This window comes from Abramis brama, assembly GCF_963993115.1.
Source record: "Abramis brama genome assembly, chromosome: 5".
Classification (NCBI taxonomy): Eukaryota; Metazoa; Chordata; class Actinopteri; order Cypriniformes; family Leuciscidae; genus Abramis; species Abramis brama.
Window position 1 is genome coordinate 18,992,245 of NC_139967.1, and position 57,558 is coordinate 19,049,802.

At 41.5% G+C, this 57,558-nt stretch overlaps 1 protein-coding gene and 1 long non-coding RNA gene across 2 annotated transcripts; one reads left to right on the forward strand and one right to left on the reverse strand.

Moving 5' to 3' along the window:
• Positions 1 to 4,213: 4,213 nt before the first annotated feature.
• Positions 4,214 to 6,606, forward strand: LOC311083578. Its single transcript, XR_014606323.1, has 2 exons — positions 4,214 to 4,280; positions 6,434 to 6,606. It is a non-coding gene; the product is annotated as an uncharacterized lncRNA (long non-coding RNA).
• A 34,902-nt stretch (positions 6,607 to 41,508) lies between these two features.
• Positions 41,509 to 51,884, reverse strand: LOC311083451 (myosin heavy chain, fast skeletal muscle-like). Its single transcript, XM_084114982.1, has 39 exons — positions 51,670 to 51,884; positions 51,432 to 51,575; positions 51,192 to 51,348; positions 51,058 to 51,085; positions 50,783 to 50,885; positions 50,525 to 50,617; positions 50,339 to 50,402; positions 50,147 to 50,245; positions 49,965 to 50,068; positions 49,744 to 49,882; positions 49,401 to 49,519; positions 49,164 to 49,313; positions 48,902 to 49,072; positions 48,509 to 48,809; positions 48,335 to 48,399; positions 48,155 to 48,242; positions 47,943 to 48,060; positions 47,737 to 47,860; positions 47,495 to 47,631; positions 47,151 to 47,406; positions 46,818 to 47,060; positions 46,535 to 46,711; positions 46,301 to 46,446; positions 46,123 to 46,213; positions 45,649 to 46,038; positions 45,447 to 45,573; positions 45,128 to 45,246; positions 44,851 to 45,047; positions 44,584 to 44,767; positions 44,313 to 44,478; positions 43,730 to 43,854; positions 43,304 to 43,612; positions 42,973 to 43,176; positions 42,765 to 42,890; positions 42,500 to 42,670; positions 42,311 to 42,415; positions 42,091 to 42,186; positions 41,853 to 41,984; positions 41,509 to 41,621 (listed from the first exon to the last, which is right to left on the reverse strand). The coding sequence occupies exons 1-39, from the start codon at positions 51,874 to 51,876 to the stop codon at positions 41,607 to 41,609; spliced, it is 5,790 nt and encodes a 1,929-aa protein (XP_083971108.1). The 5' UTR covers positions 51,877 to 51,884; the 3' UTR covers positions 41,509 to 41,606.
• Between the last annotated feature and the right edge of the window lie 5,674 nt (positions 51,885 to 57,558).

A 57,558-nucleotide genomic window follows, 5' to 3' on the forward strand; every position in this document is an offset into this window, starting at 1 on the left:
TAGCGCATCTATTGAGCGAGATCAAAAAGCTGAAGTCTCCCCCAACAGAACAGGATCAAATTGAACTGATCTGTAAGCATGCACTGGAGCGATACAGAGTCACGATTTATGGTACAGAGATCGCGTCAGTTATTGACCTCCTGATGCGGGCATATGAGCTCCATTCTGTTCTTGGCCCAAACAGCCGTAATGAGCCCCCGCTACTAATGAAGGAACAAGCACGTGAACTTTACTGCTTTAAATGCTCTAAACCTGGTTTCACGTCCCTAAATTGTCCGAACGCTTTGTGCCACAAGCAGATGTTTTCCCGGGTGTTACAAAGCAGAACTTGCAAACAGGAAATGGAATGGCAGGTCGTAATCAGAGTAGTGAGAACCAGAGCAATAACAACAGGTGTGAGCAGGAAAATAAATTTGACCAGCAGAAGGGAAACTTCAGGGGAGGAGGACATTTCACAGGGGCAATCCTCTCTCCAGAAGGTAAATATGCCCCAACATTCCCCGGTGTCCACACTTGAGCCACTCTTCCTGGGTCATGTGGAAGACCCGGCTTCTTCTTCATTCTGGAACACCCCATTCATTGTCAAAGTAAACCTCAACAACAGAGCAGTTGACGCAGCTCTTGATACAGATGCTTCCCTTTCCGCAGTTGGGACTAATATTATTTCTGCCATTCCAGGAAGCTATGAGAAAGTTCACCCTTGGTTATCACCCCCCATTCAGTTAGCTAACAGAGCAACTTGCAGCCCAACCGGCATCATTTGGTTGAATATTGGATTCCATGGGAAACGGTTTTACCATATATTTGTTATTGTCCCTGATCTTGCTTCACCCCTTATCTTAGGGATGGATTTCATGTTAAGAGCTGCAGTCAACATTCATATTCCATCCAGGACGGTAACCTTATGTGACACCGTTGCGCCAGAACCATGCGAACTAGCGAGTGAATGGATGGAGACTACAGCGGTAGGGCGCATGATGTTCATGGGTGTTCAGAAATCTGACTTAAATGGGAAAGTCGAGGAAGCATGTTTAGGACAGGGACAAAAAGCTCAGTTCCTTTCCCTGGTGGAAGATTTTTGGTGCATGTTTGATGGTCACTTGGGCCATACGTCAATGGCAGAGCACATGATCGACAGCGGTAGTGCAAAGCCTGTAAATTTGCCACCTTACCGTACTTCTCCTGAGAAAAAGCGGATAATTGAAAGCCAGATAAAACAAATGCTGGAGGAAGTAATTATTGAGCCGTCATCAAGCCCGTGGGCTGCGCTGGTCTTGATCGTAAAGAAACCTTGTGGAGAACCCAGATTCTGTGTTGATTACAGGGGTCTAAATCAGCTCAGGATTCATACCCTCTACCCCGGGTGGATGAATCATTAGACTTTCTGTCCCGTGGGAAATTTATTACCACTCTGGATCTATCTCGAGGGTATTGGCAAGTGTCTGTTGAGGGAAAGTCTAGACCAAAAACTGCTTTTATATCTCACTGTGGCCTATTTCAGTTTAATCAATGAATGCTTTAAAAAACAGAAATATGTTTTACACAGAAATATGTTGAGGCAGATGTTTTTGTTTATCAAATTTAAACAGTCTAGATCGTATTTAGGATAGGTAGATAACTTTATATATATTGTTTTATATTATTAAAAAAAAAAAAAAAAAATATATATATATATATATATATATATATATATATATATATATATATATATATATATATATATTATATTATTTAAATTACAATATTCTTTAAATTACAATACTAGCTAATAGCTTTTTAATTATATGTCCATGACCCACCACACCTGAGAAACTTCTTTTCTGACATCTATTTCTATGCAATTTACTATTGTACACAGCTTTGGCCAATAAATAATTGGTTCAGTACATATAGTTTGTGAAGCATTCAACATCCAATTAGCTATGGTGATGTTTTAAAAGAATAATGAGTCTCATCCACAATTCATATAAATAAGCCTACCCATCTTTGTTGAATTTGTCATTTTGGCTGTCATAGATAAGGAAATGTTTAAAGGTCCCGTTCTTCGTGATCCCATGTTTCAAACTTTAGTTAGTGTGTAATGTTGTTGTTAGAGTATAAATAATATCTGTAAAATTATAAAGCTCAAAGTTCAATGCCAAGCGAGATATTTTATTTAACAGAAGTCGCCTACATCGAACGGCCCGTTTGGACTACATCCCTCTACTTCCTTCTTTAATGACGTCAGTAGAACAGTTTTTTGACTAACCTCCACCCACAGGAATGCTCCCTCAATTTGTTTATGTACTTGCGCACTTCTTATAACTTACTGTGTTTACTCAGCTCTTACGGTGATTTTCTGAAGTAAAACTGACGCTTCATCTTTTGTGTGATGTACAATAAACTTTATTAAACTCATCAGTATATGTTTGATCATCATTCGGACCTGATCAGAAACAGCAGACTTGTAGGCTATTAATAAATAATGGATACATACAAGCAGATGACAAATACGTTATAATAACCGTAATTAAACTACTAAACTATACCTGTTTCATCTCTATACAGCACTCTGACATAGGCATTATTGTCCGACTCAAAATGAACACCATTACTGAGAGTTTCTGATATTATCATCATTCCATGAGATGAAATTGTCCTGAGAGACTGAGCGCAAGCTCATGAAGCTCCGCCCCCTGGGTCGTCCAGCAGCAGCTTATTTGCATTTAAAGGGCACACACTAAAACAGCGCGTTTTTCTGAGCCCCAAAAAATGACAATTTAAACATGCTGTAAAAAATGATCTGTTGGGTATTTTGAGCTGAAACTTCACATACACACTCTGGGGACATCAGAGACTTATTTTACATCTTGTGAAAAGGGGCATAATACGGGACCTTTAAAACCTTGTATGAATTGAAAAAATCTGGAAAGGTTCCTCATGGTGTTTCTAAAAAAAATGAAAAATATGTCCTTAGAAGGGCACATTCACAATCAGAGGTAAGTTAAGTAACACAATGATTTCTCTGATAGTCTCTTCATGATCAAAACATACTACTTTTCGATGAGGTCTTGTACTATATTATACAGTGAGGTTTTTATTTGCCATAGGTGCCAAAGCACTTCATTTGGTGCATGATATCAATGAAAGAAATGTTGAAATTTGACAGTGCCAAATAAAAACAAAATTAAATGAATACATTTTCTTGTGGACTTCCACACTTTGGTGACGTCATGTAGTGCAGACCTATAGGGCCCTTGGCGCGAGTCCACGAGGGCGCATTGAGAGGTATTTTTGGGACAGACTCGATCGTCACGCCGGAAATAACGGCCTGGTTGTTGTTGGACAGGAGAAATCACATTTTTGCACTCCGACGTGTGTGTCCGACGAATTTTACAGTTCTGTATTTTGATATTATGCATGCCACCTGTGTCACGGTTAATGGACGAGATTTTCGTCTTGGAATTACCCGCGTGGGTGGATAAATTAATTGATCTGGCGGTTCAAGTGGATACCAGACTACGTCGACGAGGTCGTCGGTCACAGCGAGTCAGTACCAACGTTACATCTACAACTAATCCTACTTTTAATTCTCCCGACGACACTACAACATTTCTTCCTGATCCGGAGCCCATGCAACTGGGCAGGTCTCGTTTATCATCACAGGAGTAACAGAGGAGGAGAAAGTGGGGATTATGTTTGTATTGTGGAAAGGCCGGTCACATTGCACTGCAGTGGCCAGTAAAAGGTTACTAACGGGTGGGATTGCACGGACTGAATCCTCTTTTTCTGCTACTCATCTTCCAGTAAGTTTAAGACTCCAGACTCAGAAATTCGACTGTGAGGCCCTAGTAGATTCAGGTATTTTTTTGGATATTGATCTGGTACACAGACTCCAGATACCAGTGGTGGTGCTCTCCAAGCCCATTTCTGTGGTTGCACTTAATGGTCAACTTTTACCCTCCGTCACACACTCTACTGTCACCTTAAGACTGGTCACTTCTGGTAATCATTCAGAGAACATTGACTTTCTATTGATTGACACTCCTTCTACTCCTGTGGTGCTTGGTCATCCCTGGCTGGCACTCCATAACCCGCATATTAACTGGGGCGGGAATTCTGTTCTCTCCTGGAGTGAATTTTGTCATGCTTCTTGTTTAATGCCTGCGTGTTCTTCTGTGTCTTGTTCTGTGTTTCAGGATGAACTGAGTATCTTGACCTGAAGGAGGTGTTCAGTAAGTCTCGGGCTGCTTCTCTCCCTCCGCATCGTCCCTATGACTGTGCTATAGATTTACTGCCAGGTATGTCTCCGCCCAAAGGCAAGTTATACTCACTTTCTGCTCCAGAAAGGGAGGCCATGGAGAAATACATTTCTGATTCTCTGGCGTCCGGGTTCATTCGCCCTTCCTCTTCTCCAGCGGGGGCAGGGTTCTTTTTTGTGGGGAAGAAGGATGGTTCTCTGCGACCGTGTATTGACTACCGAGGGTTGAACAACATCACGGTAAAGAATACTTATCCTTTGCCGTTGATGTCTTCAGCCTTCGAGCGGTTGCAGGGAGCATCCGTCTTCACAAAATTGGACTTACGTAATGCTTATCATTTGGTTTGCATAAGGAAGGGTGATGAATGGAAAACTGCTTTTAACACCCCCAGGGGGCACTTTGAATATTTGGTCATGCCTTTTGGGCATTTACCAACCTCAAGAGCCGCTTCGTTTCAGCTCCCATTCTTGTAGCCCCTGATCCATCACGTCAGTTTGTGGTGGAGGTCGACGCATCAGAGGTGGGGGTAGGAGCGGTTCTTTCCCAGCGCTCACCCACGGATGATAAGATGCACCCTTGCGCGTTTTTTTTCTCATCGTTTATTGTCTGCTGAGTGTAATTATGACATTGGTAACAGAGAGTTACTGGCAGTCAAGCTAGCGTTGGAAGAGTGGCGCCATTGGCTAGAGGGTTCGGGGGTACCTTTTATCGTCTGGACCGATCATAAGAACCTTGAATATATCAGATCTGCTAAACGACTCAACTCCAGGCAGGCTCGGTGGGCACTTTTTTTCGGTCGTTTTGACTTTTTACTATCGTATCATCCGGGTTCTAAGAACATCAAACCCGATGCTTTATCTCAAATTTTTTTCTCAGAGAATACCCTGGTCCCACATCGCGCTAGATTTTGTTACTGCCCTCCCGCCCTCCCAGGGCAATACGGTCGTTTTGACCGTCGTGGCACAGTCTGCCAAGGAGACAGTGGTTGCTGTCGTGGATCACATCTTTCGTTTACATGGCCTCCCGATGGACATGGTCTCTGACAGGGGTCCCCAATTTATTTCCAAATTTTGGAGAGAGTTTTGTCGGTTGTTGGGGGCGAGTGTCAGTCTTTCTTCTGGTTTTCATCCTCAGAGCAACGGTCAGACCGAGCGTGCCAACCAAGACTTAGAGAGAGTGTTGCAATGTTTGGTTTCTCAGAATCCTTCCTCCTGGAGCCAGAAGCTCTCATGGGTTGAGTACGCACATAACTCCTTACCAGTGTCATCCACGGGCCTATCTCCATTTGAGTGTAGCGTAGGGTACCAGCCACCTATTTTTCCCAGTCTGGAATCCGAAGTCGTGGTCCCCTCCGCTCACGCGTTCGTCCAGAGGTGCCACCACACTTGGAGTAGAGCCCGCGAGACTCTCCTCCAAGTGGGAGCGCACACGAAGGCTCAGGCTGATCGCCACCGGTCGAAGCCTCCCGTCTACGTCGTGGGTCAAAAAGTGTGGCTTTCCTCCAAGAACATTCCTCTCCGCTCCGTATGTAACAAATTAGCTCCCAAATTCATTGGCCCATTCACTGTCGCCAAGATTCTTAGTCCGGTGGCAGTCCGCCTCAAACTCCCTCCCGCGTACAGGAGAATTCATCCCGTTTTTCATGTTTCCAAATTAAAGCCCGTGTTTCATTCACACATTAATCCGCCAGCCCCGGTTCCCCCTCCGCCGCGACTCGTAGATGGGGAACCCACCTATTCGGTCAATCGTATTCTGGACTCGAGAAGGAGGGGACATGGATTTCAGTACTTGGTGGACTGGGAGGGTTACGGTCCAGAGGAGAGAACTTGGGTTCCTGCTAGGGACATACTGGATCACTCCCTTACAATCGCCAGGTAGGCTCTCCTGGGAGTGCCAGGAGGCACTCTTAGGGGAGGGGGTACTGTCACGGTTCATCGATCCGTGTGTTCATTTTGTGTTTCTGTTGGTCGTTATGGGTGTGGGATCTGAGTATGTCTTGTTTGTTGCTTAGTAACTAGCTGATTAGTTAATCAGCCCGCAGATGCAGATAGTTATTCTGTTGTTAGCTGCCTATATCTAGCAGGAGTGATCATTGTCTGGTGTCGGTTCGTCACTCTTGTTTATGCTCTCTTACCCAGTCCCGATGCCTGAGTTCCTTACGGAGTTTTCCTCGATCTCGTCTGTGTTCCCAGACTTCGGGAGATCGTGTGGAGTTCTCTTCCGTCCAGTTCCCGGTTGGCATCCACCCAGATCATTCATATCACTCATCCTCTGCGCTGTAGTTATATCCTGGTCGCCCGCCTGCTATACGGTGTGTTTTGAGTTTCATCTGTTCAACCTGCCTTCAATAAACTGTTTGCTTGCATTTGGATCTACGACTCTCATTCTGACAACCTGGGCATTAGACAATAGATACATCATGCTTATTTAAATGATTTATACAGTTGTACATAATAATACATAATGTTTCATTTGAACTAATTACAATTTTAACACATAATGAAAATGTGCATGAGTTTCAGATTAATTTATAGGTTTCAATATTCATACTATGTTTACATATGATATGACTCAGTAAAGCCCTGACATTCGGTTCTATTTATTTAATGAATCATATGCGATCGTATTATTCAACGCGCTATTATTATGTTTGAGACATCAACCACTGGTTGATGACCATAATGTTTGTATAACATATAAAATGTACATCTAGGTCATAAAAACCGTAATATTTTCTTCTCAGCCATGTCAACAATTGTCCTTGAGCGAAATCTCCTCCCATCCGTTGTCTGATTGGCCTTTCGCAAGGATTCCTGGGTAGTTAAAGTGTGTGGAGCCTGCATCTATGTGGGCCTCGCGGAAGACCGCTTCAAGGGTACAAATGGGGCGCTGCTGAGTACACTTCAGAGCGTTAAAATGCTGATTGGGACAGCCTACGGACTCGTAGACTCAGCGAGCACACGCAATTTAAGTCCATAAGACCGAAAGTCCACATGAAGTGTGCCATTTGGGACAGGGCCCAAATAGTTGAACAAATGAGTCCTATTGAAGAGATGAGTCCGAGCTTAGGACCCCATTAGTATGCCAGTAGGATGCCTGATCTAAATCTGTTCTCGCGATAACTTGTAGCTAACGTGAGCTGTTTTAGTGTTATTATGTGGTAGCTTTATGTAGAATGCTAAATCCCGCTGCTATATGCAAGGTAAGATTAAATTAAATTGTATATTGTATGTAAATTGTATATATTCTATAGCTAATATTTAAAATCTCAAGTTGCGTCAATAGCAGAGGAGAAAGACGTGAAATTTAAAAATACTACTGTTATTGTGTCACGAAATGTAGTTTTAAGAGTTTTTCAGTCGATAATGTAGTTGTTTGAAACTCAAATATGTTGTTTATATATACAGATAGCGCCTATTTAAAATTTTGATGAGATCCAGGTGATCACCGGGCGCTCAGCGCTCATGTACTCCGCCTGGAACAGCCAGGGGGGTAATCGAGCTCTCGAATAGCGTACCACCCCCGGGGGCTGCCATTGGCTATCAAGCCATCACCTGCTGTTAGCATTCCATTGACTCCCATTCATTTTGGTGTCAATTTGACAGTGAATAACTTTACTCCATTTGTCCATTGTTTATTTCTAAAGAAACACGACAATGTATAAAAGGCTCCATTACCTTGTATCTTACGTTATGGCCCCGTAGAAGCAGTTTTTGTAAAAACAGGCTAACGATTGTGTCATAACCACGCGACTCTCAGGAAATTACCGTATAGACAGGAGGAGAAGCTCGCAGTCAATCGGGGGGACGTGGAGGCATAAAGTCCGATAAAGTCAAGGGAGAAGCCCATAGAGAATCATAAAGTTGCTCCTGCTCCTAGCTCATGGACACCTCCTACTCACGCTCTCCGTCTCTGCAAGATTCGGAAGGGAATGATTCAGATTTCTCTTGGCACAGGTACTAGAAGACAGACGGGTTGCTCACGTCACATCTACGTCGTCAAGCTCAGTTTGAGTCTGCACAGTACGCTCAGCCATCAGGAAGTGAGTGCTTCTAATTTGCTTCACTTTTCTCTGTTGAAACCTATGGGGTCGCTGTGTCCAGTTTATATACTGTCTATGGGAACAGCCTTACCTCGGCTATAGTCCTTCTGACGTTTGCCGCTGGCTGATGTCTCTAGTCTAGTGGTATATCTAACGGGCGATCTTTGATCTCATTCATCTATAATTTGTTCCCTGGCAAATCGTTTTGGCTGAGAGCAAAGTTTAGTTTCATAACTTTATATAAATTAGTTAGGCTATTTATCTTTAATGTTGTAGCCTGCTGACTTATGTTTGACTGAATCGTTTAACTTACTTTATTTCTTGACTTGTAGCTTCTTATACCTTTAGGCTACTTATACTTTTATAATGGCTATTATTGAACAATAAAACTGAAATTTAACAAAAAGAGACAGGGTTGTGTCATTTTATTTTATATAGCCTATGTAAGAATATTTTAATATATATAAAATATGATATCACCAACATGTCATGTATTTTTTTCATGTATGGGATGGGAAGTATTTCAGAGTATGTTGTCTTGAAAGAAATCAAGCATCACTGGCAAAGGCTCAAAAGAGACCATGCCTTTCTAAAAGATCTTTTAAAAACAGATTGTTTGTGTTTTTTGTTTTACTTTTAGGACTGGAGAACATCTGGCAATGGGATGTCACGACTTCTTTTCTGTTTGTTGAGAAAAAGCTACACTACATCAGTGATCACATCTTCTTTTCATCGGTTAGGGTACAACTGAACAAACTGTTCAGAAGAATAAGAACATGATAGAAAACGAATATGATAGAGACATGTACAGGAAAGAGCAAGTGGCGCTGTTATTTGTAGTTCATTGTACTGTGCACAAATGCTTAGTTAGGGTTGGGATCTCTGCAAAGGAGTACCTTCTCACAACATAGCGACACTTTATAGTTAACTTAATGAATTACTAACGTAATGATAGCAGTAGCACCAAAACGTACTTTGCAAAATTAAGCGCTGTTTTATATGGATTAAAAGATAGTACAACCACAGCTAGTTATATTTAGTTATATTAGGCTGTAAAATATGTATTTCTCCTAATTAAATAATAAAATAGGTTATACTGATTCATAAATATATTTGACAGAGTAATTTGTTTTCTAAACAATTTCTTACAGTAGGGATAACGTGCTTCTACCATTTACAGTGTATGATTAGGTATAATTTTAATCACATCTTCATTCCATACTCCACCATTTGAATTATTGGCATTGTGTGAGTGAGTGAGTGAGTGTGTGTGTGTGTGTGTGTGTGTGAGTTATGTCTGTCTGTTTATCTACTGCTTTAAACTTCCACAGCAAAAACTCCAGTGTTAAATGAACTCTCATGGGAGTTTATATGGTCCAGACTCAAGAGTGTTAAAGTGTTAAAATATGAGTGTTAAATTAACACTCAAGAGATAATTAACCCTTTCGCACGTACGATCACACCGGTGTGATCAGTCTAGGCTGGTCCCTGGAGCGTACGATCACACCAGTGTGATTAGAACGGTCAGTGCATCACGTGATCAACTGCTAAATTCAAATGTGCTTTCACGCATCGGCTGGCGCTGAGACAGAGACAGGCGCGCTCAGAGCTGTCATATATCACAACTTTTCAGTGTTTTCAACCACATAATGTTTATTTTAGGTTTCAGACATATAAGTGCTAAAAAAACAATACATTTAGAGTTTGTAAAATACACACTGATGTCAAAGGAAGAGGCAATAATAATCCATTCCATTATAATTAGACACGTTTTATTCATATCAAATACACATTGTGTAAGTAACTTTAAAGTTTACTCTATTCGTCTCCCAGTTCACCAGCCACTTACTTTTATGTATTTCGGGAGAAGTGGATGAATTCACTTGTTGTAAATCCAACAGATCCGATTCTCTGAACTGCATCTGCGGCACAAACTAACATGGCGGCGCCCATCGCGCATACAGCTCAACTAACGCGATCGTTATAAAGGTGTTTAAACAACAAAACACTTCCACTTGCATATATTTGACAATCGGAATATCAGATATTTCATGCCATATCTAACAAATGTGTGAATATTTTGAATAAAAAAGGGAAAATGACATAAAAGCAGAGCATCATTCATTCAGCTCCGTTGTTGCTGCAGTGTTTCACATGACAAGCAATGACGCGTCACCATGGAAACCATAAAGGGACACATTCTAAATAACGGTCGCCTTGAAAAACTCACGCTGGGGGGTCAGCCAGAATATTTTAAACTTACGTGTGAAAGGGTTAAGTGATTCATTGAGTGATGATTTACCATTATTGAAGACACCTGATGTTAACAAGCAGAATCACTGAAGAAGAACAAGCACAATTTTAAGTCACCATTGTGGTGATTGGTGTTTGTTTTAGTTGGGCTCGTGACCCTTACATATTTAACTTTAGTTTTTGTTTGGTTGTTGTATCTGAGTTATAACTGCCAGATATGCAAAGAGAAAGTTGATCAGGTGGTGTTGGTTATGTTTTGACATCATCATCATTTAACCTGAATCGCTAAACTCATTTAGAGTCTAATCTTTGGCTTAAATGTATATTGTTGATTACAGCATCACTGTGATTCTACAGCATAAAATCCAGAATTTTCTAAATAATCCAAAGGATGTTTTAAAAGTTGTTCTGATAAAGATAAAAATCTTTCTTTTAGGCACACACAGACATCAAGAATCAGTGTATGAATCTCAACAATGGTGACAAAAAGAATATTCAATTAGGGAAAGGAAATTACTAAGACAATTCAGATCATAATTTATTCATACCACAATGCATGATGGGAGCAATAAATTAGTTTTGATTGGTGGCACCCAGAATGCACTGCAACATGCTTTATTATTGTCACCATTGTTGAGATTCACAGGCTGATTATTGATGTCAGTGTGTCTAAATAAAATAAATTTCAAAGTCTTCTGATCAGAACAACTTTTGAGGAATATTTTGGATAATATTGAAAATGCTGAAATTGTTTGTTATAGAATCACAGGCTGCTGTAATCAACAAGGTAGACATAACTCTCGAAATGAGATTTGTGATTCAGGTCAAATTATGATAATGTCAAAACTAATCAATCAAAACTAACTTTAGCTGGAAAATAACTTTATTAAAGAACCGCTATAAAGCCAAAACAATCTCTGTTACCTTAAATTATACGTTTATCACTGTAAAGCTGCTTTGAAACCATCTAAATTGTTAAAAGCGCTATATAAATGAAGATGACTTGACTTGACTAGTTTAAGGGTCACGAGCCCAACTAAAGCAAACACTGATCACCATAACGGTGCCTTAAAAAATTAGATTTTCTCCTTCAGTGATTCTGCTTGTTAACATCAGGTGTCTTCAATAATGGTCAATCATCACTCAATTAATCACTTAATGAGCTCATTAACTTTAATTTAACACTCATATTTTAACACTTTAACACTCTTGAGTCTGGAGCCATATAAACTCCCAGCAGAGTTCATTTAACACTGGAGTTTTTGCTGTGTCAAACTAATTTAAACTTTAAACTTCAAACTAATTTAAACTTCTTCAAACTCTGGTCCAAACTTTCTCAAGCAAACTTCAATTTTGTCTCAACGAACTTTTTAATTTAGTAATATATTTTAAGGGGTTTTAATTTTTAAAAAATAGGACAGTTGAGGAGGTGAAAAAAAAAGGAATTTGTTCTCAGTGACACTGAAATTCAGGTACATATAAGATTTTACAAAATTAAAAATGTCTAGATATTGTTTGCTATACTAAATATTTTTTTCAGGAGTTGTTCCAAGGAAATTGTGAAAGGCTCACTGAAACCCACATGAACAAATGGTGGCAAATGAAGACTGGGAGAATGGCAAAACCAAAGAGCTTTCATCCAGCCTTGTCAGCACATGTTAAGGGACCTCTAGGACACATCGACAACATTGTTTTTGAGCAAAAGGACAAAAAGCTTGAACATATCGACCTTTTAATGTGTGAACTGATTCCTGAGGTACGCATTTTATGGGATCATGTTGGTACAAATATATACTGGATTTTTTTATATCACCAAAAAAATATCATAATTTTCTCACCCTGGTATTATTTGATAATATGTTGGGAGAAATTGATGGCTGATTTTTATATTTTTGGTGAACTAACTCATTAAGTAATTACTTTTTTTATCTTTTGTTGTTCAGATCAGCCTTATAATACTGAGACGAACGGAAGGTTTCAGTCACTTTTGGGCTGATTTATCTTATCTTGTGGAGTGTGTCATTAAAATAGCCTTTTAATGTCACAACATCCTAACAGTGAGTGATGTTGCATAGCACAAGTGGAAATGACAACAAGGTTCAATGAGCTAACTACGTCTGCTGCGTTGTGCGTGCCTTCCAGTTTGCCCATCAAAGTAAAAACAGTGAGTGATGTTCCATAGCACAACAGACTCTGCGAGTGTACAGTTGCACGTGACGTGTTGCAACATGCGACGTGTGTTCCCTTTTGAAGGGAACTCGACACTACGTCATAGACGCTTTGGGGAACGCCTCAGGCGTGACAGCTGTCTGAAATCAAATATCAACTCACGGCAATCATGTTGACCGGTGACAGCCTGTGAATCATCAGCGTGATTGATCAACGCGCGACCTGGATGTATAAAGGGGAGCCTTGCACACATGACAACATCTTTTCATCTTCAGGGACTGTTTGTCTGTTTGGAGAATATCGCTGAAACGCGCAGAGAAGAAGGAGAATTTTTGCAAGTGTGCAGACCCATGCCCAAGATATCTGACATCGAGTGAAACACACACGATCTGTGCGTTTTTTGCTTGGGAGAAGAGCACGCACGGGAGGCTCTTGAGAGAGCCTCTTGTGCAAACTGTGAGCGTTTTTTCATTTGAAGACGCTCCGCTCTCGTCGGACCCTTTTCTCGAGGGAGGAGGGTTCAGCATCTGAGCCCTGTGGTGCACGCGAACTGTGAAATAATACTGTTTGGGTGCGAGGCATTCACAGTCAGCTCCTGAGGGTGCTGGCAGTGTTCATTGAGAAATATCTCGGCGCGCGTGCATCCGTGCGCTGTCGGATGTTTCAACCTCGCACCTGTTGACTTTCTTCTCGAGGGATGAAAGCCAAATATATTTTAAACGGCTCGAATCTCGCGTTTGCCGAGGCAGTGTGTAGATTACGAGAACGTATAGATAAATATCAAAACAGTATTGTCTGGTGATTATGGCTGCATTTAATTCTATGGAATTAAAATGATGGAATATTATCTGACTTTAAGAAGTTAGATATTTTAATTCAATACCTTCCAGACCGTGTTTCACTTATCCAGTGTTTTTAAAAATAAAAAATAAAAAAAATTCTGAGGAATTAAAATAAAAAAAACAAAAAAAACATATATGGTGTTCAGGTAATAGGCTTCACCAGGCCTTCCTGAATATGAGCTCCCATATACTGTGGCTTATCAGGTCAGAGGCCTCACTAGGCCTTCCTGAGTATGAGCTCCCATATACAGTGGTTATCAGGTCAGAGTCCTCACTAGACCTTCCTGAGTATGAGCTCCCACATACTGTGGTTATCCGGTCAGAGGCCTCACTAGGCCTTCCTGAATATGAGCTCCCACATAATGTGGTTGAATATGAGCTCCCACATACTGTGGTTATCAGGTCATAGGCCTCACTAGGCCTTCCTGAATATGAGCTCCCACATACTGTGGTTGAATATGAGCTCCCACATACTGTGGTTATCAGGTCATAGGCCTCACTAGGCCTTCCTGAGTATGAGCTCCCACATACAGTGGTTGAGTATGAGCTCCCACATACTGTGGTTGAATATGGGCTCCCACATACTGTGGTCGAGTATGAGCTCCCACATACTGTGGTTATCAGGTCATAGGCCTCACTAGGCCTTCCTGAGTATGAGCTCCCACATACGGTGGTTGAGTATGAGCTCCCACATACTGTGGTCGCCAGGTTATAGGCCTCACCAGGCCTTCCTGGTTATGAGCCTCCACATGTCAGGTTACAGGCCTTACCGGCCTTCCTGAATGTGAGATCCCACATACTGTGGTCATCAGATTACAGGCCTCATCCGGCCTTCCTGGTTATGAGCTCCCACATACTGTGGTCGCCAGGTTACAAGCCCCATCCGGCCTTCCTGGTTATGAGCTCCCACATACTGGGGTATCAGGTTACAGGCGTTACTAGGCCTTCCTGAATATGAGCTCCCACACACGGTGGTCGAGAGGTTACAGGCCTCGCCAGGCCTTCCTGGTTATGAGCTCCCACATACTGTGGTCGCCAGGTTACAGGCCTCACCGGCCTTCCTGGTGATGGGCTTCTACATGTCAGGTTACAGGCCTCACCCGGCCTTCCTGAATGTGAGCTCCCACATACTGTGGCCGCCAGGTTACAGGCCTCACCCGGCCTTCTTGAGTATGAGCTCCCACACACCGTGGTCGCAGGTCTTCCTAGTTATGAGCTTCCTCATGTCAAGTTACAGGCCTCATCCGGCCTTCCTGAATGTGAGTTCCCACATAATGTGGTCACCAGGTTTCAGGCCTCATAGGCCTTCCTGAGTATGAGCTCCCACATACTGTGGTCACCAGGTTTCAGGCCTCATAGGCCTCCCTGAGTATGAGCTCCCACATGCTGTGGTCGCCAGGTTTCAGGCCTCTCCGCCTTCCTGAGTGTTAAGCTCCCACATTCAGTGGTCACCAGGCTTCAGGCCTCCTAGGCCTTCCTGGTTATGAGTTTTCACATGTCAGGTTACAGGCCTCACCAGGCCTTCCTGAATGTGAACTCCCACTCACTGTGGTCGCTAGGGTATAGGCCTCACTGGTTGTGAGCTTCCACATGTCAGGATGCAGGCCTCATCAGGCCTTCCTGAATGTGAGCTCCCACACATTGTGACTATCAGGTTACAGGCCTCGTCTGGCCTTCCTGATCATGGGTTCCCACATGCTGTGGTTGCCAGGTTACAGGCCTCACCGGCCTTCTTGGATACGAGCTCCCACATTCTGTGGTCGTCAGGTCACAGGCCTCAGCGGCCTTCCTGAGGATGAGCTCCCACTTACTGTGGTCGTCAGGTTATAGGCCTCACTAGGCCTTCCTGAATATAGAGTGATGAAGTACATGCACCTTTACTTCATCTATTTTTCTTTTTGGTACGTACGCTCCGTACCTTCTTAAACCCATACTTATGGTAAGTCACATGACTGAACGTCTTGTGTACTTTCTAAAATCCATATTTTATGATAAGGGTCATGCGCTGTATGCTTCGGTCCCTTCCTATGTGGCTCAGACTCCGGTCTTTCACCTCGGGTCCCACTTTAGATGCGTCCTGTCGTCGAAGTATGCTACGACAGACGCCTTTCTCTAGCTAACTTCCACATTCTGATGGGCTCCCACACACTGTGGTCACCAGGTTACAGGCCTCACCGGCCTTCCCGAGTATGAATTCCCACATGCTGTGGTCGCCAGGTTAGAGGCCTCACCAGGCCTTCCTGGATTCGGAATGGCTAAGTACACGCACTTTCGTTTTCGTGTACTTTATAAAATCCATATTTATGGCCTTTCTGAAAGTAGCCCCCACATGGTGTGGTTGTCAGGTTACAGGCTTTATCAGGCCTTCCTGAAAGTAAGCTCCCACAGGTTGTGGTCACCAGGTTTCAGGCCTCACCGGCCTTCCTGAGTATGAGCTCCCACCTACTGTGGTTGCCAGGTTACAGGCATCATAGGCCTTCCTGAGTATGAGCTCCCACATGCTGTGGTCGTCAGGTTACAGGCCTCATAGGCCTTCCTGATATGAGCCCCCACCTACTGTGGTAGCCAGGTTTCAGGCCTCACCAGGCCTTCCTGGATTCGGAATGGCTAAGCACACGCTCTTTCGTGTCGTGTACTTTCTAAAATTCATATTTATGGTAAGGGTTATGCGCTGTCCGCTTCATTCCCTTTTTTACGTGGCTCAGACTCCGGTTCTTCACCTTGGGTCCCACTCTAGATGCGTCTTCTGTAGCAATGTTTTACGACAGGCGCTTCCCTTTCAAGCTATCTCCCACATTCTGTGGTTACAGGCCTCATTAGGCCTTTCTGAAGGTAGCCCCACATTGTGTGGCTGTCAGGTTACAGGCCTCTCCGGCCTTCCTGAATACGAGCTCCCACTTACTGTGGTCGCCAGGTTTCAGGCCTCACAGGCCTTCCTGAGTATGAGCTAGACTTGTAGTCAAGACCGCCTAAACCGAGACCAAGACACTACCAAGACCAGAGGGTATCGAGACCAAGACAAGACCAAGACCAAGACAGACCAAGTCAAGACCAAGACCAAGTCGAGACCAAGACCGAGACCAAGTCGAGACCGGAGGGGAAAAAAACAGACTAGTGTTGAAGCTAAGCAATAACTTGTATGAATTAAAGAACAGCAGCATAGGGTTCAGCCGCAGTTTACATTCAATGCATATTAGATGGTATTACTTCAACTACACAGGCAGAACAATACAGAGACAGACCATGTCATGTGTGTGACTGTGAGCTCACTGTAAATGTTTTTGCAGATTGGGTGAGATCAACTATGTGTAGCAATTGCATGACGGCTGTTACTGCACTATTAGAGGATTGAGACTCCCTTAACTTTTGTGTACTGTTGAGGACTGACATGACTGGTACTGACTGGTTCATCTGACAAAACATCAAACACCTCCAACACCATCTTGCTCCTCCAACAACTGTCTAAAGAATGAGAAATATGTAACCAATTGAAATTATAATTAATGTGTAGATGAAAACGTATAACATCAAATTAAAGATACACAATTATAAACTTGGATTAGGCCTAATGTTTAGTCAACACAACGGAGATATGCAGATGATATTTAAAAGACCATTTATTTAGTCTAACACCAACAACACAACATACACACACACACACACACACAGATATCAAAGACACAAATTCATCTAAGCAAATGCCTGCCTATCTCTGCCGATTTCGGAGTCTCAGACTCCAAATGAACCCATTCTGCAACTTTTAAATACTTAATTACATTTTTAAAAACGAAATTATAGGCTTAAGTGCGGGATCCGAAAGTTGGTTGTTTTGTCGCTATGGTTACACGCACACACAACACACGCACACACAACACACACACACACACCGTTGGCGGTGCGCTCAAAGTCATCTGTCAGTTGTGTAGTTGTGCAGTTACCCAAAATGAATGACTCCTGAATGAAGTTAAAACCCATCATGTTACTGATATGTGTTTTTTAAACCAAGTGATCAAAGTGCTCGTTGCCGCTGCGATCAGTGGCCGCGGATACAGTGTTTTCTCGTGTGGCTCGAGCACACGCCGCACTGTCAGCACTCGGACGCGCGCTTCAATCCGTTCCGTTGCGGATAATAATGTTGCATTATCGAACGTTGTGTCGTCGTGGATATTGTAGTATTGTATTGCTAAATCCCCCGACCACTATGTTGGTCTGAGACAGCGAGACCTAGACAAGACCGAGAGGTCCGAGACCAAGACAAGACCAAGACCAAAGACCGTCAAGGCCGTGACAAGACCGAGACCACGTAAAAGTGGTCTTGAGACCGGTCTCGAGACCAAGACCGGTCTCGAGACATACATCACTAGTATGAGCTCCCACTTACTGTGGTCGCCAGGTTATAGGCCTCATCAGGCCTTCCTGGATTCGGAATGGCTAAGCACATGTACTTTGTTCCATGTACTTTCTAAAATCCATATTTATGGTAAGGGTTATGCGCTGTACACTTAATTCCTTTTTTTACGTGGCTCAGACTTCGGTTATTAGGTCCCACTCTAGATGCATCTTGCTGTCGCAATGTATTACGACAGATGCCTCCCTCTTGAGCTATCTCCCACATTCTTTGGCAGGCTATAGGCTTCATTAGGCCTTTCTAGGGCCTTTCTAAAGTAAGCTCCCACAGGTTGTGGTCCCCAGGTTACAGGCCTCACCGGCCTTCCTGATATGAGCTCCCACATGCTGTGGTCGCCAGGTTAGAGGCCTCACCGGCCTTCCTGAGTATGAGCTCCCACATGTTGTGGTTGAATACAAGCTCCCCCATGTTGTGGTTATCAGGTTAGAGGCCCTACCAGGCCTTCCTGAAGGTGAGCTCCCTTTAGGCCCTCACAGGCCTCCTCAGCGTTTTGAAACACAAACACTGGGTAGATCCATGGATTGAGTAGAAGATCTCCCCTCGATGGCAAGGGTTGTAAAGCACTATGCTGAGTCATACTTTCCAGGATATCCCGTCTCTGAGATCCGGGCCGAGTGGTTTACTGCCTGCTTCGCAGTCCCTCAGGTTGGATGCCTTACTTTAAGGCAAGTGTCCAGAGGCTCTGTCTTCAGACAGACAGGAAGTGGCCAGACTGTAGTGTCTTATGTAGTGACACCAGGTCAGGCCTGCCTGGTGGCATTTCAGGTGGCACGTTCCCCTGAATAGTGACTGGCTGGGGTTCCCTCGGGTTCCCTAGCCACATTCCCTAAAAGGGACCCCTTCTAAGAAGTTGAAGTTGTGGTCCTAGGCCCTTGAGCAGGCCCAGGGAGACCTTCCACTAAACTATGTTTTTGGAGGTTTTCTGTGGTATCATATAGCTTGGGCTATGACCGTAGGGAGTGCTGTCACCGACAGCCCAGTGTGACCTGAGGGGGTTCTAGCATTCTCTGAATTGCTGATTTTGACAGTTGCCACTGCCTTTGGGCATGCACTCCCCTCAGCATGGCGGAGTGGGTATTTCGTTCCCCAAAGCGTCTATGACGTAGTGTCGAGTTCCCTTCGAAAGGGAACGTCTCAGGTTACGACTGTAACCTATGTTCCCTGAGAACAGGGAACAAGACACTACGTCTCCCTGCCATGCCTCGGGGCCTGCCTACCAACAGTCCCTTCAGACGATAGGATGTTGTCATGTGTGCAAGGCTCCCCTTTATACATCCAGGTCGCACATTGATCAATCAAGCTGATGATTCACGGGCTGTCGCCGGTCAACATGATTGCCGTAAGTTGATATTGCCGTGAGTTGATATTTGATTTCAGACACCTGTCACGCCTGAGGCGTTCCCCAAAGCATCTATGACGCAGTGTCTCGTTCCCTGTTCTCAGGGAACATAGGTTACAGTCGTAACCTGAGACGTTTTGCAGAGTTCCCTCAAGCCAGTCCGTGACAAGTCCAGCCTCCTCGCCTACCAGGTCACGACCCCACCATGCCAAGGGGAAATGGTGCCTTGGCACATCAACTGACTACATCATCTAGGCCTTAGGATGGTTCCACAAAGAATTGACTGCACATACAACATGAATTTACTTCAGACTAAAGATTTGACTTTACATACAGCAAAAGACACTGCATCTATGTGTCTCATTAGCTAAAAAATACTTTAACCTTACAGTTCATTAAATATTTTAACACAATTAACTCAACATTAATTGTTTTTTAATCTTCACAATGTATAGCCAGAGTACTAGAGTATGTCTGTTAAAACTGCTATTGCCCTATTGCTTAACAAATAACTTCGTCACAAAACATACCTAAAAATGTTATTTCTTTCATTAATCAGGATAAAAATAAAATATTATTATGTGAATTAACACTAGAACTCCCAAGGCGGTCATTTTGACCGTTTTTAAATTTTACAGTGTAATAACTTTGTTAAAATAAAATAAATGTGGCTGTAGGACTCTGACTTTTCCTAAATATGTGTATATTTTATTCTGACACTGTTCTTTTATTAAAATCACAAAACACACAACAGTTCTGACTATTTCTACCTAGAATGACCATAACGGTCATTTTGACCGCACGCATTATAAATATCATAAGTCCGCTGCATTGCAAGTTTCGCGGAGGGACTTCATCACACGACTGGCGAGCGAACTTCGCTCCGACCACATGGAATCAAAAGCCATACAACTGGAGGAACTGCAAACAAAATAAAACCAAGGAGACATGTGCCAAATGTCACAAAGTGTGTGGGAGCTGCACACGAAAGGCAGTGTTTACCTGTGTGGAATGTGCGTAAGCGTCAATGATGCGGGGTGTTTGCGCCGTTCAAATGGGCAGTTAACCTGATTTTGTTCGTTAATATTTTTTGTTCACTGAAACGAATCATTCTAAAGCAGTTCGTTTTCTTGTTTAGCTAATGTTCTTTTTTTTTTCTTAGCCTGTTTGTATACATTTTCACATTCATTTGAATTAAAATTTTGTGTCCTGTTTATTATTACCTATCATTGTAGATCCATTTATTTTTAGATTTTGTATTGATTATTGAACTTATTTACAAACAGGGCTGTACGTTTCCTAACTTTTGTCCATGTCTATTCACGTGGTGAGTGCGATGAAAAAAATATTATTTTGACGCAAAACGTTCCTCAAATAGAGACAGCACCTGTCGGGGGAATCTTTCTTTTGTGCTTGTTTTAAGGGCTATGACGACAGGAATTAAAAGCTTCATTGGAAAAGAGAAGGTTAACATGTACAATAGATATGACATGACGAAAATGACGTTCAGTACGGCCATATGAACGTCAAAGTATGAACGGTCAGAATGACCGCTATGGTCGTTCTAGTAGTTATGGAATTCCGGTAGTTCTAGTGTTAAGGGGTTTGATTGATTACATTAAGATTTGTGATTCCGTAATCTTATTATACTGTTCTTTAGTCAAGGCTAGACAACCAATTAATATTTATACTAATCACGCACAAAACATAGCTAGCATTCTGTAATTTATTTAAATGTCTAAACTGTTAATAAGAAAAATAGTAATATACACAAATAAACATTATTTTATGGTTCTTTTAATTTTTAAAAAAGTGTACTTGAAAATGTGTAACATATTGCGCTGATTATTACGATAAAAAATAATGACAATTATAATTGCATTACGAATTGCTGTGAATACGGTAAGGCAGTATAAAGCGCAGCTAGCACGATCATCGGATAACGTTAGCTGTATGCTATGCTACTATCTAAGCTAACTAAAAAACACACTAACAATGAGAAACGTTTAATTTCACAATCTATAGCTTCGGTTAGTTAAATACTAGTATATGAAACGTATAAGTTAAAATACATTAATTTTAATGTGATAATTAACACGTGATAATCTCCATAACGTGCGCTCGTTTGTCCTCGGAGTTCCCCCCACATCAGGATTTCTGATCGTAAATATTACAGTTTTTTACAATCACTATGACAATTTTTTCAATACTTTTAACAAATTTCCTAAACTCTTAACGCACCAACACACCTACAACACACAATTGGCAAAACAGTTAATTTCATGCTCAAAATCACACATTGTAAACTAAACTCCAACACAAATTTTTCAAAATACAATAATACACTAGCAACAATACACTATGTCTAACAAAACACTGCAAACATGTCTAAAAAAAAAAAAAAAAAAATCAAAACACTAACATATGTTCTCGTCCAACAGGAAGATTTAGTCAATCATAGCACAATGTCATAAAAACACTGACATCAGATGGAATTACAGAAACTTCATTATTTTATATGTGTCAGCCCTTATACAACAGACAGTATATTGTGATCATAGATTGTGTTTTGCACTGCAGTTTCTTTTGAAGCCTCTCTACATTTTTGTTTTGTTGGGTTTAGGTTTTTTGCTGCAGAAATTCAATACAGTTTTTTTTACAGTCGCTAGGACACATTTATCAATACTTTTTCAAAACTCTTCACACAGTTCTCCTAACCAACTTTCAGCTCGGCACAGCAGTTCATTTCACATTTAAAATGCACTAAAACTACCAAATCACTTCATACATGTCTCAAATCAACACATTCTTCCACAACATTAGCAAAGGTTGACAGCCAACAAACACACTTTGTCACCCACAAAACAATGACCTAAAAAACACTAACAACATGTAGCATTATACAATGTTTTCTTGTGTAAAACAAGGACACATCTCTGTTTATAATTCACTGCAATATATGGGTTACTGGAATGAATCAGACATGATGCAGAATGCTTCAGTATATTTTATGTCTATTATTTATTTTTATTTTTTTGCAGTGAGTAATTCCAAAATACAAGAAGTTGTATACACACCATCCAATGATACAGATACAATAGTAATGCTAATCTACTCGGTCTTCTCCATTTGGCCACAGGTTCTCATCCACATCACATCTTATGTCATCTAGGGCAATACTCTAAGGAAAGAATCTTCTGGCATGCCTGATCCATCCCTGGCAATCTTCTGCTGATATGTCCAGGCATCCAGCATTCATTGCGTCCATGAGGGACATTTGATCATGTGGATGGTGGTCATAAACCTTCCACCTCCATGAGGAAAATAATTCCTCTATGGGGTTGAGGAATGGAGAGTAAGGTGGGAGGAAAAGTGACACCATTCTGGAATGGGCTGTAAATCACTCAGTGACTGCACGGGAGTGGTGAAATAACACATTGTCCCATACAATTATAAATGTTGGCTGATTTCTTCTCTCTGCATCCCTTTCCTCACCTAGCACAACCCTTCCATAGAGATCATGCAGGAACGCAAGGAGACGTTCAATGTTGTATGGCCCAATTAGTGGTTTGTGTAACAGCAGTCCATCAGTGGATATTGCTGCGCACATTGTGATGTTGGCACCCCTCTGGCCCGGGACAACCACTGTGGCTCTCTTCCCAATCACATTCCTCCCTCGTCGCCATGTTTTGGCCAAGTTGAAACCCGCCTCATCCACAAAGATGAAAATGTGGGGTGTTTGCCGGCCTTCAATCTCCATGACTCTCTAAAATAAATCCACAAGGCAACATAAGCTGTTACAGTAGTAAACATTACCTAAAAATATGTCTTTGTGTGTGTTTGGTTTTGTTTAAAAACAGTTCTGTATTTTATTGTGATCTTACCTGGACATATTGGTTCCTGAGTTGCTTGACATGTTCAGAGTTCCTCTCAAACTGTTTCATCCTGACCTGATGTTTTTTCAGGACTCTAGAAATAGTTGTTATGCTTACACTGTGAATATTTGCAAAAGTAATGTTGTCTGCCAAGACTCTGTCTCGAATCTCAGTGAGTTTTATGCCATTGTTTCTGATGACCATATCAACAATGACAGTTTCCTGCACATCAGTGAGCATCCTTCCTCTCCCACCTGTGTGAGTCCTAAGCAGAAATGCAAAAGCAATTACACACAAGTATATTTACTTCTGTAATGTGCAACTCAGTCATATGCCCTTGCAGAATACAAGTTACCTGTTGGTTTGCCGGAAAACTCTAACAATAGATGCCACTGTTGAGCGTTGCAAATTTGGCTGCACTCTCTGACCAGCTTCTCTCATTGAGAGACCATGATTTACTACATGATCAATTACAGTAGCTCTGATCTCATCTGAGACTACAGCTCTTGATCTTCCTCTTATTCTTCTTCCACCACGCATACGTATTCCTCGCCCCCTCCCAGCCACTCTTCTTCCTCTTTCAGCCACTTCTCTATTTCTGGCTGGGTCCATGTTTACATCACAATACAAAACTATTCAGCAGTTGTCTCCTTTTGTAATGAAATTGAAAGAGTAACACCTGTGTAGATGTTCATCTACAATAAGAATCAGCTGTGGTTGGTCCAATTGTACAATTGTTTTTATAGCATTTAATTTTAAGATTTAAAATTTATTTCATTAAAATATTACTGTAGAAATGGAGCGAATTGCTGTCTTATTCAGTTTTGTATTATGTTATTGTTTTGAACATAAGTTTAACAGTTTTGAAAACAGTGTGTAAGCATGTACAAATTGGCCTGTAGGTACACAGAGTTTTGGCGGTTGTTGTGTCGAAGTGAGAAAAGAGTTACAGGTAATGTAATTTGAAAGATGTGGTCATTGAATGCATTTTGTGCCAAAGCAATGATAAATGATCCACAGTTTAGCCCACATATACTTCTGTTGTGTTCACTGTGTGAAGAGTTTTGAAAAAGTTACCTAAGTATTGATAAATGTGTCCTAGCGACTGGAAAAAAAATGGAAAAAAAGACCCATCTCAGAGTGCTTTATAGAAAAACATTACTGCAAGATAACAAAAATATGCAATATAGCTGCCATTTATTATGTGAAAATAAAAAATATACAAACAGAAAAAGCACCAGACCAGAAGAATAAAAAAAAGAATAAAAAAGTCATCTTCTAATTATCTATTTGCATAATTCAATCAGCTGTTTCTCAGTAACAATAGAATACAGTTTTTTTACAATCGCCATGACAGTTTTTTCAATACATTTAACAAGTTTCCTAAACTCTTAACAACGCACCAACACACCTAAAACACACAATTGGCAAAACGGTTAATTTCATGCTCAAAATCACACTAAACTCCAAAAGTAATTTTCAAAATACAATAATACACTAACACAATACACTATGTCTAACAAAACACTGCAAACATGTTTCAAAATCAAATAATTATTCAAAACACTAACACATGTTCTCTTCCAACAGGAACATTTAGTCAATCATAACACAATGACAAAAAAAAAAATCATCAGCTGAAATTACAGAAACTGCATTATTTTATGTGTCAGGTCAGCCCTTATACAATAGAGAGTATGTTGTATTGATCATAGATTGTGTTTTGCACTGTAGTTTCTTTTGAAGCCTCTCTACATTTTTGTTTTGTTGGGTTTAGTAAATGCATGAATTTTGTTTATTTTGCTGCAGAAATTCAATACAAAAAATTAATGACCATCTCAGAGTAGCTTTATAGAATGAACAGTTTATGAAAAAAAAGACAGAGACAGAATTGCTGCAGTAAAGACTTTATTTGCAAAAGGACATTACTGCAAGATATACAAACAGAAAAAGCACCGGAATAATAATAAAAAAAACAAAGTAATCTTCTAATCTGCCCGGTCTTCTGCATTTGGCCACATGTTCTCATCCACATCACACCTGATATCTTCTCTGGCAAGGCATCGTGGGAAGAATCTTTTTGCATGCCTTATCCACCCCTGGCAGTGTTCAGCTGTAATGTCTTGGCATGCAGCATTCATTGCATCCAGGAGGGACATTTGGTCATGTGGACGATGGTCAAAAACCTTCCATCTACAGGATGAGAAAAACTCCTCAATGGGGTTGAGGAAAGGGGAGTAAGGGGCAAGGAAATGGGACATCATCCTTGGATGGGCGTCAAACCAGGCTGTGACTGCACCGGAATGGTGGAATGCCACATTGTCCCATGTGATCACATATATTGGCAAGTGGTCTCCCACCTGTCCTCTTTCTACCTCTGGCACCAGTCTTTCGTGCAGGTCTTCTAAAAACAGGAGAAGGCGGTCAGTGTTGTAGGGGCCAATCTCACATTTATGCAGGAGTGCACCATTGTTGGAGATTGCAGCACACATGGTGATGTTGGCTCCTCTCTGGCCCGGCACGGTAACTGTGGCCCTTTTGCCAATTATGTTTCTCCCACGGCGACGCCTTTTCGCCAAGTTGAAGCCAGCCTCGTCAACATAGATAATTCCATGTGGGACTTGATTGGCCTCCAACTCCATGACTCTCTGAAAGTAATTAGACACAGTGTATGTAAATGCTGTGCTGTACTGTATATCTACTGTATGTCCTAATGTACTCACGGTTTATAGAGTAGTTTACTGCAAAACACACTGTGTATAGTACAGTAATGACTGTACTGCATAACCTTATCTGGACGTATTGGTGACGGAGTTCTTTGATGCGCTCACTGTTCCTTTCAAAGGGAACGTTGTATAGTTGTTTCATTCGGACTCTGTGTTTAGCTAGAGTGTTTATGACATGGTCAATGATAGTAGCTCTTCTTTGATCAGTTACCCTAGCTCTGGTCCTTCTTTGAGCGCCACCACACATTCTAACTCCTCTCCCTCTACCTTGCTCCACTCCTCTCCCTTGTCCTTGTTCTTGCCCCACTCTTCTCCCTTGTCCTTGTCCTTGTCCTTGTCTTTGCCCCACTCCTCTCCCTTGTCCTTGTCCTTGTCCTTGCCCCACTCCTCTCCCTTGTCCTTGTCCTTGTCCTTGTCTTTGCCCCACTCCTCTCCCTTGTCCTTGTCCTTGCCCCACTCCTCTCCCTTGTCCTTGTCCTACTCCTCTCCCTTGTCCTTGTCCTTGCCCCACACCTCTCCCTTGTCCTTGTCCTTGTCCTTGCCCCACTCCTCTTCCTTGTCCTTGTCCTTGCCCCACTCCTCTCCCTTTTCCTGGTACTCGTCTTCCTCTCCCTTGTGCATGCATTTTCTTTCTTTCTTTCTTTCTTTCTTTCTTTCTTTCTTTCTTTCTTTCTTTCTTTCTTTCTTTCTTTCTTTCTTTCTTTCTCTCTTTGTGTTGCTCTGTATTGTTCCTTTTCCACACAAGATCAGCCCAAAGAGTCCTCTTTTAGAACATATGATCATGTGATTGAAAGAATCTCAACACCTGAGTGTGCTTCCTAGATGGGAATCAGCTGTGATTTATATTAGGGCTGGGAAAAGATTAATCGCGATTAATCGCATCCAAAATAAAAGTTTGTGTCTACGTGATATATGTGTGTGTACTATGTATAATTATTTTGTATATATATATATATAGACACTTGCATGTATATATTTAAGAAATATTTGTTATTTATATATAAAATATTTAAATTTATATATAATATAAATTATATATAAATATATACAGTATATACATGCAAATATTTCTTAAATATATACATGCATATGTGTGTGTATTTATATATACAAAATAATTATACACAGTACACACACATGTATCATGTAGACACAAACTTTTATTTTGGATGCGATTAATCTTTTCCCAGCCCTAATTTAGATATTTGCATAACTTCAATAAGCTGTTTCTCATTAGCAATGGAATAAAATACAGGCAATATATTTGTGTTTTAATTCACAATATGAACAGCTGTTCACTTTGACTTTAGCCTGTACGGTTAGAACATGGTGCTATCTGTTCTGACATACAGTGTTAAAGCATTGGTAAATTTGGCAGTAAAAATCCATTGTTTTGGTCTTGTTTGAGCTTGTGTGTAAAAGAAGTTCAAGCATTTTAAATTTGTGTTAATTGTATGCATTTTGTGTTAAAGCAACAAGAAATGTGTTACAGTATTTCACAATTGCTAAGACACATTTCTTGAAACCTTCACCCATATTCTTAAAACTTTAAACACAAAACCCAGTCTTTAAACTACATTCACAAAACCCCTGACTCTTCTGGCAAAATCAAACACTTGCCTCAAAACCATTTGATCTGTGCTCAAAATCAAACAATGCTTTCAAAACATAAACACAGCCAGTCAATATATAAACACTAATCAGCATTCATTAGACACTACATCAAAAAATTTAGAACACAGCGTCCAGGGCATGTAGTTACTGTCACGCTTGTACTGAGAAACGAAGACACCAAGATAAAGTGACAAGGTTTATTGATCAAGCAGAAGCAACTTCGGAATACTTGAAGGCTTGTAATGTCCCATGAAGATGGAAGTCCCCGGGGATACTTGTGAAGGAGTGAGGAGGGTAGAGCTTGAGTGGATCAGCGGGATCTTACGATAGGTTATTAGAAGTGTCGATGATCCGTATGGGAGAACCCCAGGAAGGTTAACGTGCGTCACTGGAAGCCCACTTCACGGACGCTGCAGAGGAGATATAAACAGGACGTTAGGAAATGGTATAAACCACTTGAAGGAATCATAAACTTGAATCCGGATGAAGATCTCCAAAAACCAGAGAGTCAGGTAACGAAAGACGAGACCGGACACTGAATGAATGTTGACTGAGGTTATATAGCAGCGTTCATCAGGGTGAGTGAGATTAATGCGCAGGTGGTAGCGATTAGAATTCCGGGGATGACGAGCGTGACCAGGTGCGCTGAGTTGATATTGATGGAGTGGTATCATTGATGATTGAATCCGTGACAGTACCCCCTCCTCCACGGCCAGCTCCTGAGGGCCGTATACCCCGACGACGCGGACGCCCCCGCGGACGGGGTCCTGGACGATCCGGATGATCCCGGTGAAAGTCTTGAAGGAGAGTGGGATCCAAGATGTTATCCCGATGCACCCAGCTGCGTTCCTCCGGTCCATACCCCTCCCAATCCACGAGGTACTGAAGCTGTCCTCCCTGACGACGGGAGTCTAAGAGGGTGTGAACCTGGTATACTGTATCTTCTGTGGGGTCTACTGAGGGGGGAGGGGGTGTTTCGTCGACGCTTGATTCAGTGGGTCGAGATGAGAGGGGTGTGATGTAAGGTTTTAACAGAGATACATGGAAGGTGGGAGCTATCCTGTAGTGACGAGGAAGTGTTAGGCGGTAGGATACCTGGTTGATCTGCCTCTCTATCGCAAATGGCCCGATGTACCTGGGACTCAGTTTACGTGAAGGCAGCCGGAGGCGAATATCCCGAGTCGAAAGCCACACCAACTGGCCTGGAGTGTAGAGAGGAGTGTCTCTGCGACGAAGATCGGCCTGAACTTGATGTCTCCGAACTGCCCCTCGTAGATGAACATGGGCAGAATCCCAGACCCTTTCACTCTCCACGAACCAATGCTGAACTGCTGGAACATCAGATGGTTCCCCAGACCAAGGGAACAATGGTGGTTGGTAGCCTAAGACGCACTGGAAAGGTGTTAGACCAGTGGAGGACTGACGGAGGGAGTTTTGGGCATACTCTGCCCATGGTAGGTACTTGTTCCAGTGATCCTGTTTAGCATGACAATAGGTCCGTAGGTACCTCCCGATCTCTTGAATTTTACGTTCCGCCTGACCGTTAGACTGGGGATGGTACCCCGACGTCAAACTAACTGATACACCCAATAACTTAAAGAAGGACTTCCAGACGTGAGATATGAATTGGGGTCCTCGATCAGATACCAGGTCTTCTGGGATGCCGAAGTGGCGAAATATTTCTGTGAACAGGAGTTCGGCGGTTCTGAATGCTGTGGGAAGTTTGGGAAGTGCTAGTAGTTTGCAGGATTTCGAGAATCTGTCGACGACGACTAGTATGCAGGTATTGCCTTCAGATGAGGGTAGGTCAGTTATGAAATCGACAGCGATGTGAGACCAAGGTCGATTCGGTATGGGTAGAGGCATCAGTTTGCCCTCAGGCAGACGCCGAGGTACCTTGGCCATGGCGCAGGCTGTGCAACCTTGTACGTATCGTAAGACATCCTGGCTCATCCTGGGCCACCAATAGTGTTCTTGGAGTATTGTTAAGGTCTGATGGCTACCTGGATGTCCAGATCCCAGCGAAGTATGCACTGACTCCATAAGGGCTATGCGTAGTTGGGATGGAATGAAGATTTTACCCTCAGGCACCCCCGGTGGAGCAGGTTCAGACAGAGTGGCATCAGCGATGCGGTCGTCGAGATTCCAGAGAATGGGACTCATGATGAGGGTTGAAGGAAGGACGGGTTCACTACTTTTCGGAGAAGTTTCAGGTTGGAACAAGCGAGACAGAGCGTCGGCTTTGAGATTCTTGGTTCCAGGGCGAAAGGTTACAGAGAAATTGAAACGGGTGAAGAACAAAGCCCATCGGGCTTGGCGTGGGTTTAACCTCTTGGCGTCTCGAAGGTATTCCAAGTTGCGATGGTCTGTGATTACTTGGAATGGATGGTTTGCTCCTTCCAACCAATGTCTCCACTCCTCTAAAGCTAGTTTGATGGCCAACAACTCCCGATTGCCCACATCATAATTCTGTTCTGCTGGTGTTAACTTGCGAGAAAAGAAGGCACACGGTCGAAGTTGAGGAGGAGACCCCTGCCGCTGAGATAGTACAGCTCCGACACCGTTGGACGAGGCGTCGACTTCCACGATGAATGGTTTATCTGGATTCGGGTGACAGAGCATGGGAGTGGAACAGAAAGCTTTCTTTAAATTCTCGAAGGCTTCAGTGGCTTCCGGAGACCAAGTGAGATGTTTGACCTCCTTCCGTACCATGGATGTTACCGGAGCACAGGTCTTGCTATAGTCCTTGATAAAACGACGATAAAAGTTAGCAAAGCCAAGGAACCTCTGTAGTTCTTTCAAAGTCTGAGGCTGGGGCCAGTTGAGAACCGCCTTCACCTTGGCTTGATCCATGGAAATACCTTCTGGACGAATGACGTAACCCAGGAAGTGAATGGTCGTTTGGTGGAACTCACATTTCTCGAGTTTTAAATACAACTGGTGCTCACGGAGCCGTTTCAGTACTTGCTGTACATGACTTACATGTTCCTCGGGACTGGTGGAGTAGATGAGGATGTCATCGATGTATATTATGACGAACCGGTTAAGGAAATCACGGAAGATCTCATTCATGAAACCCTGGAAAACTGATGGTGAGTTGGACAGGCCGAAGGGCATGACCCGGTATTCATAGTGACCTGCGGGGGTAATGAACGCCGTCTTCCACTCATCACCCTTGCGTACCCGGACCAGGTTATAGGCGCTCCGTAGATCGAGCTTTGTGAAGATTACTGCAGATCGTAGTTGTTCAAGAGCAGCAGGTACCAATGGCAGTGGATATCTGTATTTGATTGTTGAAGCATTCAGGACCCTGTAATCGATACATGGACGAAGACCACCGTCCTTCTTTCCGACAAAAAAGAAACTAGATGCGGCTGGAGACGTGGATGGTTGGATATATCCCTGACGTAACGCCTCCTTCACATATTCCTCCATGGCCTTATGTTCTGGAATTTACAGGGGATAAACCTTCCCTCGCGGTAGAGTAGCCCCAGGAAGTAATTCAATAGCGCAATCCCAAGGTCGATGTGGCGGAAGTGTGGTGGCCATTTGTTTACTGAATACGTCCTGGAATGTCTGGTATTCAGGTGGGATGATCGGGACTGCATCAGAGACTGGACTTTCAACAGAAGTGGATCCCAGAAGCACCGGAGTGGAGGGTTTAGACGGATTCCTCTTAACTGACTGAAGGCAGTTCTCTTTACAGTATTCGCTCCATTGACATACCTCACCGGTGGACCAACGGATGACAGGAGAATGCTGATCGAGCCAAGGGCGTCCCAGCACGAGGTCTGCAGTCGAATCCTCCAACACATAAAAAGAACATTCCTCACCATGTAAGTAGCCAACAGACAGATGTACCACAGGACTATAATGCTGAATGCTACCTCTCCCCAGTGGTTTGCCCAGAATGGAAAGGATATTCACCGGGTGCACTAACCGTCGACGGCGGGCATTGAGGCGGTTGAGTAATGATGCTGAAATGAAATTCCCCGCCGCGCCGGAATCTATAAGGGCTTTTGCTGGAACAGTGTCAGATTAGAGTTAGTGTTAGTTAGTGTCAGATTAGAAACTGAATGAGGGAGATCGATGGTACTCACCGCCGAGCGTCTGGGGCGAACAGGACAGTCCAGGCGATAGTGATCGGCTGCTCCGCAGTAGAGGCACAGATTATTGTTGCGACGGCGAGTACGCTCAGTGGTGGTTAGATGTCCTGCACTTATCTCCATAGGCTCAGGTGCTGGGAAGTTTACAGACGGAGAGTGTGGTGAAGAGAGTTCAGAGGACGGTCTTGGGCTGCTGGCGAACGAGGATCGCTGAGGAAAAGGTGTGGAAGAACTGAGACAAGCAGTACGATGTTGTGCAATAAGGATCGATCGCTGAATTAGTTTCTCGATTCCAATTGAATCTTCATAGATGGCGAGCTGCAGACAGATATCTGAATTCAATCCACGTCGATATGCAGTCATTAACGCGACTTCATTCCATCCACTGTTAGCGGCAATAGTGCGGAACTGCAGGGCATAGTCGGACACCGTAGAACGGCCCTGACGCAATCGTAACAGCTGATCGTGGATGGATACAGCATTAGAGGTTTGCGCGAAGACAACTTGAAAATGTTCCACAAAACAATTCAGCGATTGTAGAGCAGGTGCATTGGAATTCCATAAGGCTTGTGCCCAACTTAGTGCACGACCGGTAAGTAAAGAAACAACAAAGGCTATCTTGGCTCTTTCAGAAGTGAATTGAGGGGCGTGGATCTCCATGTAAAGTCGACACTGTAAGAGGAATCCACTGCACTCCTCTTCTCCAGAATACGATGAAGGTCGAGCCATAGGGCTGTTGGAGGTGGGTCTGAGGCTCTGTAATGTGCGACTGAGTTCAGCGAGCGTTTCTTGAAGTGTAGTGGGCGGAGTGGATGATGCCGCGGAGAGAGACGAGCGTACCGGAGCAGTCGATATGGTGGCACCCTGATCGGTCACTGCACCGGGGAGCGGGACATCAGAAGCCGATGAAGCTTGCATGGTGTGGTCCGGTCTTCTGTCACGCTTGTACTGAGAAACGAAGACACCAAGATAAAGTGACAAGGTTTATTGATCAAGCAGAAGCAACTTCGGAATACTTGAAGGCTTGTAATGTCCCATGAAGATGGAAGTCCCCGGGGATACTTGTGAAGGAGTGAGGAGGGTAGAGCTTGAGTGGATCAGCGGGATCTTACGATAGGTTATTAGAAGTGTCGATGATCCGTATGGGAGAACCCCAGGAAGGTTAACGTGCGTCACTGGAAGCCCACTTCACGGACGCTGCAGAGGAGATATAAACAGGACGTTAGGAAATGGTATAAACCACTTGAAGGAATCATAAACTTGAATCCGGATGAAGATCTCCAAGAACCAGAGAGTCAGGTAACGAAAGACGAGACCGGACACTGAATGAATGTTGACTGAGGTTATATAGCAGCGTTCATCAGGGTGAGTGAGATTAATGCGCAGGTGGTAGCGATTAGAATTCCGGGGATGACGAGCGTGACCAGGTGCGCTGAGTTGATATTGATGGAGTGGTATCATTGATGATTGAATCCGTGACAGTTACAGAGAAAAAAAAATGTTTATTGCATATAGAAAATAATTTTGCCATAAATAAAAGTAAATAATTCACAACTCAGTACAGCAAATATATTGCATACTGTAAGTACTGCAAGTAATACAGTATTGAATGTCTGTATTTTCAGTATAAAAATAAAGTAAGCCCAAAGAACAAAGACAACTCTAAATGAAAAGCGTATTACACAAAATATTGTGCAATTGCAAAATCAAAGTCAATGAGAGACTCATTCTGCCTCAGCATCCCGTCTTTGTGCTGGGTCCGGCCAGAGGACTTCGTCCACATCACATGCAATGTTGTCCCTTTCTAGGCAACGGGGGAAGAACCCTCTCATGTGCCGGATCCAGCCTTGACAACACTCCACACCTATGTCACCACAGGCCAATTCCATTGCCTGTAAAAGATTTACCCTTGTATATGGGTTACGGTCATAGACCTTCCATCGCCACGCAGAGAAAAGCTCTTCTATTGGGTTGATGAAAGGGCTGTATGGTGGAAGGCAAACATTCATGAATCGCTGGTTGATGTTGAACCACTCACGTATTCGGACACCACGGTGAAAGCTGACATTGTCCCAAACCACAACATAGACAGGATGCACTGCCTGCTGATGTTCCTGCTGCTCACGTTCAAACAAAACATCCCGAAGACCACCCAGAAATGTAAGAAGATGGTCAGTGTTATATGGCCCCAGGGTTGCATGACGGTGGAGAACCCCCCCATTGCTTATGGCTGCACATAGGGTGACATTGCCACCACGCTGGTCAGGGACTTCCACAATGGCACGTTGGCCAATTATGTTCCAGCCTCTCCTTCTCCTCTTCGCCAGATTGAACCCTGCTTCATCTACAAAAATGTATTCATGGGGCCTTTCCATGGAATCCATTTCAAACACCCTCTATATATAAAAGAGATAAATAGTTTACAGTTTTTTTGGATTGCTTAAGCACAATTTTCAAAACAAGGCCCGTGTTTTCAAAACACTACACACAATTAGCACAACCACACACCCACTTAGCAAAACACTACAGATCCTTTGCATAATTAAACACTCTTGTAAAAACTATACACTTCTGTTTAAAAAACACACTTTGTTCCCATATGAAACACACACGTTTCACATTGCTATACTCTGTTTGCACGAGTTACACTCTGCTGTGATAAACCTAAAACACTTTTAGCACTTCTACTTCCCTATGATTAGAGTAGGCCAGGGTTCACCAATCTCGGTCCTGGAGGGCCGCTGTCCTGCAGAGTTTAGCTCCAACCAGCTCCAACACACCTGTTTGAAAGTTTCTAGTATGCCTAGTGAGAACTTGATTAGCTGGTTCAGGTGTGTTTAATTGGGGTTGGAGCTAAACTCTGCAGGACAGCGGCCCTCCAGGACCGAGATTGGTGAACCCTGGAGTAGGCTACCATCAACAAAGTACAAACATAATGTAAATTCACCAAACACTACACAAGACCAATGTTGCAGACTGAAGAAACTAATTTATTTCTCAACACGCCCAAAATGTTGACATGGAGATTCATAACTGTACCAAAATGTCACTTTACGTATTGTACTGTAAGTTTACTGTAAAAAAACAACAAAAAAAAAAAAAAAAAACACACTAGACATTGTCTCTTCGCCTAGCTGGATCTGGCCAGAGAATTTCATCAACATCGCAGGCAATGTTGTCATTAGCAAGACACCTTGGAAAGAAACGTCTTGAATGACGAATCCATCCTTGCATTGCTGCTACCTCCATCTGGTCACAGGCCTCCTCCATGGCTTGGATGAGGGGTACCTCAGCCTGGAGACGGAGATCATATACCTTCCACCGCCATGCCGAGAAAAACTCTTCTATAGGGTTGAAGAATGGAGAGTATGGTGGAAGATATAGGACGGTGAAATGTGGATGTTGCTGAAACCAGTTCTGAACCAGAGCAGAGCGGTGGAATGGAAAGACACATTGTCCCAGACAACAATCTATTGCATATGATCGATTTGATTTGCTGCTGTTATGTTGTGCAATTGGTCCAAGAATGTAAGTATGAGTGCTGTGTTGTAAGGGCCCATATGGGCATGGCGGTGGAGGACCCCATTCTGTGTAATGGCTGCACAGAGTGTTACATTACCCCCACGTTGCCCTGGGACATTGACTATAGCCCTGTGGCCAATGATGTTTCTTCCCCTCCTTCGTGTTCTCGTCAGGTGGAACCCAGCCTCATCTGGGCCAGATCACACTGCTAAAGTGAATACATACCTCTGCATAATCATGCCGCAGTCGTTTCACCCTTTCGGAATTGCGCTCGAAAGGCACTCGATAAATTTGCTTCATTTGAATATGTTTTTTTTTTAGGATGCGTGCCAGTGTTGATGTTGAGACCTGATGGATATCGTTGAAACTGGCATGGTTATTGACAATGTTAGCTTGGAGCTGATTGAGTGTTATAGCATTGTTGACCAAAACCATGTTTACTATCTCCCTCTCTTGCTGTTCTGTGAACATAGGAGGCCTTCCCCCTTGTCGTTCCTGACCCTCAATCCTATGTAGAAAAAAAAAAAAACAGTAATACAATAGTACAGTAATTTCACAGGAAAATTGTTGCACTGACCACACCAAATATACAGTAGTGGCCAAAAGTGATGTGCAGAGGTTTTTTAAAAAAAGTGCTGATAGTGCATAGAATACAGTACTGTAAGCAGTTACTGAAACCGTGCAGATGTTTTTGATATGATGATATTTTTACAATACCTATTTTCCAGTCGAAATGTTCTTATCACACTTGCCACTGTGTATCAGCTTAGATTTGGCTGTACTCGCAGTCCAGCCTCCCTCAGCGTCAGGCCGTGGTAGTGTTGCGCGGATCTCATTTGTCAGATTCGGTCCTCTTTGAGCACCTTCTTGTCTTCCTCTTCCTCTCCTCTTCCTCTACCTCTACCTCTACCTCTACCTCTACCTCCAGCATGGCCTCCATCTCTTCCTCTTCCTCTGTTGATTCCTCCTCTGTTGATTCCTCTTCCTCCTCTTCCTCCCCTTCCTCCTCCTCCTTGTCCTCCTCCTCCTTGTCCTCCTCCTCGTTCTCCTCCTCGTCTTACTCTTTCTCTGACTCTTTCCATTGTGCTTGAAGACCGATGAACTCACCTGCTGCTTTTTATAGTGCTTATACACCTGATTGGTGTGTCTACAATTAAGCAAACAAGTGTTTGCACACCTGATGACTGTGTTGAACCAATTGGTTGGACGGTGCGGTAATTTGACAGTCAGTGCTTTGGTATTGCAAGGAAGTGACTTCATGATAGATTTTTGTGTGTAATGTATGTTAAGTGTGTTTAGTGTTTTGCAAATCACTGTGTGTAGAGTTTTGCAACAAGTGTGAGGTTGACAATGTGCTTATAGTTGTGCAAATAATGGGCTGATGTTTTGCTTCTTGAGTGTAAGGTTTTGCTAATAGTGTACTACTTTTAATTTTAGTGTGTAAGCAATCCAAAAAAGCTGTAGTAAGTGTTACAGAAAGACACCCTTCTGCAAAAGTGTATTTATATGCACTCCTGATTTACATACACTAAAATATAGTGCAGTTACAGTAACAGTATAGGGCAATAACTGTAGGCTAGAAACTTGTACTGTAAGCATCAGTGCTGAAAGTGTACGCTTACTTGCACATACTGATATCATAGATCTTTGACCCTTTCTGAATTGCGCTCAAAGGGTACTCTGTACACTTGCTTCATGCGTACCCTGTTGCGATGGAGGACACAGGAAATGGTAGAAAGGCTGACACTGTTGATTCCTTCAAATCTTACATTGTCTTCTACAACTCTTTGCTGTATTTCACGCAGTCGGATGACATTGTTTTGACGGACCATATCAACAATGAGAGCCTCTTGCTGTTGGGAGAACAAAGGAGTCCTTCCACCCTCATTTGATAGTCTTGCAATTCTACAAAAGGGAAAATGCTCTTACAAATGTAACAATAGTAATGGACATAACATTATGTAAAATGTATTGTAAATCTTTTTTTCTTTTTTCCCCAATCCCCTGACAAACTGATGTACTGTATCAAATGTATACAGTAAACTTTCAGTCGCACAAATTAGAAAAACAATACATTTACCTGTTCTCTTCTCTGAATGTCCTGATTATGGTGGCCACAGAGAATCTGCTCAAATTGGGTTGTACTCTTTGTCCTGCTTCCCTCATTGTCATTCCATGAACAAGAACATGGTCTATCACAGTTGCCCGAATTTGATCTGAAATTACTGTCTTGCTCTTCTTTGTCCTTGTACTCTTCCTCCTTGTCCACCACCTCTTACACAAACTCTTCCTCCTCTGAGGAAGACACATTGTTTCCATCCATTGTTGCAATCAAAATTCAACGTACCTGGGCCCCCTGTGTACTCTGAACTGGCTTATATTCTAGACAACTGATTTGATCACATCATTAGAAACAAGTGTGAACAATTTTGAGTTGTTGTGTGTAAACGATGACAGCTGTGTTGTAGTTGTGTTTAACTTTTGCCACATGTATTTACCATTTTGCAACACAGTGCAAAATGTGTTTTAGTGAGTGAGAATGTGTTTAGAGATTTGCAAACAGTGTCTTAACTACATGAACTTGTTTAAGGTTTTGCCTACAGAGTGACTGATTCGACAAATGGGTTTAGGCCACTGAGCATTGGGTTCAGAGAATGGGGTTTAGTGTTTTAGCAATTGTGAAATACTGTAATAGTATAGCTTACACAGACGGATGTAGTGCTAACTGTGTTAATAGTTTTGGAAAATTGTTAAAAGTATTGAAAAATCTGTCACAGCAATCGTAAAAAACTGTAAACATGTTGAATATTTACGAAGAGAGCTGGAGAGGTCTCCTAAGGAGTAACAAGATGGCAGCAGAGAGGACGCGGTCACGCACTTTTCAACGAAAATATGATGTATTGGAGTTAAATGATGACGGAGTTGATCAAACGATAAAAAAGTTTAATCATCAAGGTATTCTTTTTGTAACCTACCTTTAAGAAATTTTACAGCAATTAAATGAAATTAAAGTAATAATTATATTTTTGGCAACTGGAAAAATGCAGCAGTGCACCTGTGATGACTCCGGCCCTTCGGCCCACAGTTAGCAGGCTCTTGAATAGCACTATTGTTGCACCGACCACACCAAATATACAGTAGTGGCCAAAAGTGATGTGCAGAGGTTTTTAAAAAAAATTGTATTACCCTACAAGTTTGCTTAAACCATCAAATTATTATATTTATATAATAATAATAATAAAATATTTTTATATTTATATATTTTTTTTAAATATGAGGGAAGAACAAAACACTTAGTGAAGGTATTTATCTGACAAAATTATTTCAAGTCACCTTTATTTCTACAGTGCTTTTTACAATACAGATTGTTTCAAAGCAGCTTTACAGAGATAACAGGAAAATAATGCAACAAAGTTAGTCTTGGCTGTACAGCAGCTCTAGAAGAAAATAGTGTCATTGTCCAGCTTAAGTAAGTTCAGTGTTGATTAATTTCTACCAGAAAGACTCGAGAGGCAAAATACCGAAACAAGTATACATTTATTAACAGCCCAGCAAGCAAATATTATTGGCGTAGGCCCCGTCCGTAGCTCGCAATCAGAGGGTACGGAATCTGCATTTCTTGCCAGAAGATGAAGGTGGAGCGCAGCCTATAACCCCTGGGAGGTATGGACAGGGACCATCCTGGCAGTGGTGGGAGGATGGAGGGGAAGGAACCATCCTGGTGGTGGTGGGGAGGATGTAGGCGAATGTAGGCGTCAGCATCTGCAAACTCAGAAGTTACTCAAACTCAAACTGTGTAAGTACCGATCTTTTACACTACAAGAATTAGAACACGATTGGATAGATGAGAAGGTAATAAATGATATAACAATTTAGTCTTCCTGGCAGAACTTGCGCTAAAGCTTTCATTTCCATTGTAAAAAATAATGAGTTATCTATTTAGTGAATTTATCTATACAGCTGCTCTGGAGAAAACAGTGATGTCATCGTCCAGCTTAGTTCAGTTCGCGTATAATGGTGTCAATGCAGGCAGATCAGTAATATTGTTGAATATTAAGTGACAAAAAAGGGCAAATTACAGCTACAGGTTTTAGAAAAACTAAAAAGCTCACAGGAGGGGAAAAAATCATACATTGTCTGCAACATAGTCATTTATTAATATTTCGTTGTCCTCTCTTGTTTTTTCATGTGTTCATAATTTCTTTGTATGACAGCCTGGCTAAAAACTATGTCTGTACAATTTGGAATGTTTCATTGTGTTATCACAAATAAACAATTGACTCCAGGCACAACTACACGATACGCTTACAAAATCTTTAACACATTTTTAATACTATTCGAATAAAGGGTGAATCTGACAATTTTCCTTTCCACAGCATCAATAATAATTTCTGATAATGTTGCACAATGCAAAGCAATTTAAAAAAAACAACAAATTTAAATATTAAAGTTTCAATGTCTTAATTAAATTATTTTATTTTAATTACATTAAAGGATTGGTGTCATGCTGCAGTGACCTCACCCTTGCAGGCTCACTATTGGCTGATTCAGTGGTTGAGGGTGGCCATTTTGGGTTGACATCATTGTAGTCCATAGTTTGCAGCACTTACAGTAAGTCCCACTTCAGTCAACACTTAAGAATCAGTCTAAGCCTTTACTGAAAGTTGCTTTTAGCTTCTTTATAAAAGTCTCCTACTCTTAGAGAAGTCCTACTTTTTACTAAGAATTTTTTGTCACTTAAGTCAAAGCTTAAGACTATCTTAAGAGCATTTCTGAGAAGTTTTATAAATATGGGCCCAGGGAACGAGACACTGCGTCTCGTCACCATGCCTCCGGGCTGCCTGCACAGTCCCTTCAGACGAAGAAGTGGATGACATGTTCTCTAGGCACCCTTTTAAACTTCCTGGTCACACTAGTAGTGACGTCATGGCTGTCGCAGGCCAATACGATTGCAGTGATTATACAGAACTTCAGTCATCAGTCATGCTGAGGTGTTCCCCAAAGTGTCTCAGGACGCAGTGTCTCGTTCCCTGTTTTCAGGAAACAAGAGTTACAGTCGTAACCCGAGATGTTTTTGAATGATGGTGCGCAGAGAGACGAATCCTTTCGTTCTTATGCTCTGTATCAGATGTTCTCTGCTTTCTGCAGGAACTATTAGATAAAGAGTCTTTTCAACAGTAAAAGTTCATCTCAGCTTGTCATGTGGGGCTGGATTCAGAAACAATAAGCCAGCACCCCTTAATACAGTAAGACGATTTATGAGGGGGCGAGACGGTTACTTCCGGTCACTAAGTCTCTGATCCCATCCTGGGATTTATCTGTGGTTCTGGATGTGCTCTTCCAGCCCCCGATTGAACTACATCAAAGTGGGTGAGTGAATTACACGCTTTGTCTGTACATTCTCACTGTATGTGGTTTTTAGTGGGTGGATCGAAAGTTACACTGAAAACTAATCCGGAGTTTGTTCCTAAGGTCAATGTGCAGAGGATGAGTTTGTTACAAAAGAGCAGTCCGCTCTTCGTCTCTTGTGCTGACAATTATAAGGGGGGACCCATTTAGTTTTACCACTCTCTCACTGAGTGGTAAACGCGATTGTAATGTGTTACAAAGACGCAACAATTTAAGCTCTAAATTAAAGCTTCAAGCTCACTCCAGGAATGGTTACCTATTGGCCACTGTTCAAGGGTGTTTCTATTTAGGACATTTGTGCTGCAGCGAGCTGGGCATCACCGCAAACATTTGCGAGATATTATAGACTGGATGTGACTGAGCCATCTCTGGCTCATTCATTGCTTGGTGTGGGAGAGTTGTGTGATACCATAGTACTCCACACGTGTCATTCACTCATATTTTTGTATTTCAGAAAAACACCTTGTTGCTTGCTCATAGGGTATTATATTATAAATGCATGCATTATATTATAAATTAATTATATTATATTATATTATATTAAATATAATAATTATAATATATATATATAATATATATTATAATATAATATAATATAATTGAATGAAAATGATAAATGTTATAGGTTACAGATAGCTTTTTCCAGGTATTATATTTACTTTTTAGATCTCTGGATCATCTGTAGAGGCTTAAATGTGCTAACTGGAAGGCTAGTTCACAGAATATTGCAATAGTCAATAACATCAGTCCTCCAGGGTGGAATCTTTTCAGTAAACCTGAGAATTAAAATTTATGAAACCTTTTGAACTTTTATGGAACCTTTAAAAGTTCAAATTTGGATTCAAGACACTCTTGATATTCAGCATTCTTGTGATGCAAATAATAAGGTTTAATGTAATCATACAGATCAAATATTAGTGTTGTAATAGTGTATCTTGTTGAAAAATCACACAAAGGCTAATTATTTGCTGAAATAAACAGGTTTATTAAGAAAGGTACTTTTACAATAAACATTCATATTATATGACTTCAGCAAATGCTCCTTTCAAGTGTTAAAGATTCATTCTTCTTTGGCCTGGGAAAGAAGGAAGAGTTAAATATTAGTCTTATTAACAAAAAATGTTCTTCACTTTACATAATGAAGAGAATACAGATGTGCAAATGTCATACAGGATATGTAACATCAGCAAAATGCAATTATTATAGTTCCACTACTACTTCTAAGAGGTAGTTCATGTATTTGGATAAACAAGTTGAATAAATAATGCAAAAAAACCAACAAAAAAACTCATCTACTTAGTCTAACCTTTCCAGAATCACGGCTCTTGGCTCTGAGCTTGTTGACCTGAGACTCAGAAATGTCAGCACGCTCCTCAGCCTCCTCAAGCTCATGCTGCACCTTCCTCAACTTGGACAGGTGAACATTGCCTTGCTCCTCCTAAAGTTTTTTTTTATATATATATGGTTCATGTATCACGTTTCATCAAATTAGAATTCCAATATAAATAATTACAGTGTCTAAATGTTCTATTAGATTTACATACCGCCTCTTCAGCCTGCCTCTTGTAGACTTTGACCTTCAGCTGCAGTTTGTCAACCAAATCCTGGAGTCTGGTGATGTTCTTCTTGTCCTCTTCAGTCTTCAAAAAAATACATGTTTACAAAATTAAGCATTGATCCTTTACTAAAAATAGGCATTGTCAGTACATACACTATTATACAGACTCTTTTGTCTGAACAAACTTGTGAGGAATATGGTCATACCTGATAAGTGAGCTCTTTCACTCTCCTCTCATATTTGCGGACACCTTTAACAGCATCAGCTCCACGTCTCTGCTCAGCTTCAACTTCAGCCTCAAGCTCACGGACCTAAAGAACATATTATTTTTATTCAAACCAATTGTAATATAACATACTTCACCTTGCCCATATCATAACTATAAAGAGGCTTACTCTGGACTCCAACTTCTGGAGTTGTTTCTTTCCTCCTTTCATGGCCAGATTCTCAGCCTCATCCAGACGGTGCTGCAGGTCCTTCACTGTGACCTCCAGATTCTTCTTCATCCTCTCAAGGTGAGAACTGGTGTCCTGCTCCTTCTTCAGCTCTTCTGCCATCATTGCAGCCTTTTGCATTGATACAGAAAGTCATTAGATCCACATTTTTACGTAAAATGTATGTAAGCGTCTTATGAAACATTTGGCAGCTACTGTTGCTCACATCAGTGATGGCCTTCTTGGCCTTCTCCTCTGCATTTCTGGCTTCCTGTACAGTGTCATCAACTTCACTCTGGACCTGAACAAGGTCAGCCTCAAGCTTCTTCTTGGTGTTCAGGAGACTTGTGTTCTACAAAATGGAAAGCAACAGTTTGAACATTTTGAATGATGCTCTCAATTCCCTTAATTTCAGGGAAACAATATGCCCTTACCTGAGAGTGCAGCAGCCCAACACGCTCACTGATATCCACCAGCTCTTGTTCAGCCACTTTGCGGCCTCTCTCTGTCTGCTCCAGAGCAGCTCTCAGCTCCTCAATCTCAGACTGCATCAGAGTGTTTCTGCGCTCCACCATGGCCACCTGCTCCTTCATGTCTTCCTGTCCTCTCTGGGCATCATCAAGGTGCAGTTGGGCATCCTGAACATAATAGCTGTAGAATGAGCTTCCGATGTGATTTCTGCTAGGCTGTACTTACCATATGTTAGATTATTAAAAAAATATATGAATACAACCCAAAGTCAAAAAGAAGAATTCCTATGCATACCTTGAGTTGTCCCTGAACATTCCTGAGCTGTTTCTGGGCCTCAGCAGCCTGGCGATTGGCGTGACTCAGCTGAATCTCCATCTCATTAAGGTCTCCCTCCATCTTCTTCTTGATTCTCAGGGCATCATTCCTGCTCCTGACTTCAGAGTCCAGAGTGCCCTGCATGGATTCAATGACTCTCTGGCTGTTCCTCTTGATCTGCTCCATCTCCTCATCCTTCTCTGCAAGCTTCCTATCAATCTCTCCCTTGATCTGGTTTAGCTCAAGCTGGACTCGAAGAATCTTGGACTCCTCATGCTCCAGTGTACCCTATGAAAAATAAAACAACATTTAAATATAAGAATGAAAATACACACAGTGTATTGATGAATACCACACTGTATGATGGTTCTAGCAAGAATTCCATATTGATCTCCAGATACTCACTTCAGCCTCTTCCAGGGCAGTCTGAATCTCTGCCTTCTCAGTCTCCACTGTCTTCTTGGCCTTTTCCAGCTCATGGATGCTCTTACCAGTCTCACCTAACTGCTCTGTCAGATCTGAAATCTCCTCTATAGAGAGAAAAACATATAATATGTATCATAATGCACATGTGCTTACTTTTTAATGCTCACTGAGAATGAAAACATTTAAAGGGATAGTTCACCCAAAAATGAAAATGTTATCATTAATTACTCACCCTCATGTCATTACAAACTTATTAGACTTTTGTTCATCTTTGGAACACAAATGAAGATTTTTTTGATGAAATTTGAAAGCTTTCTGTCCCTCCATAGACAGCTACACAATTGATTCTTTGACGCTTCAAAAAGGTTATAAAGAGATCATAAAACTAATCCATATGAATTGAGCTCCCAGATTTCATAAAAAAGATCTTAATTTGCGTTCCGAATATGAACAAAAGTCTCACGAGTTTGGAACGACATGAGGGTCAGTAATTAGTAAAAGAATTTGGGTGGGTGAACAATCCCTTTAAGTTTTTTTTCTAATTTAACGGCTTCATTCTTACGCTGCAGATTCTTGTTCTCTCTCTTGAGGGTCTCCAGCTGATCCAGGCTCTCCTCATAGGAGTTCTTCATCTTGAACAGTTCAGTGCTGAGTGAACGAGCCTCTTTCTGGGCACCTTCCAGCTCGGCCTGACCTTCCTCATATTTCTGCTTCCATTCTGCCAGGACCTTTGGTGGAGATATTTTAGGATATTGTTTGTTTAAAAAATGTTGAACAAAGCCCATTCCAGCAATACTTTACAAAGAGAATATAATATGACTAAAACTGTTTACCTTGTCGAAGTTCCTCTGCTTCTTGTCAAGGTTGGCAGCCAAACCATTGGCTCTCTCCACATCGATCATGAGGTCCTCCACCTCACCCTGGAGTCTCTGTTTGGTCTTCTCCAGAGATGCACATTTGGAGTTCACAGCCTCAACTTGTTCCTCTGCCTCTTGCAGACGCTGAGCCAGCTTCTTCCTGTTAAGTAATACACATTATTTTGAATTCTAATCTATAAAATAGCTGTGAGAGTTAGGAATATTATACAATAATATACATACTTGGACTCTTCAAGCTCCTCCGTGCGCTGGATGGCATCAGTTTCATATTTGGTTCTCCACTGAGCAACCTCACTGTTGGCCTTTGACATTCCCCGCTGCAGCTCAGCCTTTGCCTCCTGCTCTTCCTCAAACTGCTCACGGAGCAGGTCGCAGTCATGACGGGCTGATTGCACAGCATGGGCCAGTGCGTTCTTAGCCTAAGGGACAAAGTCACATAATATTATTGTATTATTGTCTCTACAGTAAAGTAATTCATGAATTGATTATGCTGTATTACCTTAACCTCCTCTTCAATAAGCCTCTTAAGCTCCTCAATTTGCTGAGTGAAAGCTTGTTTGCCTCTGGTGAGCTGAGAAACCAGAGCCTCCTTCTCCTCCAGCTGACGGCCAAACTCACCTGTATAGATTTAGATTCACTGTGTCAGATTGTGCTGTCTATCAGTTACTATCAAAACAAATTCCTTGAAAGCAGAATGTAAATAAGTGCGTTTTCTTCTGATAAGACTGTCAGAAATGCAGTGCTATATATAATCTTAATACACCACACTCAGTTACTGTTGGAATACTATTAATGTATTCATGATTTTCATTAGTTACCATTTTCAGTTTGAAGTCTTGCTCTTTGAGCACTGAGGTCATTTAACTGGCGAATGTTCTCATCATTCTTGGATTTTATTTCACTAAGTTGGTCCTCAAGTGTGCGGCACATCTTCTCAAGATTAGCCTGCAAATACAAAAGTCATTAGATAATTGAAAAACTTCAACATGTTATGTATTCTTTAAACATAAAATTTCCTACTTTTCCTTTGGAAACAGCTTCCATGTTGCTGGAAAGATCGTCAATCTCCATTTTGAATTCGCTCTTCTCTTTCTCAAGCTTCTGCTTGACACGCTGCAGGTTGTCGATTTGCTCTCCCAGCTCGGCCACACTGTCTGCCTGCTTCTTGCGGAGGGCAGCAGCAGTAGCTTCATGCTGGAGGGTGGACTCTTCAAGATCACGACGCAGCTTCTGGAATTCAGCTTCACGCTTCTTATTCATCTCGATCTGAGCAGCAGTGGCTCCTCCAGCCTCCTCAAGCCTCTCACTGATCTCCTCAAGTTCCCTGGAGAGATCAGCTCTCTGCTTCTCAACCTTAGCACGAGCAGCGCGCTCAGCCTCGATCTCTTCCTCCAGTTCCTCAATGCGGGCCTATGGTGGTAAGTAGTTAATTAGATTTTTGGTTATCTGTATTTGATCATAATGATGTAATGTTTGAAAAAAATCTCTAAATACCTGAAGCTCCTTGATTTTCTTCTGAAGCTGAGCACCTAGAGATTGTTCATCTTCAATCTTGCTGAGCAGCTGACTTGTTTCAAAGTCTTTCCTGTTCAACAATAAGTAGTTGTAAAAAAAAAACATAACACAACAATAAAAAAATTCAATGTTTTCAAAGATTTCCTGCTTTAATTACTTTTTTATTTTCTCCTCTGATTGCTGCTTGTCATTCTCCAAGTCCATGATGGACTCTTGGGATAATTTCAGGTCTCCTTCAAGCTTTCTCTTGGTTCTCTCCAGGTCCATGCGGAGCTTCTTCTCTTGTTCAAGGGAACCCTCAAGCTACAGGACAATGATATATAAAATATGTTCACAGCAGAAAACAGTTGATTTGATGAATTAATATAATTAATTTACATAATCAACTCACATCATCAACTTGCTGCTCAAGCTTTGTCTTGGATTTGGTCAGGGTGTTGACTTTGTCCTCCTCGGCCTGAAGATCATCCAGTGTCTGCTGATGTGCCTCTTGGAGGGCTTTCTTCTCCTTCGTAACCTTAGCAATGCTCTCATCCTGAGCTGCCATTTCCTCAGTCAAGTTCTTGACCTGTAGGATTTTTTGTTCCAAATAAGCTTAAATATCAAAATTCATATTCTATATCAATATATAAAACAGAGATTAAATTTAATCTTAAACCAACTCAATCTCTAACCTTATTCTCAGTGGCATGTTTCTCCTTCTCCACTTTAGCCAAGGTGAGCTCCAAGTCATCAATGTCTTTCTTCAGCTCAGAGCACTCATCCTCCAGTTTCCTCTTCTTGGCTGTCAGTTCAGCATTGATTTCTTCCTCATCCTCCAGTCTCTCAGTTGTCTCTTTGAGTTTAGCTTCAAGCTGGATTTTGCTTTTAATCAGACCCTCACACCTCTCCTCAGCATCTGAGAGATTCTCAGAGTCCTGTTTGTAAAATAGATTGCTATTTTATTGGAAACAACCTTGCTCATTTTTAATGTAGCCAAAATTCAGTTAATTATAAAATATACTCACAGATGCTACTTGCAGCTGCAGATCATTTTTCTCTTGCAACAGTGCTACCATCTTCTCTTCAAGCTCCTTCTTTTTGGCTTCAGCCTTAACCAAAGCCTCTTTGCATTTTGCATAGTCCTCTTTCATGTTTGCCAGCTCCTTCTCAGTCTCTGCACTCTGAAGCAGAGGCTTAATCTTGTAATAAACCTTCATCCATGGCCAGTGTTTGACATTCATGAATGAACGGATGTTGTATTGGATGGTGTAAATCGCCTCCCTGTGAATAATTCATCATTAAATGGCATAATCATCATTAAGTTTGCACAGTTATCATTGATGTCATCTTTACTCATTACAATAATCACCTCCTCTCCATCATTTTCACATACTCCCTCCTCATCAGGTAACCACGGCAGAGAGCCTGAGTCATTGTGACCAGAGTAGCCAGTTTCTCATCACGCATCTCCTCAAGAACACCCAGAAGACCAGCTTTGAAGAACACCTGAATTTATGTAAAACAGTCAATTTAAATATATTGATTTAAACTGTATAAGCTAAATGACCATGATCACTGAATCTTTGGAATGTGTAAAGCTAAATAATGAACCTTTGTATGTCCAAATCTGTAGTCGTCATGATTAATATCGATGGATCCCAGGAGTTTCTCACTGGCCTTCTTGTTATCCATAAACTGTCCATCTGGGATAACACCGGCATTCAGCACCTTGTATCTGTGGAAAATGTATCAAAATACTTCATATCTTTTAATTAGGAGCCTCCTAGTAAATGTTCTTTTCATGTGGTCCCATTTACCTCTGCTTAAAGTCACCATATTGGATTCTGCTGGGGAAGCCCTTTGTGCAGATTCTGATGCCCTCCAGAACACCGTTACACCTCAGCTGGTGGATAACCAGGAAGTTCTCCATGAGACCTAAAACAAACAGTTTACACCATGAACTTGGTAAATTAACTCAAATATTGAGAACCAAAATATCTGTACTTTTTTTTTTTTTTTTATACTTTACCTGGAGTCTTGGACTCATTAGGAATCAGGCAACGCACAAAGTGAGGGTGAGTGCTCCTCAAGTTGGTCATGAGTTTGCCCAAGTTCTCCTGTGGAGAATAGAAAAAGGTTGGCATGCTTTGTATTTCTTTTTTTTTTCTAAAATGAAGCAATATTACTGTGATGTCATCTCTATACATACCCTGAACTGGGAGGACACAGTCTGCATGGAGCCACCCTTCTTCTTGCCTCCCTTTTTAGAAGTATCTATTGAGATAAAAATACAAAGGAAACTAGAAGTTGCAAAATAAATGCAAAAACAAGAAAGAAAGTTCAAAATTTAATCAAAGTTTTGTTAAATAGATTTTTTCTTTACCCTCAACAACAGGTGGGTAGAGAGCAGCCAGCAGTTTGACAGAAGACTTCTGGTACAGCTGCAGAACAGAATCATTCAGTGGATCCTTGTTCTTGTCCAACCAGCCAGTGATATTGTAGTCCACAGTTCCAGCGTAGTGAACCAGGGAGAAGTGGGCTTCAGCCTTGCCTTTGGCAGGCTTTGGTTTCTCGAAAGCTTTGTTCTTGCCAAGATGCTGATCATATAGCTTGTTCTTGAAGGAAGTGTCTGAAGCCTTGGGGAACATGCACTCCTCTTCAAGGATGGAGAAGATACCCATGGGCTGTTTATAAAAGAATGTTGTTTATTATCAAAAATAGGAGATTTTGAGAATAGGATCAATGGAAATTAATAAATTCATAAACCATTGATAACCTTCTCAATGAGCTCAATGCAAGAAGCCAAGTCCATGCCGAAATCAATGAACTCCCAAACAATGCCCTCCTTCTTGTACTCCTCTTGCTCCAGCACAAACATGGTGTGGTTGAAAAACTGTTGCAGTTTCTCATTGGTGAAGTTGATGCACAGCTGCTCCATGCTGTTGTACTTGGAGGACAAAAAAAAAAGACAAAAACGTTTACTACCTTCTGAATATCATTCATTTTGACATAAAAAGAGATAAAATAATCATTCTTACATCAAAGATCTCAAAGCCAGCAATATCCAGTACGCCAATGTAGAAATTTCTTTGTTGTTTTGTGTCCAACATCTGGTTGATACGAATGACCATCCACAAGAACATCCTCTCATAGATAGATTTGGCCAAGGCGCTAACAGAGTTGTACACCTGTAAGTAGAATAGAATGGATATTTTATTCTGCTTCTGCAATTAGCCAGAATTTTAGGTTAAACATATGTATTAATGTTACTATACCTGTGGTACGGTCTGGCCTTTGGTCACATACTCATTTCCGACCTTGACTCTAGGGTAGCACAAACCCTTCAGCATATCAGCAGAGTTCAAACCCAGAAGGTAGGCGATTTTGTCAGCCTCTGTTAAATACATTTTTAAATAAATTATTTTTGCTCTATAGAGTCTTTTATGTAAAATTATAATAAATCAGGCACTAGGTACTTTCCCTTTCATTTTTAGATTTATTGATATGCATGCAACTTCTAGTTTATATTTACACTAAACATTTTATACACAGTTTCTGTTGTCAGCAAAGTCGGTGCAATGGTTACTATTTCAAAGCCCAGGATAACACAAGTCTCACCCTCTGTGCCATCAGGCTCAGCCTGCTCCTCACGCTGCTTCTGCTTGAACTTCATGTTACCATGATGAAGCACCGCTCCAGTGAACTTGTAGATGCACATTTTCTCCTCACTTGAGAAACCAAGAATGTCAATAGCATCCTGTAAATTACAGAGAATAATAAAATATATAATTTTCCATATTTAAATAGAATATATCAATATTCAAATAGCAATGACTCACATCAGTAGCATCCAGCTCAGCTTTATCATCAATGCTGGCCACTGTGATCTGACCCTGACTGCACATGGGGAAGTCATAGGGGTTGGTGGTGATGAGCGACATTTCTGTAAAATACACAGCATTTATGAAAGAGCATCTTACAATATTATCTGAAACATTGAATTAATGAAATGTGAACCTACCAATAATCTCAGGCTTATGGTTGGTCATCATCTGGAAGAAGATGTGGTAGCCTCTCTCATCTGGAAGCTGGAATGACACTCGAGACTTCTCCAGCAGATCTGTTGAGAGAATGTACTTGAGTCACAATCATCTGAAGAGTGACAGACAAAGACAACTGTTCAGGATGGATCAATAAAATCATGTCCACCTACATGTCTCAATGTCAGCACTAGCCAGTTTTCCAGTGGCGCCGAAATGAATTCTGATGAATTTACCCTGTTTAAATCATAATAGTATAATACATAAATAATTATTATAATCTCTTTATAGAAAACTATGTACAGTAAAATTAAACACAACTGACCATCTGTACTGTAAATAAACAGTGGTTAACTTACAAAACGAGAGGAGTTGTCATTTCTCACAGTCTTGGCATTACCATAAGCCTCAAGCAGAGGGTTGGCAGCAATGATCTGGTCCTCAAGAGAGCCCTGTGATGTTTGAAGGGTTTTCATTTATTTTCAATTGTTTTTCTATTTCATGACTAAACACAATTTATAGGCATTTCACAAATTCACATATCGTATAGTTTGTGAGATGAGTGTAAATCATCATCTTTTAAAATATTATATATGACATAGTTTTGTATCTCATACCTTTATTTTACTGGACTCTTTCTTGACACCTGACACTGCAACTGTGGCAAAGTACTGGATGACACGTTTTGTGTTCACAGTCTTTCCAGCACCAGATTCTCCACTGGTTTATAAGAGATTAGAAGACAGAAGTTTGAAAGACATGTAGACTTTTCAAAAGTATATTCAATCTTTGTTCAATCTTAAATTCTATTTTGTAAATATCTCCATAAATTTTCCATCTATGTTATACTTTTCATTTTTGTCATGGTCTGAAATTAAATGAAAATACTTACGTAATCAGGACAGACTGGTTTTCTCTATCTGTTGATTGAAATTTGTAAAATATCCGGTATATAGTTATTATATTAACAGCAACATCTACTTCATCTTAATTAATTCTGTAGAATTTAATTCCATAATGTCTTACCACACTGCATGAACTGATATGCGTTGTCAGAGACAGAGAAGATGTGGGGTGGGGCCTCCATACGCTTTTTGCCTCTGTAGGCAGACACCACTTCTGCATCATACACTGGGAGCCACTTGTAGGGGTTCACAGTCGCGCAGAAGAGTCCAGAGTAGGTCTGAAATGAGCAGAGACATGGTCAGAGTCCAACAACACAGAAAAAATGAACTTAAATGCTTTTTATGTCGTTTCAGAACTTACGTAGATCATCCATGCAGCATAACGCTCTTTGAGGTTATACAGCACAGAGGCTTCATTGAGATGGGTCATCATGGCCATGTCCTCAATCTTGTCATACTTGGGAGGATTCATTGGGTAGACATCTTCTTCCTTAGCAACTCTCTCCTATACATTTGATAAATTAGATATTAGATATAAAAGAAAACAATGTAATAAGTAATTTAATGAGCATCTACATGAAATGGAAATTCAAATTTACCTCCTTAGTGTCAAGCAAAACAACTGTGACTTTGCCACCGTCTTTGCTCTTGATTGTTCCCTTGAGGTACAACTCTTTGGCATCAACCACATAGCAGGCAGTCTTGGCATCAAACGGTCTGGCCTGAGCCTCCATTCTCTCCCTCTCAGGCTTACGAAGGTAAATGGCAGCTTTGCCATAAATCTCCATCTCCGCGTCTGTACTCATGGTGGCGGCTTACTAAAGAGAGAAAATATCAACTTATCCATTACAAATTTCATAAATATTCAACAAAGGCAAGACATACAAAATATAAAACACATGAATTGTGTTAGGAAAGAGGCATATTCCTAAGTGTAGGCTTACTCATGAATACAGACACATAAAACAATACTAGATAAACATTTAAATAGCAAGCAAGAAGCAGGTAAGGGGCCCATTAATGGCAAAAAATATCGATTGAATATGTCTTTCTGGTGATGAAATTGAAATGCTAGTGTCAGGGGTTGGCACATAAAGTACAATATGAATTGTGGCATATATGAAGTTTCAGGACAATACAGAGATTTTCACTGCCGACTATGAGTCTCACTTGTGGTCTCTCTGCCTGAGTGCATCCTCCTGCTACGAGTATGCATGAAACAGACAAATATTTCCTGACAAATATTAAGAAATTTCTGTCACAGATTTGGTTTCATTATATTAACTTTTCTAATGATTTATATTTATGCAAATCTCATGATGGATTATGATAGCAAAACTGCATCCCAAGTTTGAATTTAATCAGACCATCAGTTCTGTAGTTTGAACCAATTTCATGTTTTGCTCTATTATAGCATCATCAATTGGCCCTTTCCCGCTTCTTTTTCTGTTTCCTCAGACTGAGTCTGCACATAAATGTGTCAAATGTCCTCTGCATTTGGGCCAAATTTGTATAACTTTCCCACAAGGGGTTCTATGGGCTCTCATAGACTCAAAAGTGGTAGAAGAAAAACAAAATACAATACAGATACAACACAATAAAAGCGAATACAATAGTTGGTATATTTGGCACCAAAAAAAGGTCAATGGGACCCCTTCCTTAAATTCATCTTACTAATAAATTACTAAAAACACATTTCTTTGTAAATAAATTACATAGGTTTTTAAAAACAGCATGCTTCACCAGTTTTCGTCTATAATACAGACTATAACAACTGTTTTCTTCTGCCCTAATCCACACACTGAATCATAAACTCACTTGCCTTTTGTCCTTGAGACCAGATGAAATGTTCACTTTTTTAACTGTGGATAAAAAAAATTAATAATAAAAAAAAAGAAATAAAAAATCATTACAATGTATTAATATAAATAAAAAACACAATTACTTTGAGTACAGACGCATAAGTGATGATGTTAAATTCCTTTCAGTCACAGTCAGCACAGGCTCTTACCACTTGATGGAACTTCTGAGGTCTCTTCTCTTCTCTGCATCTCTTCTGGACTACCCTCTTGGCTTTTATAGAAGTTGATAATGCACACCAAGCAGAATCTATACATGGGCAACCTCACATATTTTGATATGAGCTTTCTTGACCCATTTTATAAGAAATGTATGGACAGACTGACAGACATCCTACCTGATGAAATCAGTTATAAGTCAAACCTTTATCCTAAACTTCCATTTCAAAGTTATTGTGTATTATAATTATATATGTTTAGTCTATTAATATCTTACTTTGACATATGACACACACTGAAGTAAAGAAATCCTATTTTGGAAAGAGGGTAGACATACATTCAGCCACCGCCACCGCCACCCCTCCCCCTCCCAATCCCCCTCCCAATCCCCCTCCCAATCCCCCTCCCCTCCCCCTTCCCTCCCCCTATATCAGATCAGACACAGGTGTCAGCAGTTAGGTCCTTGACAGTGCAGGGGACTGCAGTGGGCTGTAATCAGATCCTAGTAGACGGGGACCGCTGAAGGAAACAGCAGTGAACGTCAGCCCAGGCAATAATCCAAAACTCAGGCAACAGAGAGCAAGAAACAGTCCGTAAAAACAGGAGAACTGGATGGAGTTGTAATAAAGGCTGTAAGTTGTACAGCCTTTATTACAATGTGGTAAATAAAGATTAGCTATTCATCATCATGTGTGAATTTTTTACATCAAGTAAAGAGTCATAGAACTTCTAACAAACAAATTATTACTGGAGCCTTCATCATAGTATTATATGCACAGAGTAAATACAATGTCTAAACCAGTGGTTCCCAAACCTGTCCTGCCGGCACCCCAACACTGCACGTTTTCTTTGTCTCCCTAATCAAACACACCTGATTCAACTCATCAGCTCATTATCACATGGGTTAATGAGCTGATGAGTTGAATCAGGTGTGTTTGATTAGGGAGACAAAGAAAATGTGCAGTGTTGGGGTGCCGGCAGGACAGGTTTGGGAACCACTGGTCTAAACCAAACCCCCTCCCCATTTCAGCTTTATGTAGACAAATAGTACAGGCCTTAGATAAGGCTTACAGCACCATTATTTGTGAAAAGCTACAATAAAATTTCCCTAAAAAACATTGCAATAAAATAGACAAGCAAAGTAAACGAAATAGCTTATTACTATGCAATAAATGAAGATGGACTACATGCAGCCAAAACTGCAATCTCATTTTAGCAATAGGCTACTGTACTACCGTTTATGTAGCAGACAAAGGCCCATGCATTTTAAAATCTACTTATGTAGTAAAATGCAAATAGTAGTTTAGTAAAATCTACTAATAGTAATGGCGCACATTATTTGATTACTGCACCGTTATTTCTGAAAAGCTACAATAAAATAATTTTACTAAAAAAAGGATACAATATATATTAGACAATATATTATCAGCAATATTGCCTTCATACTTACTCCTCAAATGGATCGATTCCGTCCATAATTTGATCCTCTTCATCTGAATCAAATCGATCTGGATCAGATCCGTTATCACTCTCATCGCTCTCAAAAAAAAATAATTTCAGCAGCTTGCTCGGCAGTGGATCTTCATTTGGCCATGTTGATTTTCTGTAAAATCTGACCAGTACAAAAACGTCTATCTCCAAAGTAATCCAAATGTATTGTGTCCAAAGATATAAAAAGGTTGTGTCTGGGAAGACGCGCAAGATTTATTCCAAACCCCTCCCTTTTTTACATTCCTAGGACACCTGACAATGTCCTTGTTTGTTTTATATTGGTCTGTGATTGGTTCACACACCAACAGCATTTTATCATTTGATTGGGTAAAGTAGCTACCATTTCTCTGTTTTACGGTAAAATGCTATAGATTTGCACTCAAATACGGAAGGCTTATCATTCGCGGAAGTCAACACAGTCTACTCATTATTACGCAGACGAATGTCAGCTTTTTCATAGTAAAAAAAACTAAGTTAATACCTTAATCCATTCCGAGGCTATTAATAGATATGTCAGGCGTGCGCACTTTGGCGCTCTAGACTGTCAGTCGACTTTGAAGGGTTAACTTATTGGTAGCAATCATGTCGTTATCTAAATAGCACAGTTAGTGTTGCATCAGCGACCAATGAGCTTGCTGCTCAAACATTCAAATAGTTGCCATTGTTTGCTGTTACAGTCTGCAGCACACTTTTAGAACCCTCCACCTTCCCCAGCTCCACCTGCATAGATCTGCTACGGGGTTAATTCATGTTACATGTGCAGCAGCAGCATGTCTTAAATGCTCACAGAAATGTCTGTGAAGGTGTTCGCAGTAGCATGTCTCGGTACTTGCTCTGCAGCAGCAGCATAGCAGATCTTTTTCCGCCAAGACCAAATATATTAACATTGCTATATCCATTGCCAGCCAATCTCCATTACCATACCAATCTCCCGAGAGTTGTCATGACAGAACTATGAGTGATGTAATTTCTGGACACAGCTAAAAGCCTACTAGAGGATTGTCAGTTACATTTTATTTTAAGGTGTCCTTGTTACAGTATAATTATATATTTAAGTAAAGAGTAATACTATGTACTTAGGGTTAGGAATAGGGTTTTGGTGTAGGGTTAGTTGCATGTAATTATGCATCATTTATAGTTATTACAACATCTGTAACAATGACAATGTAAAATAAAGTGTTACCAGATTTTCCAATCATTTAAGCATATATGAATAACGATGATGATCATATATTCATTTGATGAACTGATCTAAACTGCTTTTCATAACAAAAATGTGTTATCTCATAACACTCTATACCAACAGATACCTTCCCCTGATCCTGCTGGCAAGCTTACCTTATACAAATACTCAGTGTCATTGTATTAGCCTGACCTTTCAGTTAACCAAGCTGTAATTTCAGCTTCCTCAAGTTTTCCACATCTCAAAATGCATATCTGTAATTAAATCTTTTTCTATTAGGACTTGGCAACATGAGTTTAGATCAGGGGTCTCAAACTGTCGGCCCGCGGGTGTCAGGATACAGGCACGGAGACAGAGGTAAGTGAATCCAAACACAGTTTTATTCAAATAGACAAGAGTGCAAGGTGAGTATTCAGAGTTCAGGTGCAGATTCGGTGAAGATCACTCAGTGCGGGGCAGACAACAGATGAGCATGTTATCTTCAGGTTAGTTGATGTCAAGCAGTTACAGTTCATTAATACTTGTCTTTTCCCTTTCAGATGCAGTCGCTAGCAAGCAAGCTCGGAGTGAACACAGGAAGCTCAGGAGGATACAGGATCACTGGTAACATGGAGTCAAACAGGATTTCTGGAGACAACGGAACAATGATACAGATGTTAGTGTTTCACAGGTGAGTATACGTTACTTTGCAGAATCGTGATGCATCAGAGACTTCAGGAGACAATGGATAATGGTCTGTTCCTGTTGGAGGCTTGACAATGAACTGAGGCTGTGGTGAGTGTTTTATAGAGCTTGCTGATGAGGCTGCTGATTATGAACAGGTGCAGGTGATTAGTAATCTGGAGAGAGTGAATGCAGGTGTGCCAAAGAGGATTCTGGGAATTGTAGTGCAGAGACAGACGGTGAACGTGACATAACCCCCCCTCCCACTAGATAGTACAAATATACCAACAAATGGGGTGGGAGGGTGGGCATCCTGGACTCCAGGACGGTCCAGGCGGAGCAGGCGGAGCAGGCTGGTCAGGCGGCCATGGCGGAGACGACCCTTCGGGCGGCCATGGCGGAGATGTTTTTTCAAGTGGCCATGGTGGTACTGGGAACCTCGTCGGAGAGACCTCCGCGGTCCCCCTAGCAGGTATACTGCGCCCCCCCAAAATTTTAATGGGGAAATTGACAGGAAAGGGGGGGACCGACAGCAAATAGGGTCTTAGGCTGGGCAGGACCAGCGGTGAAGAGGGCTTTGAGCTAAGCGGGACCAGCGGCGAAGGAAACTCTGGGCTGGAGCGGGCGCAGGATCAGCGCCAGAGCCCCCCCCCAAAAAAAACGTGAATGCGTAATTAAAAAAAAAAAAAAAAAAAACGTGCGCAAACCCGGCATATTTGATAAGAGAGCTGATTTTGGTCCTAGGAGTTTATTTGTTTGGCTGCTAAAGAAATTTAAAATATGTCTCTTTCTAAACCGAAAAGGAAAGTGGATGATGAACACACACAGTTTCAAGAAAGATGGACATTGCAGTATTTTTTTGTGGAGTTTAATGGAAATGCTACCTGTCTGATATGCAAAGAAAAAGTCGCAGTCCTAAAGGAGTATAATCTCAAGCGTCATTACACAACTAAACATGAAGAACAGTATGAGAAGTACCAGGCAGACGAGAGAGAAGACAGCCATGAAGTTGAAGAGAGAGCTAATGTCCCAGCAAAGCCTTTTTTGAAGCAAGTTATGTGGTGAGTGAGTTGATCGCTAAAGCAGGAAAGCCATTCACTGAAGGGCAGTTTATGAAGGATTGTATGTTAAAA

Excerpts from the sequence above, each read along its gene's own strand:
- LOC311083451 (XM_084114982.1), bottom strand. The coding sequence starts at position 51,876 with ATGAGTACAGACGCGGAGATGGAGATTTATGGCAAAGCTGCCATTTAC. Across the intron at positions 50,618-50,782 it reads AAGAGTCCAGTAAAATAAAG|GGCTCTCTTGAGGACCAGAT; the intron begins GTATGAGATACA and ends CAAACATCACAG. Across the intron at positions 49,883-49,964 it reads CTGAGCTGGATGCTACTGAT|GATGCTATTGACATTCTTGG; the intron begins GTGAGTCATTGC and ends TGTAATTTACAG.